Genomic DNA, 70,955 nt, shown 5'->3' on the forward strand with positions numbered 1-70,955 from the left:
ACCACATATGGATAGTAAAAGGACTGATTGCTTCATAAGGAATGTCCTCGGTAGTGTTTTTGAGGTTAAGTGTTAGCAGGAAGGGATGTGACACCATTTATATTAGAAGGATCTTATATTAGACTACCCAAATGCCAGTGGTTCTCAAATTTCAGAGGGTGTGCTTAAAATGCAGATTCATAGGCAGTACACTCAGAGATTCTGATTTAGTAGGTCTGGAAGTGACAGCTCAGAAACATGCATTTTTAGGCAATAGTAGGGCTTCTGATGCAGAAGTTCCAGCAACACCACTTTGAGAACCACTACTGTTCTGAAAGGAGGAGGGTTCTAAAGCCAGGGCTTGAGGAATATTTACAGTGATAGACTCAGTCAGTGCTGGAGCTCCTCCTCCAAGGTCTCTTACAATAGCTAACTTTTACTGGGTCTTTTACTATATGCCAAGTCCTGTCCAAAGCATACTGTATACATTATCATTTCTTTGTTACAAGCCATTTGTTCCTATTATCCTTACTTTACAGACAAAGAAACTGAGGCACAGAGAGATTAAATAACTTTCCCTAAGACCTACAGCTAGTAAGTAGCACATAGTTTGGCTTTTGAACTTATGCACATAACCACTGTGTTGCTGTAGCAGTTGTTCTTGTGTATTGTTCAGTACTCCCTGGGCTTGGCAAGTGGTTGGTTGGGGAAAAATGCTCCCAGGAGCAGAGCGTGTTAAAGCTATGAAGGACCTATTCCAGCTACTTCAGTTTACAGATGTGGAAACTGAGGCCCTACTTAGTGCCTAAGTATGTGACCTAAAGGGGCTTTGCCTCTTCATTTCTCATGCATTCTCTTTGACAGTGGAGTCTGTTTTTTTCCCTTTTACTCCTTGACTTGATCTCTAAAAGAAAATGATGACATAGTATAGCCAATATTGTTTCCTTCCCTTCTTGCAAATACCGTCCTCAACCATTCAACCTTGGAAGTATGCCAGGCAACTCTTTTCTCCATTTTGCCTGCCATCTTATCATTCACTCAACAGGATAATGAAGGCAAAAAACAAAAACCAATTACAATGTTTGTCAAAGCTGAAAACTATTCCCTGAACTCCATTTGAACAGAGACTTGGCTATGATTTGTCCTCAACTACTGTCTATTTGCTTTAGATTAAAATCTCTCTGATTGTGGTTTACTTTTATTAAATCCATTTTGTTAGACATGCAGTTAGAGGAGTAAAGCAGGTAGTGTGATGCCAAAGCCAGTATAAATAAGAAAGATTTTTCAGCCCTATGAACCTACGCACCAATTGCAATGGACTTTCACTCTTCATCAAGTAAAGATAATGGCATTGCTGTGGTGTGATGTGGGAATTTGTGGGAAGTTTTATCAAGTAAAGATAACGGCATTGCTGTGGTGTAATGGAAAATACATCAGTGTTGAAATCAGACCTCATTTCAACTTCTAGTTGTGTTTTATTGGCTATGTTACATGGGGCAAGTAACTTAACTTTTCTGAGGCTCAGATTCCTTGTCTGTCAAATGGGAATGATAATAGTACCCAACCTCACTTGGCAGATAATACACATAAGGAGCCTAGCATAGATTCTGGCAAATAGGGGGCGCTCATAGATGGGAAGCAGTTATGATTTCCTTTCCCGTTTCTCCATCTATGGTGTGTCGAGTCGGATTTACTTGGAAATGGAGAGGTTGTCTTAGGTGCCAGTGTACTTGCTTTGTCTGACATTTTTCTCCTTTCTCTTTTGAAAAAAGAGGTGTCATTTTTTTTGGACAGTCAGTGTTTGAGATAGGGGTTCCAGGTCTTCCCATAGGAAACATCATCCACCACCATCCTAATATCAAAACGTAGTTCCCTAGGAATCTTAAAGAAACCTATATAAGTCAGAAAGTTTAACAAAGAAAATTGGATTTCTCTTTGCCCCTCAACAGATTATAGAGCAGATTATAGATCAGGGCAGCCCACTCTCGGGCCAGGGGTGTGTACTGCTCGCCTTTTTTGTGTTCATGCCCACGGGTCTTACAGTGTCCAGTGCTTACCTACTGGGGACCCATGTGGACAGGCCTGGGCAGCTCCTTCCCTGGGCAGCTCAGCACCTCTTACCCCAAAAGTCAATTCAAAGGATGTGATATCACCCAAATATTGGTGTTACGGGGGTAATGAGGTACAGGAAGAAACCGCAAAAAAATAAAGAGTATAACACAGCACAGACCAATGCCATGCCAAACTGACATAGAGGCATTACAGAGTTGAGCCCCAACTACTTGAGTCCACCCAGCATCAATTTGCCAGTTGATTATCCTACAGACTGTGTAGATGCCACATCAATTCCTTGATCATCACCAAAATCCCATCCTTATCACTCCACATAGCAATTTTGAGGATTTCGGAACCGATCATGAGATATCAGTATTACACAACAAGCTGTCATTTGGGCAGTGCTGGGATAATTTGCTCAAGAGGGGAAGTCCTTTACAGTGGGAGAGCTCCAGAGACAGCGCCATGGGGCCACCACCCAGAAAGGGACGAGCGCAGTGGAACTCCAAGTGGAGAGGGGAATTGGAGAAGGGGTTACATGTCTTGTGACATTGCTCAGCAGCAAGATGGGGAGTCTCTGTGTCAGAGCTCTGAAGGGCAGCAGCAATTTGGAGGCTTTTATAGCCCCACGGTTTGTTTTACAAATGGCTGGCAGATGTTGGGTACAGTTTTGCAGGGTATGCAAAGAAGGCAGACTCTAAATGGCTAAAAATATTATTTGGGTTATATTTAAAGCAATTGGATTGAAAAAAATTGAATTTGGCACTGGCAGGCTTTAAGCAAATGGTCTCAGCCTCCTGTGAGGAAGTAAACACAGGGCCACCATACAGGAGTCACCTTTGGCTCATTTATGTAATAATCTTTAATTCTTATGAGCTAGAGATCATGTTTTCCAAATGGATATTCAGTTGCTCTAGCACCAAAAGACTATCCTTTCCCCATTTGAATTTCATTGTGGACCTTGTTGCAGTTCGACAGATAATCTATGGGTAGGTCTATTTCTAGATTGTTTATTCTGTTTCATCTATCCACTTGCCTATCCTTGTGCCAGTACTTCACTGTCTTATTTAGGTCTTTACATTCTTCCAATAATGTTTTGTAATTTTCTATACAAAAGTCTTGTACATATTTTGTTAAATTTTTTCCTAGTTGTTTTGCTTACATTTCTTGACACTATAGTAAATAGCATCATTTTAAAGTTTCATTTTCTAATTGTTTTCGATATGTAGAAATATAATTGTATATATACAATTGTATATATATATAGTTTTATATATTGACATTTTATCAGTAATCTTGCTAAAGTCACTTATAAATTCTAATAGATCTGAGGCCGGTCGCAGTGGCTCACGCCTATAATCCTAGCCCTCTGGGAGGCCGAGGCGGGTGGATTGCTCGAGGTCAGGAGTGCGAGACCCCGTCTCTACTAAAAAAAATAGAAATTATCTGGCCAACTAAAATATATATATATAAAATTAGCCGGGCATGGTGGCGCATGCCTGTAGTCCCAGCTACTGGGGAGGCTGAGGCAGTAGGATCGCTTAAGCCCAGGAGTTTGAGGTTGCTGTGAGCTAGGCTGACGCCACGGCACTCACTCTAGCCCGGGCAACACAGCAAGACTCTGTCTCAAGAAAAAAAAAAAAATTCTAATAGATCTGAACATACTTTTAGGTCTTTTTACATTCACAAAAATGTCATCTGCAAATTATGACAATTTTATTTTTTCTTTTCTATCCTTTACATTTTAAATTTCTTTTTCTTGATTGTTGCATTGGCTAGGACCTTTAATTCAATATTCAATAGAAATGGTGATAGTGATAGTAGATATTCTTTTCTTGCTTTTAATCTAAGGAGAAACTTTCACTCACTCACCTTTAGCTATGATGTTTGCTATAGGTTTTGTGTAGATGCTCTTTGTAAGATTAAGGGAGTTCTATTTCTTGTTTGTTAAGTTTTTAACATGAATGGAAATGCCTCTCCCATTCTCTTTATTCTGGTAAGTTTATAAATTTTAAAATATATTATTTTAGGGGCAGTGTGTTTGTCTCAGCAGAGAGAAGGATAAATGCTTGTGGCCAAATTACCTTTTAAACTAGAAACCTTAGATTCTTATTTATTTAAAATCTTTCCTGTATATGTAATAATGTGTCCTTTCTCATTTCTAATGTTGTCATTTCTTAATCAGATGTCTTTGATCTATATGCTTTTACAATCAATTCTAGTGATTTTGTTAATGAAACCTAATATTATGTTCTATTAATATTTATTAATATCTAATTTTATCCTTAACTCCTACTTTTTACATTATTTGAACTAATTTTGCTGTTGTTACATTAAATATTTGGTTCATTTATTTCTAGATTCCACTTATAATCTATTCAACATGTCCATTTTCCTTTCAATTCAGTTTTGGCCATATATATCAAAATGTACTTGTTCATTTCTAATATGTTCATAATTTTATTTTTTATTTTTAAAATACATGAATAATTTAGGAAGGTGGATTTTTTCCATTTCTAATTTTATTGCACTGTGCTTAGACAAAGTGTTCCACTGGATTTAAATATGTATATCCATATCCATGTATCATAGATCAAGCTTAATAATTGTGTTATTCAAGTGAGTCATTCATTTTTGTCTATTTGATCTAAGAGAGGTGTGTGAATTTCTGTCTCTAATTGAAGATTCATGACTTTATTCTTTTATTTTTAACAGCTTTATACATTTTAAGCCTATTTCTGTTAGGTGTATAAACCTGCATTACCATGTCTTTTGATGAATGCTACTATTTATTATTATAAACATATCCTTCTTTGTCCTGCTTAATGTTTTTGCCTTAAAATTTTATGTCCATTTTTTCATTATATTGTTAGCATTTGCCTAATTTTTTATTTTTAAAATTATTTTTGAAAATTCTGAAATATTCCAAATCAAAAGGTATAGAGAAAAATACTGCAAGTCTGTGTCCCCCTGCCCCAATTCATATGTTGAAATCTTTAACCCCCAGTGGGATGGTATTAGGAAGTAGGGTCTTTGGGAAGTACTTAGGATTAGATGAGGTGATGCAAGTGGAGCCCCCATGATGGGATTAGTGTCATAATGACACGTGACAAAGAGGCTAGAGCTTGTTCTCTTATCCATATGAGGACACAATGAGAAGATGCCACCTGCAAACCAAGAAATCAGCCCTCACCAGACATCAGATCAGCTGGTGCCTTGATCTTGGACTTCTAAGCCCCCTGTGAGCAATAAATGTTTATTGTTTAAGCCACTCAGTCTGTAGTATTATATTATAGCAGCCCAAGCTAAGACAGTTTCTCTCTGCCCAGTTTTAATAGATCTTTAAATATATTTTGCCATATTTGCTTCAGATATTTATATATTTTTATATATACATCTGATACACATACACACTATTACAGATAAATGTAGTTGAAGCTATTTACATCTCTCATCTCTTTCACCTTGTTCTCTCCATAGAGTTCATCATGACCGTCCTGAATTCAGAGGTTCACCTCCTCATGCCTGACAATTGGTACAGACCCACCTACTTTCTTGGGTTAGTGTTTGCATAATATATCTTTCTCCATCCTTGCCCTCTGATTTTTTGCATACTCATAATAAAGGCACCCTGCTGTCCTTGGATGCTGAAGACAGGCAGCACTACAGTTGGAACACTGACATCTGAGCCAATACATGGGCCCACACATGGAGCCCATGCCCAAGGGTTGGTGGCAGACCCTTATAATAAGCCCAGAGCCCTGAACACATTCTGTGTTCAATGTGAGCATCACCCCAAATTGGCAATAACAGCACTATTCTGGTGGCTTAATCTCATAAGATCCCATGAAATACGGGACATGCAGCAAGAGCAATCTTCTTGTAGTACCAGAACCAGGCCCAGTGACTTGTCTGGGTGGCAATGGCCCCCAGCTAGTCTCAGGCACTGGAGAGAGACACAGAAAACTTAGAGGCAGGGCCTTGCACAGGGCTTAGAGCGCCCACTTGTGGGCTACTAAAGGCAGCACTGAAGAAAGCCATGACTCTTAGGGTCATATGGCACATGCTATAGTCAGGCTTGGTCTTTATCTGCACTGACAATCTTGGTCTTTTAATTCTCTGGCATTTTGGCCTCTCAAATCTCAAGTACCTCAGCAGCTTTCTGATACCTCAAATTTTTATCCAGTTTTTTTCAATTGTTCTCAGTAGGAACACTGGTCTGCTAAAAGCCTCTTTGATATCACCAAAAGCAGAAGTTTCTCCAATAAGATTTTTGTTTCTCCTCCAACATGTAACAAAACCCAGGTTGAGTGCAGGCATCCTTTCTGTGAGCAAGAAAGAAGTTCCCATATATCTTTTCCTCATCACCCAGGGATGGCCACTTCAGATGGAGCCATCATGCGTTGTTGCAGGATTAGGAAGATGAAGAAGGAAGGTTGCAGCATTGGAAGATGAGGAAGGAAGGTAGCTTTCAAAACCTAGACATACTAATCATAAATATCAAATTACCGGGGCAAGCCTTCCTTCCCCGGAGACCAGCCGGCTGTAATTCTCCAGTATCATATATCTACACAGAATCTTCTAAGCAGGGTCCAGGTGCTGCCACTACTGCCAGATGAAGTCCTAAGTCTCATCCTCCAATGTCACTGATCCCTACAACAACACATGATGGCCCCATCTGCAGTGGTCATCCCTGGGTGATGAGGAAAATGTATGTAGAAACTTCTTACCTCTAAAGTGCTGAAAATGTTCAGGTGGGAAAGATTACTCATCTCTTTTGGACCCTGGAGGAGGCATTTGTTCTCTCACCTCCTAAGCAAAATAGCCAGACTTTGCCAAGATGTAAATGGGCAGCTTTGTTGTGCAGCCCCAGGAACTGTCTTTTTTCTTTTCAGTCTTCAGAGGCCCCCAAGCCCAAGTGGGTGGCTTTAAATTCTGAATCATGTCCTCTTACAGGGATCAAGTTACCAAACCAGAACTCATTTTCATGTTTGAGAAAGAAGAGCCTTAGAAGGCAGACAAAAAATAATCTAAAGTTGCATAGGTGAGGGAGCACTAGAAAGATTGTGTATAGTGGATGGAAGGAAGATTCCATCTGGTGAGTGGGAGGTTGACCCCTTTGATGTGCCATCGACATGTCACATCTTCCTTAAAGGAGGTAGGCCTCTGGTGGTTACAGGACATGGATGTGAGCTACTTAGATGAAAGGACATCTCCATGTCTCCCTCGATTCTTTGCTTAGCTTTGGGAAAGAACTGCCCCCCCGTCCTTGTCCTCAGGATCTGATCCCTGCTTCCTTCAGCTGGAATGAGCCTTTCTAGGTCAGTCTCCTCTTCCCAAGCCTTTTCACTTTCCTTCCCTCCATTGTCATCAACCCCTTTAGTTATGCACTCAGACATTTATAGATTTGTCCTTTTCCAAATGTGTGACTTGGGTTTCTCCTACATCCTTCTCTCATCTTTGTGAAAAGGCTAAATGTGTTTTCTCCTAATGTTTTGCAACCAGGTTGTACCCCATCCAAATTTAAACTCCTCCTGTTGAGGATCTCCATTACATGGCCCCATCACTTGTTTCTCCATGTTCTCCCAAACTGAAGTTATGATTTCTTTGTTTTCTAGTTGTTTGTTGGTGCAAATAAAAACAATTTCTGTAGTTTGAGCTTGTATTTGGCAACCTTGCTAAATTCACTTATTAATTCCAACACTTTGTAGATCATCTGCAGAATTGAAATTTTTTTTTTTTTGAAACAGGGTCTCACTTTGTTGCCCAGGCTAGAGTGCAGTGGCATCATCATAGCTCACTGCAACCTCCAATGCCTGGGCTCAAGCAATCCTCCTTCCTCTGCCTCCTGAGTAGCTGGGACTACAGGTGTGTGCCACCACACCCAGATATTTTTCTATTTTATGTAGAGATGGGGTCTCACTATGTTGCTCAGGCTGATCTTGAACTCCTGGGCTCAAGCAATCCTCCTGCCTCGGCCTCCCAAAGTGCTAGGATTACAGGCCTGAGCCACCACACCCAGAAAAAGTTTCATTTATTCACTTCCAGTCATTACTCTTTTTCTTATCACACTGCCTCAGACCTCTAGTACAATGCTGAGTAGAAGTCGGAATAGCAGGCATCCTGTCTCAGTCCCAATCTCAGGAGGAAAGCTTTTCCCATGTCACCATTAAGTTTTGTTATGGTTTTTATTTTAAAAAAAATCCTTGGCTGGGTGCGGTGGCTCACACCTGTAATTCTAGCACTCAGGGAGGCTGAGGCAGGAGGATCACTTGAGGTCAGGAGTTCAAGACCAGCCTTAGCAAGAGCAAGACCCCATCTCTACTAAAAAAAAAAAAAATAGAAAGAAATTAGCCAGGCAACTAAAATAGAAAAAATCAGCTGGGCATAGTGGCTTATGCCTATAGTTCCAGCTACTTGGGAGGCTGAGGCAGGAGGATCACTTGAGCCCAGGAGTTTGAGGTTGCTGTGAGCTAGACTGATGCCACAGCACTCTAGCCTGGGCAAGAGAGCGAGAATGAACAAATGATTGAATGAATGAATAAATACACATCTTTTATCAGACTAAGGAGGTTATCTTCTGTTTCTAGTTTGCTAAGAATTTATATTGTGAATGGGTGAATTTTACCAAATCCCCTTTTCTGTATCTATAGAGATTATATGATCTTTCACCTTTACTAATTACATTGACTAAACTATCAAATTTATTGGCATAAATCTTTTTTGTAATTCCCTTATTGTCCTTTTTATGTTTATAGAATCTGTAGTGATGTTCACTATATCATGGACATTTGGAAATTTGTGGGGTTTTTTCCCTTGTTCAGTCCAGTTTCTTGCATTTATTAATCTTTTCAAAGAACTAGCTTTGATTTTCTCTATTGTTTGTCCTCTAGAGGTCACAAAAACAAATGTGATCAAGGAAACTCGTAGGAAGTGACAAGCATAGATAGTAAGCTAGGTGCTTATAAGATATGAACAAAACTCACAGGATGTATGAAGTATAGATAACAAGTATAAACAAGTAGATCTTGAGACACAGGAAGAATTCATAAGATGCATCATAGTTAGCAAGTTAGTAACTTGTAAGATATGCTAAAGATAAATAGAATACATGGACTATACGATAGAACAAACAAGGGTATTACTTATAGATAAAAAGAGATGGGAACATGAAGCCATAAGGTATCCTACCACCTGGGCTACATTACACTTAAACTGGTCACCACTTGGTGATACTCAGTATTGTTCCACTGAACATAGATAAAACCCACCACTGTTCAGAAGACTAACTGGTGAGCTACAGCTGAGGTAGCAGTGTGTGCCATTGGCCCTGAGCAACTTCAGTGTGATTGGGCCCCTTTTTCAAACCTCAACTCTGGTCCTCATAACCAATGAGGCTGATGCAACAGAGACAGAACCAGGGTCTATGAACATTGCATAGCATAGGATTCAGGAATTGTGATCCTTTTACCCTGTTTGTACCCTATCCTAAGTGTGTTAACTTACCCTATCTCTTTCCTTTGCTTCTTGGTGGTTTTTTTTTTTAATATTTTGTGTTTTTCAAAAATTGATTTGATAAGTCATGTGACTCAAGCATTTTAATTTGGTCTGTGAGCCTTTCTATTCCAGGACCTCTGGGGTAGCTTGCCTGGTAGCACATCAGAAACTACCATTATATCAAGGGAATTTCTCACATTTACAAGCCCCCAAAGGATGAGGTGAGAAGGGATCATAATTAATAGTTTGGAGATTTTACCTAAAGAAATAAAGGCAATAATATGAAATAATTGGTTAAAATATTGGGAACCCCGTACTGATCTGCATGGTTGTAGGGCCAAAGGTCACAGGGCTGATCTTAGGGATCCCAGGTTAGTCTTAAGAGCCCTAGGGAACAAGTTGAGGAGGAATAATTTTATTCTAGAAGTTTTAGCTATATCAATAAGACAAATAACTGGCATAAACAATATGGGGATGGGACTTGGGCTGCCCTAAGGGCACAAAAGAGCTGATTTGAGGAAGGTGTCACCTCTTGTGGTGGGGCCTCTCCCCCTAAGTGTATATAAATAAGAACATGGAACACAGAGGTGACATTCATTGAGCACTGTGTCCATAGTGCATGCTATTCCCATCCATACACCTGTGGTCACTGTGGGGTCCCCAGGACAACTCCTCTTTGCACAGAAACTCTGGTGACCACCTCCTGCCTCCTCCACTCAACTCCCCATGGCCATCACCATGAGGCGGTGTACTGCTGAGACCCTATAATCCCTGATACCACAGGTCCCCATCACTCACCCCACAGAGTGCCCCCATTCTCCCATTCCAGTACAGTCGGCCACCTTGACTACCCAGCACTCTTCCTCTCTTCACTCACTAATGCCACACCATGCTTTGGCCACCCACTGCCCTGCAGTGGTCTTCACTCAGCCCCATTCACCACCATCATTCATACAGTGCTTCAAATTACACCCAATTTACTCCACTCTGCCCACTCACTCACGCCCGCTCTACTCATTCCTGCTTTCCCCAACATTATTCATGTTTACTTACACTTGACTGTTTCTTCTCCAGTAATACCAGTCAGCCCCACATTTCCTCTCCCTGAAAAGGCTCTGAATGTGACATGTCTGATTTACATAGCTCATTAAGAAAGTGAACCCCCGCTCATTTTCTTAGGATAATTCAGAGGGAAAACGGCGGCCTGGGAGGGCACAGTCTCAGGTCTAACTCACCCACTTGTTTTGATAAACCTGAACACTGCCCATCCTCAGGTCTTACATAACTTGGACTGCCCAGTTCCACTACAGAGATGGCCCCACTGAAAAACCACAGAAGTGCAGGGGCCGCGAATAGAGTAATTCACAAGTAAAATCTCTCATTCTGGGGCAAATGTCCTGTTATGCGGTCTTTGGCTATGCCAATTCAGACCATCACTCTCAATCTGTCCCTCACCTTGGAAAATCTGTGTCACCTCAGGAGCGAGTTACTCAACCTGTGTATTCATGTTTTATACCTCTTGTAAAAAGTGTGTGTCTATGTGTGTATTAATGAAGTAATTTACATCATTTTGTTAAGATATGGAAAAACATTGGTAGGCTTTAGTACAAGATCTTTTCATGTACGTCCTGTGCATACTAAATAAGAAGTGTTCCAGTCTCATTTATTTTAGGTTTACCCAATATGGTCCCAGCTGATCCAAGAATCACTTTATTTGCCACCCTCAGGAAAATATAATGCCTAAGTAACTTTATAATTAATGGAATATCTGTTGTCCTGTATGCTTGGTTATTCAATTTATTCATTCAAAAAATTAAACTCCACATTAAGCATATCCATATCTTCATAATGCTATGAAGTCCTAGATCTAGACTCTGACTTTATTCTTTAATATAACAGCAATAGGATAATATGTGCTTTTTAAAATGTTTTATTTTTTGAAAAGGCAGTACAATCACATAGTACAATTTGCAAAAGCTATGAAAGTATACACAGTTATCTCCCTCCTGATTCCATCTCCCCCGCCACAACTCCCCCTTCCCCGAGGTAATCAGGGATACCAGCTTCTTGTGTCTCTTTCCAGAGATAATTCATACATACACAATCAATTATGTACTTACCCTTTTTCTCCTTTTTATGTACAAATGGTAGCAGATCATACTCACTATCCTGTATCTTACATTTCCTACCTAAGTGCATAACTTGGAGATTATTCCACATCACTATATAAATGGTATTCAAGTTCTCTTTATTAATTCATTTTGTCTACCTATGAATATGCTGTGTGAATATACCACAATTTCAGGAAACAGAACCCTGGTGGTGTCATTTAGATAGCTTCCAATCTTTTGTTTTCGCCAATAATGCATCAATGAATACCTCTGTATGTTCATCATTTTGTACACATGTGAGTATATACATTCCTAGGAGTGGAACTGCTGGCTCAAAAACCATGTGCATTTGTGGTTTTGATTACTTCTGAATCATTCCTCTTTGAATGAGAAGAGTTTCTCCTGGACTTGCTATTTGCTGGAGGTTCATGTGGGGAAGAAACCAGGGCCACATTCTGGGCAGATCAGTTTTTCTAACAACTGGGATTTTTTTCCCACATGTGCTAGTTCTTTCAGACTTTACTTCTCCTGAGTCAGTAAACAGGGGCAGCTGTAGGGCTCTTCACAAGGAAAAGCCTGTTCTCTTCCCCTAGAATCCCCCACCCCAACTGTTGCTCCCATCAGTACAGACTATGCTCTACAAATATGGCTTGGCTCAGTGATTCATTGATGAGGCTACTGCATGTTTCTCCTCAGACCACAAATGGTCTAGGAAGCATCCTACCTCCTACCTGCCCATGAACTCTGTTTCTGTTGTTTTATTTATGGTTCTGCACCTGGGAGTATATCCCGAACCTCAGCTAAGAGTCCTTACCAGTGCTGTCTCACATCTGCAGCCTTGAACTCTCTCTTTCTCTCCCTCTCTCTCTCTCTCTCTCTCTCTCTCTCTCTCTCTCTCTCTCTTTGAAATCTCCTGCATTGGAGCTTGATTTCATCTGCCAGCCCTCTCGTCAGGGTTCAGTTGTCTCCTAATTTTGTCAGATACAGAGATTATACTTCTGCTTCTTTTTCTCCTGTAGCTTTTGGATCAAGACTGAGATGAAAAGAAGAAAGGCCAACTTTATTCCCCATATTTAAACCGGAAGTCAGAACATATTTTTAAAATGTTAATTAAACTGACACAACTTTCCTTCAGTGTACAAAACAGACACTGCTGATTTACTCTCTAATGTGTGACAATCTTTGACTTCCGGGCATGGCCTCTTCCATAGGCTTTCTTTCCTGTATGGGTTCTCTGGTGTACAATAAGGTTTGATTTTTGGGTAAAGGCTTTCCCACAGTCTGCACACTTATAGGGTTTCTCTCCAGTGTGAGTTCTTTGATGTACAGTGAATGTTGATTTTTCTCTGAAAGCTTTGCCACACTCAGTGCATGCATAGGGTTTCTCTCCTGTGTGCGTTCTCTGATGTATTATGAGCTGTGACTTCTGGCTAAAAGCTTTCCAACACACAGGACATTCATAAGGTTTCTCTCCTGTATGAATTCTCTGATGTATAATGAGCTTTGACTTTTCTCTGAAGGCTTTGCCACATTCATTACATTTATAAGGTTTTTCTTCCGTGTGAGTTCTTTGATGTATAATAAGATATGATTTCTGGGAAAATGCTTTTTCACATTCATTGCACTCATAGGGTTTCTCTCCTGTATGTCCTCTCTGATGCAGCATGAGATAGGATTTCTGAGAAAAGGCTTTCTCACATTCATTACATTCAAAGGGTTTCTCTCCTGAGTGAGTTCTCTGATGTACACCAAGGTTTGACTTTTGGGTGAAGGTTTTTCCACACACATCACATTCATATGGTTTCTCTCCTGTATGAGTTCTTTGATGCACAATGAGGGTTGACTTCTCATTGAAAGATTTCCCACATTCAGTACATTTATGTGGTTTCTCTCCCGTATGAGTTCTCTGATGTATAATGAGAGTTGACTTATCACTGAAAGTTTTCTTACACTCATTACATTCATGGGGTTTCTTTCCTGTATGGGTACTATGATGTATAATTAGATCAAGCTTCTGTATGAAAGATTCTCCACATTTAGTGCATTCATAGGTTTTCTCTCCTGTGTGGGTTTTCTGATGGACAATGAGGTTTGACTTCTGAGTGAAGGCTTTTCCACATTCATTACATTCATAAGGTTTCTCTCCTGTGTGTGTCCTGTAGTGTATAATGACAGTTGACTTTTCTCTGAAGGCTTTTCCACATTCAGGACACTCAAAGGGTCTCTCTCCTGTATGGGTTCTCAGGTGTATAATGAGCTGAGATTTTTGGCTAAAGGCTTTTCCACATTCAGTACATCCAAAGGGTTTCTCTCCTGTATGAGTTCTCCAATGCACAATGAGGTGTGACTTCTTGCTGAAGGTTTTCCTACATGCAGTACATTCAAAGGGTTTCTCTCCATTTTTAATTCTCTGGTGTAGACTAAGGCCTTTCTTTCGCCTGAGGGCTTTTCCACACTCTTTATATCCATAGGGTATCACTCCAGGATTTGTTTTCTCATACTCAGTATGGAAGAATAATTTTGCACATCCACTATCATATTTCTTTTCTGCAGAGCCTCTACAAAATAAGTCTAAATTATCTACGATATTATTTCCAAATGATTCATATTTATGGGGTCTTTGTATTGAAACAACAAGGTTTGTACTCAGATGAAGGGTGTTTCCAAATTCATTACAGTCACGACCACTCTTGGTTGTAACTGTTTTCTTGTCAGGAAATCCAACTTGCATCAACAGACATTTATGTTCATCATCCTGATGATGCCTCTCAATCTGTTCATCAACTTGGCAGACTTCTTCTAGAAAGAAGTACAATAAACCATCTTTATACTTTGACATCATGGAATGGACCTTCTTTAGAAATGCCCTGCCATATGAAAGCTGATAATCTCATGTCATTTTATCAGAGTTCCTGGAGAAAGAGTCTTTCACTGAACTGCCATCTTTTGATCTTTTTGTTACCAAGAACAACCTTACCTTGACACTTCAGTCTTCCTTACCTCTACTTTTACATCATTTCTGACTTCCATCAACTCTGAGGTCCTTATTGCCATTAATCTTCAGTTATCATATGAACTCTTAACTGTACCTGACTTATACTGTTAATATTTCCACCTAGGTAGAAATGCAGTAGTGTGATTCCTGGACTCAAGTCTTATAATAATGCTGAATCCACATTGTCAGTGAATGAGAGAAAAATCTAGAATAATTAGCCTGACAAAACAAAGAAAAAACTAAAAATCTTTGCCCAATATGGGTTCACTTGTGTATCCACCCAAGCTTGCATTCAAAGTTCTTCAAAACCACCTTCTCTGCTCCTGTCTATGCTATTTCCACTAAAAACTCTGCCTATTAACTCCAAACCCTTCTTCATGTTCTGTCACCCACATAACCTTGTCTTCCATACTTTGCTATATTCAGAATCTAGATAACTTTACAAGAGGCAGGTCAATCTTTTAAAAAAACTTACTCTAATCTTCCTATATAACTTAAGTTTTTACTAACTTCTAAAGCAGTCATCTGTACCACTCATTTAAACAAGTTAAAATTGCAAAGCCTTGCCTATAACTTCATATTTCATAAATTGCAAAATGCACATTATTTTACATTTTAACATCTCTAAGTCTGGATGTACCTTACAATTAATGACATGTCACAGATTAATTTCTGGCAATTTTTCTTAGTGGTATGTCTTTAAATCAATGGTATCCTGAAGTCAATAAAATATGGTAATTTTTTGCACATGTACTGAATGTTTAAACATTTTTTGTAGTTTACTTTTTTTCTCACTATTCTCCCCAATTTTTTTTTTTTTTTTTGAGACAGAGTCTCACTCTGTTGCCCTGGCTAGAGTGAGTGCCGTGGCATCAGCCTAGCTCACAGCAACCTCAAACTCCTGGGCTCAAGTGACCCTCCTGCCTCAGCTTCCCGGGTAGCTGGGACTACAGGCACGTGCCACCATGCCCGGCTAATTTTTTTCTATTTTTAGTTGTTTGGCTAATTTCTTTCTATTTTTGGTAGAGACAGGGTCTCGCTCTTGCTCAGGCTGGTCTGGAACTCCTGAGCTCAAACAATCCTCCTGCCTCGGCCTCCCAGAGTGCTAGGATTACAGGCGTGAGCCACCGCGCCTAGCCTATTCCCCAAAATTTAATATGAAAAAATTTCAAGCATAAAAAAAGTTTAAAGAAGAGTACAATAACTATTCATTACCACTTAGACCCAACATTTTGCCATGGGGATACTGAATTTTAAAATGCATTATGCAGCTGTGGTTTCACTTCCTGTGACTTCCTTTCATTGGATAGCTAAGCCCTACTTCTTAACTAAGGATGAACACAAAATCACAGGAAGAGATTTTACAATATACACTTCATGAAACCCAGGCTCCACCAAGGATCTGCTGAATATGAACCTCCTTAGGTGATAAGCAGCAATATGGCCCATGTGATTAGGGTCATGGCCTTTCTACCTCAGAAGCAAATCCTGGATCACCATTTCACTTGATCTATGACCTTAGGCAAGTGATCTAATCTATTTGTATCTTACTTTCCCACCTGTAAAGGAATTGTAACAGTGCCCACCCAAATGGATGTTGAAAGGATTAAATTACTTATAACAAGGCATGCATGCCACATAGGAAGTGCTTTCAAATGTTTACTACTACTACAATTACTACTATTAATGATTATTAAAAACCACTATATTACTGTAAAAAGAAATAAGGAGTATCTATATACTTAATATGTTCTTGAATATTAAGTGAGAAAGGCAGTGAATAAAACTGTGCATAGTAGGAAATGAATATATAAATATATATATATACATATATGTTCATGTTATAAAAATGATGGAATAATAAACGTGTAATTTTTAATAAAGGTTACCTATGGGGAAAGAAGGAAGGTAGCAGAATGGACAAGGAAAGAAGCTGGACTTCTCTGAATATACCTTGTTTTCTAGATTTGACTTTGGAACCAAGAAATATTTTATAAATATTTTATGTAATCATAAAGCAAAACTGAATATAAAAAGATTCCTTAATAACAGTAAACATCCCTTCATCTGGATTTCATAACAACCAAGTTGAAAGACGAGTACAATAACTACTCATATTACCACTTAGATTCAGCATTTTGCCATAGAAACACTGAATTGTAAAATGGATTGTGCAGCTGTGGTTTCATTCCTGTGACTTCCTTTCATTGGATAGCTAAGCCCCAGTTCTTAATCCTAGTTCTTAATGTTGAAAAGTCTTGATTTTCAATGACACCAACATGATTACCTCAATTTATTCAATCACTATATACACACAACAGTTTCAGAAGAATACTAAGAATACTACCATCAGATATTGGATTAATAATCTGAAAAACAAACTTTTAAGTCCAGAATTTGATTTGGAAATATCAATTTTAATGTATAAGTATTTTTTTCTGTAAAAAATGTATACATAGTCCCTAGTTCTGTCAATGAAAAGCCATAAAAATTATTCTCTAACATCTACATTGTGGGCTTAAAAGATTATTTTCCACTAAAACGAACCAGCGCTCCTTGGAGAAATGGCCAATTCCAAGTCAGAGACAGGAAATATACAAAATGAGCCTGGAACATGTTGTAACACTAGAAAGCAAGGAAGCTACCAAAGACTCAGGAGCCAACTTGAAGGAGTTTCCACTGGCCAAAGACAGTATGATTTATAGTAAGTATAATAAGGCAATGGATTAAAACAAAAAAATGTTTAAATCCATAAGTCCATAAATGACATGCACAAAAAAGATATAATTTATTGGTCACCTTTGTATGATGCTACAAACCAAATTATTATTTTGAAAACTGGTTAATAAATGGAAAAACAATCATTTAGCCTGTCTTTGCTATATAATATATAACTCATGGTAACCAAATAATAGCTGAGAAGCAATTTCTCTTTATATAATTATTCCAGCTAATCAACGAAGAAATGATAGCATATCACCATTTTGCAACCATTAATGAATTAATGGATCTAAGCAGTAATCATCAATGACTAGTAACAGAACAAAAAGTGACAACTATGCATTACATGCCTCCTGGTGGAAGTAGCTAGAAGTAATCTTGCTAAAAGAAAAAATAAAAACCTGAATCTGATCCAAGTTCTAGATCTAACTTATCAACTTACAAGAAATACAGAGGACAGAGGACTATCTTAAATACCACTATGAGGTGTTAAAATACAGAATGTGGAAAACTAGAGGCCAAATGACCCAGTTACTTAAAAAAGAAATATTAGGGGGAAAAACAGATATGGAGGGAAATGAATCATCTATAAATTATAAGACACAAGAATCTGAGGAGCTATGAGTATTCCCAGCACCCAGATCCTGATTTCTAAATATCATACGCACTAATAGGAATCAGAGATCTTTGGAGAAGTTGCTGATTCCAGGTCTGAAATGGGGAAAGCACAAGGTGAGCCTCGAACATATGATTGTGCTAGAAAGTGAGGAAATCCTCAAAGAATGATGGGGACATGTCAAAAGGACAAAGGAGCCACCTTGAACAGACTTGTACTAGCCAAACTGAGGACAATTTGAACATGAAAATGAATAATGACAGTAATGGATGATAACACACTGAAAAAATAAAAATCAACCATCTTATTAATAACTGATTCAGGCAAGAATCATCACTGAATGTTAAAACCACTAAGTAAAAGTTTTTGAGAAACAGGATATTCATGCAGTTTGACAGTTCCTCAAAATGGTAAACATACAGTTACCATATGGTACAGCAATTCTAACCCTATATATCTACCCAGAAGAAATGAAAACATACATTACTACAAAAACTTGTACATGAATGTTCATAGCAGCATTATGCATAACAGCCAAAAAGTGGAAACAACCAAAGTATCCATCAATGGATGAATGGATAAACAAAATATGGTCTATGTATACAATGTAATATTATTGCTCCACAAAAAGAATGAAGAACTGATATGTGCTACAATGTGGATGTTGAAAACATGCCAAGTCAAAGAAACCAAATATAAAAGGCCACATTTTATATGATTCCATTTATATGAAATGTCCAGAATAAACAAAATCATAGAGACAAAAAGTACATTAGTGGTTGCCAAGGAATGGGAGGAGGAGGGAATGGAGAGTGACTACTAAGGAACAGGGGCTTCTTTTGGGGATGATTAAAATGTTCTAGAATTAGATAGTGGTGATGGTTGCACAAATCTATGAATATACTAAAAACCACTAAGTTGTACACTTTTAAAGAGTGAATTTTGTGACGTGTGAATTATATCTCAATAAATCTACTTTTAAAAAATAGATAATGAAGATGTTTTAGGAAAATAAATCTGACAGGAATATCTAAGCTGAACAAGAACAAAGGAGCCAGGTTATCCAATTTGGAATTAGAGCATTAGAGTCCAGGCCTGTGACTGATGTGGGCCTGGCTTCAGATAAGTAAGTGATAGGTGAGAATTGTCAAAGTGGCAGGGCCTGGGGTGGTAGCATTTAATAGACATATGTGGAACAAAAAGAACTATTATGGGTGAGCACCAACTTAAGGAGAGTGAGTGGTCTGGTGTGTGGGGGACAGGGGAGGGAGTATCAGTCTTATGTTTGAGGTATTCACGTTCCTGTCCTCCAACAGTGCCAAAGGGCCACAATCTTTTCTTAAGGTATTCCTGAAAGTCCTTTCAGAGGGCCTCACCTCTGACTGATAGGCTGGAGCCTCATCCCCAAGGCCTGGGTCAATCCCACTTACCTGGAAAGCTCCAAATCGGGATTGTTCCTTCTGCCGGGCATTCATCTACCTCCAACTTGAGGATTAGGTCTGGTTTAGTAACCTGCTGCCCTATTAATGAGAAATGACAGAGATACCTCCTTGGTCTTCAGAGCCTCTGAGACAGAGGAAGTTGCAGTCTGGGAGCAGCACAAGGGACCTATCACTAACACAATTGTAAAGTCAAACCATTTAACCTGGGTTTTGAGTTCAAAAAAACCTAGCCACAAGAGGTAGAGGGGGAACTGAGAAAGAAAAGGTCCTCTATTTGATACGATAATCATAAATAGCAAAATTACCTGAGGAAGCCATCCTTACCCACAGAGACCAGGTTGCTGTAGGTCTCCAGCATCACGTCTCTGTACAGGTTCCTCTGTGGAAGGTTCAGGTACTGCCACTCCTCCTGGGAGAAATCCACAGCCACGTCCGCAAATGTCACTAGTTCCTGTAATGGTACATTCCTTCTATTTTAAAATGCTGGCGACTGGGTGATAAAGGTAGAATGTAGGGGAATTTCTGATTGGGTTTCCAGTTCATCATAATGATAATACTAGATGTGTATTTCACATCAAGTTAGTGACCTACTTTGTGGGAAAATAACAAATCATGGTGGAAAATATTCCATTAATAGAAGATTTAAAGACAGTGTGATATTATTAGCACAAGGATAGACAAATAGTCCAACAGAGCTAGAAAGAGAATCCAAATATGTATATATACCTGATTTATGACAAAGTTGGCACAGTAAAGCAGTTGGGAGATGATCTTTTCAATAAATGTAGATGGGTTATTGGATATCTAAATGGGGAAAAATGAAATTTAACCCCTGTCACCATACACAAAAATCATCTACAGGTAAACTATAAACCGAATGTGAGAGATAACCAATAAAGTGTCTATAAAATACTATAGGAAAATGTCTTCCTCAGCTTGGGATAGGGAAAGAATTCTAAAACAAGGCATGTAAAGCACCACTCATAAAGGAAAAGACTTGTAAGTGTTCCAAGAGTAAAAGTACTGCAGTGAAAAGGCAAGCCACAGATGGGGAGATTATTGGCAATATTAAAGAGTGATAAAGGGATCTTATCTGGAATATATAAAATAATCCCTACAAATCAATAAGAAACATATAAATAACACAGAAGAATAAATAAGAGCAGTAAATAGGTACTTCACTAAAAAGGAAAACCAAATGACCTATGAACATCAGAAAATGTACTCAACCCCATTAGTACACAGGTAAATGAAAATTAAAGCCACATAGAGACAACAATATGCACTCACCAGAAAAGTTATAATGAAGCATACGAAAATACCATAATATTGTGGTGAAATGGGAACTCTTACACAGTTAGTAGGAATGTAAGCTGGTATAATCACTTTGGGACCAGTTTGGCATTATTTACCAAGGTTAATGATTTGCATATACCATGACCCAGCAATTCTACTCTTAGGTATACACCTTGGAGAAAATTATGCACATGTGCTCTAGAAAACAAGTGTAGGGATGTTCAAAGCAGCACTATTTTTAATACTAAATCATGGAAGAAATCCAAATGTCCATCAACAGTAGAAAGGGTAAATTGTAGCACAGTGATTCAACGGAATACTGTGTAGTAATGAAAATGAATGAACTGCCACGGCATGTTGTGAAGCAAGTTCACTGTGCACTGGTTATCAACTTGTCTGAGTCCAGTGAGACAGAATACCCCTATACACAAATTACATGGAGTACATTTATTACTTACAGATAGGGAGCAAGGGACAACAGAAACCTAGGATTCATTGTGAGCTGGTCCCCCAAGGCTCAGGAAAGCTGCACAAGGTGAATGGAGTCTCATCTGTGTGTACCCCACTTGCACCACAGCTGAAGGACCCCAGAAAGCAGCCTTTCTTGGGTTTTATACCTGGGGGGGGGAGGACATGGCACACTAGGCTAAAGCACTGAGGAACATCCAGTTTCTAAGAGGTGACCAGAACAGAGCCCAGGCTATTCTGGCCAGCTCCTCCCTTATATCAGGATGTTACATTCCCAGCACATTATGCAGTTATTCTTAAGAACTGTAAGTAAAAAAGGAGGGAGAAGTAGGTCAGTCCAAGGCTACCCAGAGAACTATCCTGCACACGTCCAACATAGGTGAATGTCACAGATGGACTGATGAGCAAAAGAAACCAGAAACAAACGTGTATATACTGCATGATTCTATCTATATATAGTGAGGAACAGGAAAGGCTAATCCATGATGTTAGAAGTCAGCATAATGATGACTTTTGTGGGTGGCAATGACTTTGGGACAGAGTATAAGGGGAGATTCTGAGGTCCCAATTATGCTTGATATGTTGGCCTAGGTTGTGGGCTACACAATGTGTTCACTTTGTAATAATTCATCAAGATATACACTTTTAAACTGTATACTTATTAACTGTGTATATTATTCTTAAATGTGCTTTATATCTTTACACATAAAAAATATTTTTGACAAAAGCACAGAGGCAATTCAATGGAAAATAGGAGTTCCTGTTTCAACAAATGGTTCTGGAACAATTGGATATCCATATGCCAAATTAATGCCTCCAACATATATAAAAATGAACTCAAAATGGATCATAGACCTAAATCTATAATATTATATTTCTAGAAGAAAATATGGGAGAAAAATCTCTTTACCTTGGGTTAGATAAATATTTCTTAGATGTGATACCAAAATCCAAAAGATACTGTTAAGAGATTGAAAACACAAGCTAGAGAATGGAAGAAAATATTTGCAAATAAAATATCTGGCAAAGAATTTGTATTGAGAATACATAAGGAACCCTCAAAACTAAAAAAGAAACACCCAGGCATAAGAGAGATACTTCCCCAAAGAAGATATATAGATGGCAAATATTAGTCATGAGGGAACTGCAAATTAAAATCACGAGATACTACCACACACCTATTAGAATCAAGAAAAAAAACCTGACAATACTAAGTGTTGGTGAGGATGTGGAGCAACTGGACCTCTCCTATCACAGTAGGAATACAAAATAATATACAACCACTTTGGAAAATGGTTTTACAGTTGTTTGTGAAGCATATACCACCATGGAACCCTGCAATCCCAATCCCAGGTATATTTATCCCAGTGAAATGAAAACTTATGTAAACCCAAAAGTCAGTACATGAATATTTATATAGCAGCTATTAATGTGTTTTTAATCACCAAAACCTGGAAACATACCAAATGCTTTTCAACCACTGAATAAACAACCTGGAATCCATACAACATAATATCACTCAGCAATAAAAATGAAATAACTATGATACGTGCAACAACATGGATGAACCTCAAATATACTAAGTGAAAGGAGCTGGACTAAAAAAAAAAGGCTACATAATATAGGATTCCATTTATATAATATTATGCTAAAGGCAAAACTACAGAGACTGAAAATATATCAGTGACTGCCACAGGCCAGGGTTTGATTACAAAGAGGACACACTGGGAGATGACAGAACTCTTCTATAGCTTCATTGTGGTGGTGGTAACATAACTTTATGGGTTTGTCAAAACTTGAAGAACTGTATGCTAAAAAATGTCCATTTTACTGTACATAAATTATACCTCAATTTTTTAAAATAAAAAATAAGGTACTTCTAGTTAATCTAGACTAATTACATCTGTATAAATCTAAATCTTTCCATATATCCTCCAAAAAACTACAGATTAACATGAAGAACGTAGAAAACCACACATAATCTACACCTTCAATATAACTTATAATAGAAAATAGAGACTACTACAAATTTCTAATTACCTAGAGTGTGAGGAAGGTCTGACAAAACAGTAAATAGAACAGGAGGAGAGAGTGGAGAGCCTAAGGATAAGCTGAAATCAGGCTTAGAAAGAGAAAATCTACCATAAGTATGAAAACACAAACTAGCTAGATATAACAGAGCACCAGCTATAGGAAATGTGTGTGGGACCCAAGGTAGCAGTCACAAAAAAAGCATCATTTCTGAGGGAGAAGAGGATAAAAGGACAAGGAAGTATCATTTGGAGACTGGGTGGTAAAGGGAAAAAATAAAACTAGAGGGAGAAATTTAGGGTCATGTAAGACAAAGAACAATCAAAACCCAAACCAAAACAAATCAGAGCACACACAACCTCTCCCCATGGTGCTAAAAGAAAAAGTCATCCATTAAGGAAGGTACGCGCCACCTCACTATCAAAACATGGTGCTCTTGAACTAAGAATCATGTAAGCCACCGCAACACCTAACCCTGTCTTCACAATAAACAGATAAAAATAAAAGTAGTCCAGGCTGGGCGCGGTAGCTCACGCCTGTAATCCTAGCACTCTGGGAGGCCGAGGCAGGTGGATTGTTTGAGCTCAGGAGTTCGAGACCAGCCTGGGCAAGAGCAAGACCCCGTCTCTACTAAAATAGAAAGAAATTATATGGACAACTAAAAATGTATATAGAAAAAATTAGCCAGGCATGGTGGCGCCTGCCTGTAGTCCCAGCTACTTGGGAGGCTGAGGCAGGTGGATTGCTTGAGCCCAGGAGTTTGAGGTTGCTGTGAGCTAAGCTGACGCCACGGCACTCACTCCAGCCCGGGCAACAGAGTGAGACTCTGTCTCAAAAAAATAAAAAATAAAAAAAAATAAAAGTAGTCTGTATCCGTTCAAAGCTACTTTAAGAACTATGGAAAATGACAAAACATTTCTTTTTTTTTTTTTTTTTTGAGACAGAGTCTTACTCTGTTGCCCAGGCTAGAGTGCCGTGACGTCAGCCTACCTCACAGCAACCTCAAACTCCGGGGCTTTAGCAATCCTTCTGCCTCAGCCTCCTGAGTAGCTGGGACTAGAGGCATGCGCCACCATGCCCGGCTAATTTTTTCTATATATATTTCCCAGGTTGGTCTTGAACTCCTGACCTCAAGCGATCCTCCCGCCTCGGCCTCCCAGAGTGCCAGGATTACAGGCGTGAGCCACTGCACCTGGCCTGGAACTAGAATTTTAAAAAAATATGTGAGCACAGAGTCAAGCCTCCCACTGCTCACCAAATCTGACAGCTGCACCATATGGCAAGTACAGTTTGTCAAAGGCCCACAGTGTTGGTGGTAAGAAGCAGCTGAAGTGACAGACGGGCTTGGTGCAGTTCCATGTGGTTTGGTGTTAGATAGCTGGAGCACACAATGCAGTACAGTGCTGGGGCATCTGGTTCTGAGCAAGGTGGAGTAAGCACATTCTACCCTGTCTCTGCCACTGAATACAGGTATAAAACTTGGACGTGTTTAATGATTCTGAAAAGTAAAAAAGGAAGAAGGTAGATTAGGGGGAAACGCCAGAATCTGAAATATCACCAAACAGACTGTGAGTTTGCCACTTTTTCTCTGGTATCCCCTGGTCCAGGATCAAGGCAGCATCAATCCAAGAAGAGAGCACTGAGGCACAGATGTAGAGAGCTCAAGAAGCAGCCCTCTAGAACTGTATTGAGGAGTGGTAAACAGCATTCCTGGGCACAGTTGGAGGAAATGTGCAGCATAGCAGGCTAAGTAAAGTCTCAGTTTTCTGTCAGGAGAATGGAAAAGGAGGGCCACAGGGAACCAGAAAGTACACAGGAAATCATCAAGAGTAATTCAGGAAAGCGACTCCATAAAATCATTTATCCACTCTTCGGCTCACCCTTAAGAAGTGCATGTGTGGATCTAATCCTAAAAAGAAAAGCAAACACTTTGAGAACTGAACTAAGGAACAAACCACTACCTGAATCCCACAATGGCCACAGGGTGGCACACAGGCAGGATAGGTATGAATAGCACTGCAGAGGTTTGAAAACTGAACTGACACTGAAACCATAAACCACAGAAGGCTGACTAGAACTTGCAGCCTGAACGCAACTGGGTTGATTGCCTATCGCAAACAAAAACATCAACATTCTCCATAGGATTTAAACATAACCCAGAGCCTCATAACATCATATTTGAAATGTTCAGGACATAATCCAAAATTACATGGTACACAAAGAACAAGTAAAATCTCAACTCACATGAGAATCAACAGACATCAACACTGAGATGACACAGATCTTGGAAATGTTTAAAGAAGTCTTTAAAGCAGCTATTATAAAAATATCCCAAGAAGTAAGGGCAAACACTCTGGGAACCAACAGAAAAATAGAAAGTCTCACCAAAGAAACAAGATATAATATAAAGAAGAACCAAATGGAAATTTTAAAATTGAAAGAGATAATAACTGAAATAAACCCCCAATGGATGGACTGAATAACACAAGAAAGATAACAGAAAAGAGTAACTTTAAGGTAAATCAATAGGAATTATCCAATCTGAAAAAAACAATGAAAAACATGAACAGAGATTCTGGGACCTGTGGTACAATACCAAAAGGTCCAAAATTCATGTTATCAGAGTTCCAGAAGGAGAGAAGAAAGGGTACAGTACAGAAAAATATTTGAGGAAGTAACTCCTGAACACTTCCCAAACACAGCAAAAGACAAAAGCTGTAGGTTCAGGAGGTTCAGTAAGACCCAAACAAGATAAACCCAAAAAAATCCAGACTCAGACACATCATCATCAAACTGCTGAAAACTAAGGACAAGGGAAAAACAACAAATTACTTATAGGGGAACAACTATTCAAATGACTGCAGATTTCTCATCAGAAACCATGGAGTACAGAAGGAAGTAGAACAACATGGTTAAAGTTCCAAAAGAAAACAACAGTCCACTGAGAAATCTGTATGCAGTGAAAGAATGACGGTGAAATAAAAACATTCTCAATGAAGGAAAACTAAGAATGTGTTGCCAGCAGATTTGCTGTGAAACAACTGCTAATGGTAATTCTTCATGACAGGCAATTGATAACCAGAAGGAAACCTTGGATTGTCAACAATGAAGGAAAAACATCTGAAGTGGTAAAAATCTAGGTAAATATAATATAATATAATAGATTATCCTTCTTCTTTTGAGTTCTTTAAAATACGTTTGACAGCTGGAAGAAAAATTATAACATTGTCTAGTGGGATTTTCAATGTATGTAGAAGTAATACATAAGACAATAAAAACTTAAAGGGGAGAGAGGGTAAAGTGACTTTTAAGATGGTAAGGTTCATATACTCCACTTAAAGAGGTAAAATATTGATTCTAAGCATATTATGTAAAGTTAAATATATATGATAATCTGTAGGGAAACCACCAAAAATCTATGTAAATGCAGTCCAAATGCAACAGATAAATGAAAATGTAATACAAAAAAATGTACAAATAACCCAAAAGGTGGCAGAAAAAGAACAAAAAAAGGAAGAAAAACAGAAACCGAACAATAAAATGGTAGACCTAAATCCAAGACTATCAATAATTATATTAAATGTAAATGGACTGAACATACCAATTGAAAGAAAGAAATTTTCAAAATGGATTAAAATAATACTATCCAACTGTTATGGACTGAACTGTGTCCCTCCCCTACTCAAATTCATATGTTGAAGCCCCACCCCCAAATGTCACTGTATTTGGAGACAGGGCATTTATGGAGGTACTAAGGTTAAATTAGGTCATAATGGTAGGACCCTAACCCAATAGAACTGGTGTACATATAAGGACAGGAATAGATATCAGAGCTCTCTCTCTTTCTCCAGGCATGAGCAGAGGAAAGGCCATGTGAGGACACAGCAAGAAAATGGGCATCTGCCAGCCAGAAAGAGTACCCTTACCAGAAATCAAATCAGCTGGCACCTCGGTCTGGGACTTCCCAGCCTCTAGAACTAAAAGAAAATAAATTTTTGTTGTTCAAGCCACCCAATCGGTGGTACTTTCTTATGACAGACCAAGCAGACTAATATACTCAGCTATATGCTGTCTAAAAGAACATACATTAAATATAATAATATAGGTAGGATAAAAATTAAGAATGGAAAAAAGCATACCATTGAAATACTAATCAAAGGAAAACTGGAGTGACCATATTAATAACAACCAAAGTAGACCTCAGAACAAAAAAAAATCATCTGGGATAATGACTGACATGATATAAGGATAAAAGAATAAATTAACCAAAAGACAAATACTCCTAAAAGTATATATACCTAACAGAGTTTCAAAATATAATACATGAAGCAAAAATTGATACGTGACATGAGAAATATGCAACTTTGCAACAATAATTTTACACTTTAATACTCCTTTCTCAATAACTGATAGAACCAGTAGAAAGAAAATAAGCAAGAATATAGAACTAAACAATACCATCAACCAACTGTATGCAACTGACTCTTACAAAACACTTCACTAAAAAACAATGGAACAGGCTGGGCATGGTGGGTCATGCCTGTAATCCTAGCACTTTAGGAGGCCAACATGGGAGGATTGCTTGAGGCCAGGAGTCCGAGACCAGACTGAACAACAGAGCGAGACCCCATCTCTACAAAAAAATACAAAAAATAGCTGAGCATGGTAGCCCACACCTGTTGTCCCAGCTACTTGGGAGGCTGAGGTGGGAGGAACATTTGAGCCCAGGAATTTGAGCTTGCAGTGAGCTATGATGAAACACTGCACTCCAGCCCAGGCAACAGAGGTAGACCTTGTCTCAAAAAAAAAAAAAAAAAACCCATCTGCTTGTTGAATTCATAAAAATGTACATGTCATTTATACAGTACTACAAAAGGCAGCTGTCGGCAAGCCAGGAAGAGAGGCCTTACCAGAAAACAACCCTGATGGCACCTTGATCTTAGATGTCTAGCCTCCAGAACCGTGACAAAATAAATTTCTGTTGTTTAAGCCACTCAGTCTGTCATACTTTGTTATGGCATCCAGAGCAGACCAATACATATGTATAATATCTGTATGCTGAAAATGATAAAATGTTGATTAAATAAGTCAAAAAAGATCTAAATAAATGGAGAGACATATTGTGTTCATGGATTGGAAAATTCAACATATTAAAGTTGTCAATTTTCCCAAATTGATCTATACATTTAAATCAATTCCAATCAAAATCCTACCAAGACAATTTTTAGAGATACAAAAAGACTATTCTAAAATTTATATAGAAAGGCAAAGGCAAAGGACCAAGAACAGCCAAACAATTTTGAAAAAGTAGAATAAAGTAGGAGAAATAATACTATCTGATTTTAAAACTTACTTTAAACTTGCAGTAATGAAGACAGTGTAGTATTGGTGAAGGGATGGATACACAGATCAAAAGAACAGACTAGAGAAACTAAAACTACTTAAAAGAAAACATTGGAGAAAAACTATATAACACTGGTCTGGGCAATGCTTTTTTTTTAGATTTGACCCCAAAAGCTTGGGCAACAAAAACAAAAATAGACAAATGTGATTAAATCAAATTAAGAGCTTCTGCACATTGGCCATTGGTATATAATCTCTTGAAAAATGCCTATTCATGTCCTTTATCTACTTTTTAATGGGATTCTTTAGGATTTTCCTGTTGAGTTCCTTGTAAATTCTGTATATTACTCCCCTGTCAAATGAAATGCAAATTAGAACCACAATAACATATTATCTTACACTAGTCAGAAGAGATATGATTTTTTTTTTTTTTGAGACAGAGTCTCACTCTGTTGCCCGGGATAGAGTGCCATGGCGTCAGCCTAGCTCACAGCAACCTCAAACTCCTGGGCTCAAGTGATCCTACTGCCTCAGCCTCCCAAGTAGCTGGGACTACAGGCATGTGCCACCATGCCTGGCTAACTTTTCTATATATTTTTAGTTGTCCAGATAATTTCTTTCTATTTTTTTAGCAGAGATGGGGTCTCACTCTTGCTCAGGCTGGTCTCGAACTCCTGAGCTCAAATGATCCACCCGCCTCGGCCTCCCAAGTGCTAGGATTACAAGCATGAACCACCGCGCCCAGCCATGATTTTGTTTTTTAATTTCAGAATATTACAGGGGTACAAATGTTTACGTTACATATATTACCTTTGCTCCACCCAAGTCAGAGCTACAAGTATGTCCATCTCCCAGATGGTGCACACCACACCCATTAGGTATGAATATACCCATCCCCTCCTCTTCCCTCCCACCAGTCTGACACCCGATGAATGTTACTATTATATGTGTACATAAGTGTTGATCAATTAATACCAATGTGATGGTGAGTACATGTGGTGCTTGTTTTTCCATCCTTGGGATACTTCAGTTAGTAGAATGGGCTCTAGCTTTATCCAGGATAATACAAGAGGTGCAAGATAACCACTGTTTTTTATGGCTGAGTAGTATTCCATGGTATACATATACCACATTTTATTAATCCACTCATGTATTGATGGGCACTTGGGTTGTTTCTACATCTTTGCAATTGTGAATTGTGCTGCTATAAACATTCTAGTGCAGACATCTGTTTTACAGAATGTCTTTTTTTCCTTTGAGTAGATGCCCAATAATGGGATTGCTGGAATAATAGATATGATTAAAAAGACAAAAAGTAACCTGTTGGCGAGGACGCAGAGAAAAGGAAACACCTACATACTCTTGGTGGAAATGTAAATTAGTAAAATCCCTATGGAAAACATTATAGATATTTCTCAAAGAACTAAAAATAAAACTACCATTTGATTCAGCAATTCTACTATTAGGTAACTACACAAAGGAAAATAAATAATTATATCAAAAAGATACCTGCCCTCATATGTTTATCACAGCACTATTCACAACAGCAAAAATATGGAATCAACCTAAGTGTCTATCAACGGGTGACTGTATAAAGGAAATGTGTTAATATATACACAATGGAATACTATTCAGCCATAAAAAATAATATTATGTCTTTTGCAGCAACATGGTTGGAACTGGAGACCATTATCTTAAGTGAAACAACTCAGACACAGAAAGACAAATATTGCATGTTCTCACTTATAAGTGGGAACTGAATAATGTGTACACATGGACATAGAATGTGGAAAATGTGGAATGATAGACAGTGGAGACTTGGAAGGGTGGCGGGGTGAGAAGGGGGTGGATGATAAGAAATTACTTAATGGGTACAATTTATGTTATTCAAGTGATGGATAACCTAAAGGTTCTGACTTCACCACTACATAATATATCCATGTAACAAAATTATATTTGTACCTCATATACTTCCACAAATAATTTTTTTTCTAAAACTTCTACATAGCAAAGGAAACAATTAACAGAGTGAAGAGGCAATCTATCGAAAGGGCAAAAATATTTGCAAGCCATACATCTGATTTGGGGTTAATATCCAGAATATATAAGGAACTTAACTCAATAGCAAGAAAATAACCCAACTAAAAGGCCGGGCGTGGTGGCTCATGCCTGTAATCCTAGCACTCTGGGAGGCCAAGGGGCTTGAGCTCAGGAGTTCAAGACCAGCCTGAGCAAGAGTGAGACCCCAGCTCTACTATAAATAGAAATAAATTAGCTGAAACAACTAAAAATAGAAAAAATTAGCGGGGCACGGTGGCACGTGCCTGTAGTCCCAGCTACCCGGGAGGCTGAGGCAGGAGGATCGCTTGAGCCCAGGAGTTTGAGATTGCTGTGAGCTAGGCTGATGCCATGGCACTCTAGCCCAGGCAAGAGAGTGAGACTCTGTCTCAAAAAAATAAAATAAAATAAAATCTCAATTTAAAAATGGGCAAATAGACATTTCTCGAAAGAAGACATACAACTGGCCAACAGATATATGAAAAAATATTCAACATCACTAATCATTAGGGAAATACAAATTAAAACCATGGTGAGATATCACTGCACACCTGTAAGAATGGCTATTATTATAAAGATTTAAAAAACAAGTATTGGCAAGGATGTGGAAAAAAGTGAACTCTCGCAAACTGTTGAGGGAATGTAAATTAATATACAGCCATTATGGAAAACAGGAGATTCCTCAAAAAAAGTAAAAACAGAATTACCATGTGATCCAGCATTCCAACTTCTAGGTATATATCCAAAGGAGTTGAAATTAGTATGTTGAAGAGATAGCTGCACTCTCATGTTTATTGCAGCATTTTTCACAACAGCCAAGTTTTGGAATCAACCTAAGTTTCCATCAACATACGAATAGATAAAGAATATGTGGTACATATTCACAGAGGAATACTATTTAGCCTTTAAAAAGAGGGTAATTATGCCATTTGCAACAATGGATGAACCTGGAGGATATTATGCTAAGTGAAATAAGCTAGGCACAGAAAGATAGATACTGTATGTTCTCATTCATATGTGGAAGCTAAAAAAGTTGATCTCATAGAAGTAGAGGGTAGAATAGTGGTTACTAGAGGTGGGGAAGGGTAGGAAGTAAGGGAGGATAGCCAAAGGTTGGTAAACGGATGCATAAGTACACCTAGTTAGGACGAGTAAGTTCTAGTGTTCTATAGCGCTGTAGGGTGACCATAATTAGCAACAAATTATCATATATTTTCAAATAGCTAGAAGAGAGTTGCTCTACAAACACCTATTAAGGAAATGGAAGGACAAGCCACATACTCAGAGAAAATACTTACAAACCCTGTATCTGATGAAGGACTAGTATGAGAATGTACAAAGAACTCTCAAAACTCAATAGTGAGAAAACGCAATTTAAAAATGAGCAGAAACTTTTTAACACCCACTTCATCAAAGAAGATATACAAAAAGTAAATAAGCATATAAAAAGATGTTCAACATCTTTAGCCATTGAGAAATGCATATTAAAACCATAATGAGATATACCACTACATACCTATTAGAATGACTAATGTAAAAAGTACTGCTGACCATACTAAGTCCTAACAAAAATGTGGAGCAATTGGAACTCATAAATTGCTGGGTGAAATGAAAAATGGTTCAATGCTTTGGACAACAATTTGGCAGATTTTTAAAAAGTTAAACATACACTTACCATATGACCCAGCAATCCAATATTTACTCCAGAGAAATGAAAACATGTATTCACACAAAAACTACTCCTAACTGCCAAAAATTGGAAATAACACAAATGTCTTTCAACAGGTGAAATGGATAAATAAGCTGTGGTACATTTATATCACGGACTTAGCAATAAAAAAGAAAGAACTATTAACACATGAAAAATCTTGGATGAATCTCCAGGTAATTGTATTGAGTGAAAAAAAATCCAATCCCAAAAGGTCACATACTATATGATTCCATTTCTATCACATTCTTGATTGAAATGACAAAATTCCTGACATATAGAACAGATTAGTAGTTGCCAGGAGTTTAGGAATGGGTATGACGGAGGAAGGATGGTGGATGTCACTATATAAAAGGACAACTTGAGGATAACAACTTGGGATGGTGGAGCTATTCTGTACTTGATTTTGATACTGTACTACGGTTCTGCAGGACGTTATTGGGGGAAACAAGGGAAAGGGTACACAGGGTTTCTCTGTATTATTCTTCGAATTGTATGTAAATTAATCATCTCAAAAGGGAAAGGTTACCTAGCATATGACCTCACTTATATGACATTCTTGAAAAGACAAAACTGTAGTGATACAGAATAGACCTGTGGCTGCCTGAGATTACACGTGGGGAAGGATATGACTATAAAATGGGTAGCATGCAGGAGTTTGTTGGGGTGATGAAACTATTATCTATCCTATAGCTACACCAATCTATACATATGTTAACATTTATCAACCTGTACAATAGGAAAATCAATTTTACTCTATGTTAATTTGAAAGATAAAAATTCAAAAAGTGAAAGAAAAAAGATGGTGAGCTATAGGTAGCTGGAAAACTTTGTCTCTTGGCAGAAACAGAATTGAAAGTCCAACTGAAAAAATTACTTCAGGAAAATCATTTGAAAGACAGGCAGGTTCCCTAAGAGATTTCATTCCCAAATTACATTTTGACATGATATCTCCAGCTCACTGAAGAATGCTATAGGAAATATCTGCAGGAAACCAGGGACTGCATTTATTTCCAGTCTGGGGTTGAAGACAATTCCACTATCCACACGAAGATCCGGCAAAGAAATGCCTTGAAAAGCAACTCTGGGGCCGGGCACGGTGGCTCAGGCCTGTAATCCTAGCCCTCTGGGAGGCCGAGGCAGGTGGATCGCTCGAGGTCAGGAGTTCGAGACCAGCCTGAGCGAGACCCCGTCTCCACTAAAAATAGAAATAAAAATTATCTGGACAACTAAAAATATATATAGAAAAAAATAGGCCGGGCGTGGTGGCTCACACCTGTAATCCTAGCACTCTGGGAGGCCGAGGCGGGTGGATCGCTCGAGGTCAGGAGTTGGAGACCAGCCTCAGCAAGAGCGAGACCCCATCTCTACTAAAAAAATAGAAAGAAATTATCTGGTCAACTAAAATATATATATAGAAAAAATTAGGCAGACATGGTGGCGCATGCCTGTAGTCCCAGCTACTTGGGAGGCTGAGGCAGGAGGATCGCTTAAGCCCAGGAGTTTGAGGTTGCTGTGAGCTAGGCTGACGCCACGGCACTCACTCTAGCCAGGGCAACAAAGTGAGACTCTGTCTCAAAAAAAAAAAAAAAGAAAAGAAAAGCAACTCCGGGAAAGCCTGACTTCCCCTGAGGGCTGGGTGTGCTCTGTCCTGATAAGTGAGGTGAGCCAAGGTACTGGTTATGTTTCCCTTCGACTGTCAGAAGGCTCAAGGAGAAACTGATGGCTCAGTATTAATATATCTGTTATACCCTAAGTCCTCCATGTGTCCACATTCTAACTTGGCCTTGATCTGCTGTCTCTCATTTTCCCTGATCCTAATCCTTATTTACAAATAATTTCCTATTTTACGGCAAAGATTCCTACATATTACATCCACAGTAAAATAGATGAATGAACAGACAACACACATACCTGGAGTTTGGCCATTTCCTGCTCTTCTGGAGAAAAAGCAGAGATTTGTGAAGGCCGAGCTGGAACAAGTGGAGAAGAGTATATGAGAGCATATGAGGAGACTCCCTCGGGCTTTCAATGCCCCAAATTATCTACCGAAATCCCCTCACACCAGCTGGCCATGAGGCCACTCTGTAGAAGAGTTTTAGCAACCATGTGGTTTTAACAACAACCTGTGTATTCTTGACTCTCTTCTTCATGTGAACGCTGAACACAAAAGGTTTTATATATATTACATTGTGTACTGACCCAGAAATTATATTTCTAGATATTTTCTTTGATAAAATAATTATACTGTATCATAATTTCTCTGTAAGTACCTTCACTTCAGCATTGACTTTAATAATGCCAAATTTAAATGATCCTATATGACCCATAATAAGGGATGAATAATAAGGAAATATAAGGGATGAAATACTAAACAGCTGTTTAAAATGTTATATAGAACTGCACACTTACTATGTACTTTGTGGCATACATATCTCAATTTAAAGTTTAAAAACAGTATAGAAAAAATGTAAGCTGAATTACATTAAACTTCTAAATGAAAACAAAGTAGGTTATAAAACTGCAGGAACCCATTTTAAAACTATATGTTAAATGTTTAAAAGGCATACCCCTATACACACTAAAAATGTCTAAGAAGGGGCATTTAAATGGGGGGAGTAAAATTAGTTCCCTTTTCGTTTCCTCTATTTCCCAATTAATCTATAACTAAAATGTTATTTATTAAACGCTAAAAATTTTAATTCTAAAACTATTATCTCAATGACATTTTACCCCCAGCCCCCTTAGACACCCCCCCCACCCCGCAGTGCCAGGCCCCGCCCACCCTTCCCGGGCCCCAAACTCTGGGCGAGGCCCGTGGTCAGGTGAGTCCTCGCAGGTGCCTCTTCCTGCTCACCTCACTGGGGCCGTCTTGCCCAAGGGCCAGAAAGAGGCCTTCAGGTGCAGGTTCACTTCAGCTGGAGCATTCACAACAGGCCCCTATCTCGGGGCTTGGGCAAGAGAAGAGGGCAGAGGGAGGAGCGGGGCACTCTAAAGAAGGGCCTGAGAGGGATGCGCATGAACCATTAGCGCAGGTCACTGTGCTGGAAAATGTGTAAAAGTCAAAGTTTAATAAGCGCCATTCAATCCTGACTAGCCCCATAACTTTGGCCACCATTGAGCCCCCAGACCCTCATTCACTGACCTCTCGGTCCCCCATCACTCACCCCCTCAACCCCTCTTCACTCATCCCCTAGAACTCCCCATCACTCAGCCCGCGACCCCTGGCACTCGCCCCCTCAACCTCACTCTCTCGACATCAGATTTTCTGCTCGCTGATGAGAAGACCGTTACAAGAACTGGTCCCGACAAGACTTCCGCTTCAGGACCGACTCTCTGGCACCGCAGCCTAAAGACTGCAGCGGCCGGTTCTGCGCACGCTCAGTCTTGCCTTTGAGACCGCGTCCGCCAATAGTCATCATGGGGCTGCGAAGGTGACCGGGCCGCGACGCAGGCGCAGAGGGAAGGAGTTCCGCCGGTGACGTCACAGCCCTGAGGCGGGATGGCCGCGCCCACCGCGTATCTTTCCCTGGAGGGCGGCTGCGGAGGGCTTCTGTTTACTTTGTTATGCGGAGACCGGCTTTCCTAAGACTTCAGACACCAATTTTCTTATGGCAAGGCGGAGAGGGGAAGTGCCTAATTAAAGATTCTAGCAGGCGGCAATTTCGTGTCTTGAACTTGGAGGGCAGCAACGGGGTTGGTTGCAGGTGTAATTGACAGCTGCGTGGCAGTCTCTCTACAACACAAAGACTAGGAGGTGGGGAAAAGCCACTGGCTCCATCCAGTGGCTAAGGCTGGGAGTTCACATCGTAACGTTTGAAGGATGAGGATGGTAGGTCGGTATGCAGACAGGCAAGCTGAAGAATAAATAAACGCCGATATGGGACACACACGCACACAACCCAGGGGTGAAAGGGGTGTATTAAGTCGTGGCCAACAGATTGCTTTCTCTGGATGGGCAGAAACAGTGTCAGTGTGTTGGGAGTGTAGGAGGTGTGGGGGAGGGCAGGTGCTATAAGGCCTCCTCAGCCAGGGATGGAGCTCATATTTCATTATGGACATAATGGGAAGCCATAGGATGAATCAGATTTTTAAAAGATCAGTGTGAATAAATCGAGCATTATAAACGTTAAAAACGCACGTATGTTTGACTCATTTGTTTATTGCCTATCTTGCCTCACTAGAATATGACCTCCACGGCGATTTGCTTAAGCACCTCTTGTATGCCAAGTAGTGTTCTATATTGGGAATATAGCAGAGAAGAAAACAGACACAAACAAACAAACAAATATGATGGAGACCACCCGAGTTCAAACCCTCACCTACCAGCTGTGTGACCTAGGGTACAACTCTTAACTTCTCTGTGCTAAGTTTCCTCACTATAAAAGTGGGATGATGACAGGTGCCTACCTCATTAAGGTTGTGGTAACAAATAAGTTGATGATTGTAAAGGGTTTAGAACAATGCCTGGCACATAGACACTTGTTTATTATTATTTAAAGAAAACTTGATGTATGTATAAAACTTTCTTACATAAGAAGGAAAAAATAAAAAGATGACTCACAGGCTGCTTTGTGGAGAATAGACCACAGAGGGCAAGGGGGGGAATAGGAAGACCACTGAGGACACTCCTGCCAACAGGCACAGCAAGTGATATAAGTCAGTATCTCCTATGTGCCAGATACTGTGTGAAGCACATGACATGACCTGCCTCAGATAGTCACCACAGCAGTCTTATGACCCCCACCTGTCAAGATAAGGAAACTGAATTCCAGAGAGATTAAGTAACTTGCCCAAGGTCACACAGATTCCCAAGGTCAGATCCATAACTTCTACCCAATAGACTTTTGTTTATTCAACATCCTACAGAACTTCCAGAAGGCATCTAAGAAGCCCATTAAAACTAGCCAAGGAATAGAGCTTCCTGGCAGACGAGGCAAAGAGAGAAAGCTGCAACAACATGGATGGAACTGGAGAATATTATGTTAAGTGAAATAAGCCAAGCACAGAAAGACAAATCTCACATGTTCTTACTCATATGTGGGAGATAAATTCTAAAATAATTGATCTCAAGGAGACAGAGAGTAGAATGATGGGTACCAGAGGCTGGGAAGGTTAGTGGGGAGAGAGGGATAAAATGGGGATGGTTAATGGGTACAAAAATATAATTAAATAGTTAGATAGAATGAATAATATTTGATAGCACAACAAAGTGACTATAGTCAACAATAAGTTATACTATACTTTAAAATAACTAAAATAGTAGAATTGGAATGTTCCTAACAGAAATAATAAATGCTTGAGGTGATGGATACCCCAATTACCCTGATTTGATTATTACACATTGTATGCCTGTATCAAAACATCACATGTATCCTATAAATATATACAACTGTTATGTACCCATAATAATTAAAAATTAAAAAATTATTTTAAAAAGAGAGGAACTCAAGTCTTTTGCTCCTTAAAAGATCAATACCTCCCAGGTACAAAATTTGCCCACTCTCTCAATGCATTAGGAGGAGGGAAATAGAAAGAGCTGGACCTTTAGGGCCTGTCACAGTCTGGCCCTTCCAGCTCCTAAATGTCATCCCCACCACCTTGTCCACACACACCTATACAAAGGGGGGAATCCTTTAGGGTTGATGGGAATTGGAGTGCAGTAATTGTCAGCTCCAGAAATGTTTCTAAGTGATACAGCCCCTCAGAAACTGTCCCAGGGCCCACAGTGCACATGCACGAGCTATGTGAGGCCAGCTTTTTTGCTGCAGAGCCAAGACCCCCATTCTCTGTCCTGGGCAGCCCATCATAAGTCCCTACAGGTGCAACATCCTCATTCAGTAGCCTAAGCAGCAGGTGGCTAGGTGAAGGGGTGAGGTAAGCTGACAGGTGGCTAGTCCCACCACAGAGTCTGCACGATGTGACACTCCCACCCAAACACAATGAGAAAAGCCCCCCACCCCCACCTGGCTGGCAAGTCATCATGACAATTGCTCTTAAGATACATTTTATCAAAACTACAAAAGTATTGCCAATTGTGAGCAGTCCTTTTGGACCACAAGGCAGCAGGTGAGGTTGGCAGAGCAACAGCACAGGAGGAGCCAGGTCTCTGGTGACCTTGGAGCCACCACGCTAGCCCTGAATTGCCCACCTCTAAAAGAGGAATCCCCTTCCGTCCTTTTGAAGCCACTGGTATTTGTGGTGGTGTTGGTATGTGCAGCCAAACCGAATCCTGACTCTTCTGTCTTGGTCACTGTGAGTGTCAGTGAATAGGAGACACATGGGACTGGCAGACAGTGAATAATGGTGACTGAAGGACAAACTGGGAGTGAATGGGGGCAAGGAGAGGCAAAGGGCAACAGAATGGAAGTGAATGAGCAGCAGAATGGAGTGAATGTGGGGCAGAGTGAGGGAATGACTATACATTCGATTGTGAATTAATTTGAGATTACAATGAGACTGAGTGAATGGTGAGAAAACGAGGCACAATCTAAGTGATAAAAGGTGCGAGTGGGAGCAGACCGTGACTGAATGGGGCAATGAAAGTTGGCAAATGCGAATGGAGTTGATATGAGCACTAAGGATGAGAGTGTGAATAAACGTGGCTTATGAGGCACGATATGAGTACAGAGAGGGGACTTGGGGGAAGTAGGAGTGAATGGGAGTAACATGGGGCATGGAGGGAAGAATGGGGTGCAGGAGGGGCAGAAGAAGAGGGAATGGAGCTGAATACATGGTAGAGCGTGAAACAGGCTGCATTTGTTTGAGTTGGGGGTCCTCGGAGAGAGGAGAGTGACGGGAGGTGAGAGGGGCAGACTGGGACTAGATGGGGTAGTGCAGGGTAGTGGTCCAGGAACCCCAGTGGGGATCAGCAAGCGTGAGTGGGCTGAAGAGCATGCGTGAATGGAGGCACTGTCGGGGCAGAGTGAGAGGGAACAGAAGAGCAGGTGAGTAAAGGTGTGTATTGTGAGGCAGGGAGGGGACGACGGTCAGACGGCCAGGGGTGAGGACAGTGGGAAAACACAGAGCCCCATGTGAGTGAAAAGTGCGAATTCAAGGAAAAGTGTGACCAAATGAAGGTGCTGAGAGGCAGAGTGGGAGCAACTAGACATGACTCAGGAGCAGAATTTGAGTGAGAAAGGATAACAGGGATTACACTGGTAGTGGATTTCAATGAATGAGGTAATGAGAGGCAGAGTGAGAATACATGGGGACAATAAAGAGAAAATGGGGATGGAATGGAGGTGACCAAGCATACAGTGAGTATATATGGGTAACTTAAACTAGTGTTTCGGAGGAATATGGGGCGGAGTTCTAGGAAATGGGACTGATGTAGGCAGCATCTGAGAGAATGGAGGTGAAGAACGGGCAGAAAGGGAGTGAATGGGGGAGATAAGGAGGGCCCGAGTCTATGAACAAAGGGGCCACGTGAGAGTGAGCGGGATTCATCTGATGTGGCAGCAGGAAGTGGAGGTGAAAGTACAATATGAGTCTGAGTGAGAGTGAATGGACGTGAGTGAATTTGGGTAATGAGAAGTAGAAGGTTAGGGAATTAGGGTAGCATGAGGCCAGTTATAAGTGAATATAAGTGGATATAAGTGTAAGTGAAAAGGGGACTAAAAGGTAGAACAAGAATGAAGGTGACAAAGCAGTTGAGCATGAGGATATATATGTGATATGTCATTTGTAATATATAATGTGTTAAGTGGGGCAGATTCCAGTAAATTAGGATGGGACAGCACAGTAAGCAAAGTGAGGTAAACAAGTTGCCAAGGATGAGTGCTATGATTTGAATGTGTCCCTTCCAAAATTCAGGTGTTAGAAACTTAATCCCCAATACAACAGTATTGAGAGGGGGGGCCTTGTGGGAGGTGTTTAGATCACGAGGGCTCCACCCTCAGGAAGGGATGAATGCTGCTATAAAAAGGGCTCACAGGAGTGGGTTCGTTCTTTCTTGTCCTTCTGCCTTCAACCATGTGAGGACACAGCAAGAAAGTGCTCACCAGATTCCAGCACCTTGATCTTGGACTTCCTAGCCTCTAGAACTGTGAGGAAATAAATTTCTGTTATTTGTAAAATACCCAGGGCTGGGCGCAGTGGCTCACGCCTGTAATCCCAGCACTCTGGGAGGCCGAGGCGGGTGGATTGTTTGATCTCAGGAGTTCGAGACCAGCCTGAGCAAGAGCGAGACCCCCGTCTCTACTAAAAATAGAAAGAAATTATATGGACAACTAAAAATATATATAGAAAAAATTAGCTGGGCATGGTGGTACATGCCTGTAGTCCCAGCTACTTGAGAGGCTGAGGCAGAAGGATCCCTTGAGCCCAGGAGTTTGAGGTTGCTGTGAGCTAGGCTAATGCCACAGCACTCTAGCCCAGGCAACAGAGTGAGACTCTGTCTCAAAAAAAAAAATAAATAAAATAAAATACGCAATCTCAGGTACTCTGTCATAGTGGCACAAACAGACTAAGACAATGGGTAACTGGAAGTAATGAGGGGCAGAGATCAAGGGCATAGTGGGCATATTTTGCAGAGCATGAGGAATCAGAGGTGGTAGCAGGCACAGTGTGGTGAACAGCACTGAATACTCAGCAGGGAGGTTCATAGAGGTGATGAGGGGCAGAGTGAGTGGAAATGGAGGTAACCAGTGGTAGAACATGATTAACTAGAGTAGAGTGGGACAGTGTTAAGGAATGTAGGGGAACGTGGGCCCAGTGTGAGGCCTAGTACCAGAGTCCTGTCTGTCCTTATGTGTCCCTAACTCCTCTCTCCCTGCATCTCTTTCAGATAACTCTGGGGTTCCCCCCTCTTTGTCTCCTTCCATCTCTGTGTATATGTCAGTATCTTTCTTTTTCCTTGTTTACATCCCTTGGTCTCTAACAGAGCTGGCAATGGGGAAAGTGGTAAGGTGCCCAGATCTGTGTTCTAGAATCTCCCACTTAGACCTTTGCTTATAGAGTTCAGAGTTCCAGAATCTCCACAATTCTGAACACCACAGGGTGAGACTGGAGCAAGGTGTCAGCTAAGAGGGCTTGTGGGTATCATAATGCAGGCCTGGGGCACTGTGGTAGTGACCTTGGCCACGCTGATGGTTGCCACTGTGAATGCCAAGATCTATCAACGCTGCGAGCTGGCAACCAAGCTGGAGAAGGCAGGCCTTAATGGCTACAAGGGCTACAGCATTGGAGACTGTGAGACTCTGGTTGCCCCAAGTCCTACCCATACCCTGCACCACCCACCACATTCAGACCCAGGCCCCCCCTTGCCATTTTTCACCTCTCTGGACCAGAGAATGATCCTTTTGGTCACTCACTGACTAACAGTTATGAGTAGTTTAACTCTAATGTCATCACCATCATTGCCTTCACAACCATCACCTCTATCTCTACTATCAACACCATCACTACAATCAATAGCATCACCACTATTATCACCATTAATACCACTGCCACCACCATCACTGATATCTCACCATAATCACCAACATCACCACAACCAAGTCAAGATCATCATCCTCACAATTGAGATGACAACCATCCCTGTCTTCCCCCTCACCCTATCCTTCCCTATTCCCAGGCACTATGCCTATCTCCTATCTCCCTTCTCCCTGCTCCAGGGCTGTGCATGGCTCACTATGAAAGTGGCTTTGACACCTCCTTTGTAGACCACAATCCTGATGGCAGCAGTGAATATGGCATTTTCCAGCTGAACTCTGCTTGGTGGTGTGACAATGGTGTCACACCCACCCAGAACCTTTGTCACATGGATTGTCGTGGTAAGGTAACACTGAGGACACACTGAAGCCCTGCCTGGCCCCATTCCCCCCCACACAGAAGTCATGGTTATCTAAGCCATAATCTCCTGCAACAATCAGAAAAATGATGGGGAAAGGAGAAAAGTTGCCTTGGCTGTTAGATACACAATTCTGTATTATTACTTAGACTACAGAGAGATTGTCTAGGTCAGGAGAACTCGGAGCTCCCAACCCTCACCCAGAATGGACACTGCAGTTTTCTAAGACTCAGGAAACAGGAAATTTAGCTCCCTGTGGAATAGAGGGAGAGATTGTCCTGATTTGGCATTGAGGTTGTCCAGGCCCTGAGTAAAAAAGATGTTTGGCCGTAGGAATGGAAACAAACTACCTCCATGCATAAATGAGAGAACTTTCCAGATAAGAGTGTGGTGTTGTTGAGGACAAAATAGAATAGCAGTTGAAGTTGTTCAGTGTTGGCCAAAATGGTGGATAAGGTTGTGCCAAGACAGGCCAAAATGGAGACTGGGGTTATTTGGGGCCAGCCCAAGTGAAGGTTGAGGTTGTCCAAGCTCTGCCAACATGACAGAAGAGGTCACTCAGGATTGGCCAGCTTGAAGGTTGAGCTTATCCAGGACTGGCCACTGTAGAGGTTGAGGTTGTCTAAGATAGGGTAATAGGAATAATGAGATTTTTCTCAATACTAATTAAAATTAAGGTTAGGTTGTTCAGTTTGAGGCAACATTTGAGGTAGTCCAGGATTCGCTAAAATGGAGGTTGATGTCCTGGACCAGTCAACATGGAGTTTGAAGTTATGTATAACTGGTCAAAATGGCAGCTGAGGGTGTTGAGGACTGGTTAACACTGTGGTTGAGATCATTAGTAACTAGCCAAATGGCAGTTAAGGTCATCCTGGTCCAGCCAACATGGCAGTTGAGATCATATAGGACCAGGCATCATGGTAGCTGAGGTTAAACAGGACTAGCCAACATGGAGATTGAGGTCATTCATAACCAGTCAAAACGGGAGTTGAATTTATCTAGGACCTGACAACATAGTGTTTGAAGTCACCATAACTGACCAACATGGCAGTTGAGTAGCTTTCCAATTAGCCAACATGGTGGTTCAGATGATGTTGGAACAGGCAGCATTGCAGTTGAAATCATTCACAACCAGAAAAAATTACAGTGGAAGTCATTCAGAATTGGCCAACAGGGAGTCTGAGGTTGTCCAGGACCAGCCAATAGGGAGATTGGGGTTATTCATAAACAGCCAATGTCATGTCATCCATGTTAATCAAGGTCGTCCAGGATCAGTTAGCATGAGTTACGGTTGTACAGAACCAGACAACATGGTGATTGAGTTAATACACAACCAGCTGATGAGAGAGTCAAGGTCATCTAGAATCAGCCAATGAAGTGGTTGAGGTTATTCAGTCCCAAGGAATCCAGAATCCCTGGGCCCTCCATACACTGTCACCCTGTCCCCAGTGCACCAGATCACTGTGTCCCTCTCTTCCCCCCAGACCTGCTCAATCGCCGTATTCTGGATGATCTCTTGTGTGCCAAGCGAGTCATGTCTTCACATAACAGTATGACTGCCTGGTAAGTTCATGGGGATAGCCTGGACCATGGGCAGCCAGGGATAGTGGCACTGCCACCCCATCAACCTTTCGACTTCACCCTCTGTCCCTCTCTTCATTTCTCAGGGATTCTTGGAGCCGGCACTGTTCTGGCCATGATTTATCTCAATGGCTCAGAGGGTGTCATGTGTATCTGAAAACTGACCCGAAAATTAATTCATGACTCAGATTCCCAGAGACAGAGAGTCAATTTTCTTTTCTTTCTTTCATGGATTTAATAAAGGATAGTATCTGTAAACAATGCAAGAGATGCTCTGATGCCTGACTCTCTTCATTTTTCCAATGCCTGGAGTTACCCCCATTCAGTCACTTCCTCCATATATTCAATGCTCTAAATACCAGATTCTTTGGGGTGGGGCAGGAGGGAGGGATAGTGTAGTGATTAAGAGCATATGTTCTCCTGGATTCAAATACCATCTCTACCACTTACTAGCTGTGTAAGTGGAAGAGGCACTTAATTTCTCTGTGCCTCAGTTTCCTCATCTGTAAAATAGGGATAATAATGATAGTAACTACCTTAGGGGGTCATTGGGAGGATTAAATGAATTAATGTTTGTAAAGTACATAAAGTGTTTGGTACACAAGACAGTTACAGGTTTGAAGATAGAGGAATAGGGTGGGGGATATGAAAATTGGCTTCCCTTAAAAAGTATTTATTTAAGGCAGATAACAGTCTCTTCATGGGAGAACGAATCCAGTAGGATTTAGCTTACACAAGAAGCCTAGTGGGAATTAGCAATTTAAAGTATTTACATTCTTCCACATCCTCTCACATATCACCATTCTCCCAGTGCCCCCTGCCATCCCCTTTCCTGATCAAAGTCTTGAGTTTCAAATGACACGCCAGGAATTTAAACAAAGAATTCAATGGATACACAAGGTAATAATTTCTTTTTACAGAATGCCTGGGTTTCAGTTTGTGTCTTGAGTAGAGAATTGAAGAAGTTGAACTTGCCATTCTTTCTCTTTGCACTGGCCAGCCCCATTAGAAGCAGCCACTCCCATGAGGAAACATGGGTCCTCATGTCCTTTGTACTCTTTGGTTGCGGGTGGATACTGAACTACCCAATGCCTTGCTTTCAGTGATCATCATAAACACAGATGATGATGAAAACAGCTAGCTGCCACTGCATGCCAAGGAATGCCAACTGAATTTCCTCTGCCTTCAGCCCCAATCCATCTAGATAATCAATTCTCACATCTCCCTGAGGGTCTGTAAAGGGTCCCATCACTTTGGGTACTGATTTCTGAATGTGAAAATTATTCATCAAAAGCAGCAGAAATAAACTCCGGTGAATTTAAGTCAAAACCAGATCTTCTGGGCCGGGCGTGGTGGCTCACGCCTGTAATCCTAGCACTCTGGGAGGCCAAGGCGGGTGGATCACTCAAGGTCAGGAGTTCGAGACCAGCCTGAGCAAGAGCGAGACCCCGTCTCTACTAAAAATAGAAAGAAATTATCTGGCCAACTAAAATATATATAGAAAAAAATTAGCCGGGCATAGTGGCGCATGCCTGTAGTCCCAGCTACCCGGGAGGCTGAGGCAGTAGGATCGCTTAAGCCCAGGAGATTGAGGTTGCTGTGAGCTAGGCTGACGCCACCGCACTCTAGCCTGGGCAACAGAGCGAGACTCTATCTCAAATTAAAAAAAAAAAAAAACAGATCTTCTGAAAACCTATCAGATAGCTTATAGTATTTCTGAGAAGTCTACATGATCAAGCTCAGAAAAGGGGAAGGTCCACACATAGAAACACAGCCAAAATCTTGCCCACAGAACAGGCTGGGACAGAAATGCTGACATTATCAACTGTTGCTACTTCTGGAAACTGGATTTGATGCCCTAGTGCTATTTTCTTTACATCGTTCTGATTATGCATCCTTTCTAATAATTTGGAACATTTAAAGTATATTTCAATTGTTGTTCCTTTGGTGGTTATCTTTAAATCTATCTATCACTTTATATCATTTGGTAAACCCTTTTGTTTTGGTAGAGGGCTCTTATTCCCCATCATAAGAGGTGACAAAACAGCTATTCTCAATAATAGTAGATTTTATTAATTTCTTTCTGTGAGAGTTTGTTATTAAATCTGGGAACATATTTCCCTTGTATCATTTCCAAGGAAATATGCTTGTTGACATTAATTAAATTGGGTTTTCCTTAATATCTGTGACCATATTATGGTGAGGTTTGGTTTCTGACTGACAGCTCTCATATATTCAAGGCTTCAAAAGATTTTAGTCTTGAACAGCCTCTCTGGTGTAAAATAGTCCTTCAGTATATACCCATGATACAAGTACAAAGGCCAAGGGTTTTTTGCTTCAGGACCTTGGCTCTTGCTATTCCTTCTTCCTGGAATGCTCTTCCTCCACCTCCAGTATGGTTGGCACCTCGTTTTCAGGTCTAAGCTCAAAAGCCTCCCCTGATCACCCTAGCTAAAGCATGACCCCTCACCCTCCTTTTACATTTTCCTGTTCTTTGACTTTCTGTGAAGGATTTTTCATTTTCAGTTCTTTACTAAAGTTTGTCTTCTCTCTGAGTTCCTTAATCAGTGCTGAGCTTTGACTCCAGGAAAATTTTTCTCACATTCAGGACAGTCTAGGGTTTCTCTATGTGAGTTTGCTGACGTATAGTGAGTTTTGACTTATCTCTGAAGGCTCTACTACTCGTATCACATTTGTAGGGTTTCTCCCCTGTGTGAACTCTCTGATGAATAATGAGATATGATTTCTGGAAGAAAGTTTTGTCACATTCATTGTATTTGTAGGATTTCTAAAAATTTTCTCCTGTATGAGCTTCCTGATGTAACATGAGATGTGACTTCCGGGAGAAGTCTTTTCCACATACAGTACAGGCATCCATTTTTTTCTTGTGTATGAATTCTCTGATAAGCACTGAGGCTCAGCCTAAGGGTGAAATCTCTTCCACACTCTGAACACACATAAAGTTTCTCTCCTGTACGAATTATTCGATGTCTATGCAGTGTTGACTTCTCTCTAAAGGAAATGCCACATTCATTACATTCAAGAGGTTTCTCTCCTGTGTGTGTGTTCTCTGATGTACACTGAGGTGTGCCTTTTGGTTGAAGATTTTCCCACATTCTGAACATTCACAGGGATTTTCTTCAGTGTGCTTTCTCTAATGTATGATGAGCTTTGTGTTTTCTTGGAAGGTTTTGCCACACTCATTTCATACATATGGTTTTTCCCCATGTATGAGCTCTTTCATGTATATGCAGTGCTGATTTCTCTCTGAAGGACTCACTATATTCATTACATTCAAAGAGTTTGTCTCTTGTGTGCATTCTCTGATGGATACGGAGGTGTGCCTTCTTGTTGAGTGCTTTTCTGCATTCCATGCATTCATAAGATTTCTCTCCCGTATGAGCGATCTGATGAACAATAATGAATGAATTCTTGCTGAGGGGTTTTCTACACTCAGGACATTCATAGGTTTTCTCTCCAGCTTGAATCATATTATGCTGAACAAAAGATGAGTTATGATTACAACCTTTCCCATATGCATTATAGTCATGGGGTTTCATTTCATTATTTTTCTCATGCCTGCCATGAATTAATAATTTCCCACATATATTACATTCATAACATTTCTGAGCTGCAAAGCTTCTATTAAGACTGAATAAGTCTAAATCATCTTTAAAACTTTCCCCATATGAATCATTCATATAGGGTGTATGTACTGAAGACACTACCCATGTTCTCTGAGGAAGTGAGTTTACAAATCCATCACATTCATGATCTCTTTCTTTAATCACACTTTTCTTATTAATGGATATAGCTCACCTCAGATGTCTGTTTGGTTATTCTGGTGCCTCTCCAACTGGTCATCAGCTGGCCAGACATCTAGAAAACAAGAATGATAAACCATACTACATCCTATAAATATACTTTTGTCAGAAGCAGACCTCTGGTGGGGCTGACTTTTATTTTCTTTTAAGTCTAGGTACTAGTCACAAAGAAATCCCAAGTACATTTCTCTCCTACACTATGAGCTTGAAGGAAAAAAATACAAGTTGCTGTAATAGAAATTAGAACAAGAAAGTAACAATAAATATAAGTGACTTTGATTGTTTAAGAAAAATACCTTAAAATCAGGGAGATAAAGTAAAAATAGGTTTACAGTGCCATAAGTAGGAAAAAGGAGATTGGAAGGGTAGCAGATCCAGGATTTGGGGGGAGAGGGACTCAAATTGAATACATAGAGCTTTTTAGGAAGGCCAAAAACAATTGAGGTAACCAACAGAATAAGCAGAAGGACTAGGCCAGATTATGGTGGAAGCTAGTTCCTCATCATTCATTCCAACATCACCATGAGATAATAACTCACAAAACTAACAATTTGCAGTTAGCAACAAGAGTTCATATCCTTTAGGAAGGGATTTCTGAGCTTTCAAAAATGTCCAGCCCTTACTGACCCACAGGTGGTCTTCCTTCCATCATCTCCCATCTGCTCATTTCTTACTTATCTGTACAACTCAAACTTGGGACTTCTCTCTCTATGATCCAAAGTCCTCCCTTCTCCAAAGAAGCAATTGCATCTGGTTTGGTCATAGGATGCCCTATAGTGGGAAATGATACAAGACATGGGCTCCTCTGTGTGGGCTTCAGGACCTCAAAAAAATGGGAAGGTACATTTAATGAGGGTAAATTTCACATGGGAGATGAAAATGCAAACACCTTGTTGAGTATAAGAGGGATTAAGAATATTTAATCCCTAGAACCTGAAGTCAAAGTATTGGAGCACTTCAGAGATGGAAAATTATTTTGCTGGGTGTGCTGTGAATTACTCAGGGAAGCCATCCTCACCCACAGAGATGAGATAACTATAGTTCTCTAGCATCATGTCTCTGTCCAGGATCCTCTGAGTAGGGTCCAGTTGATTATGCTCCTCCTGGGTGAAATCCACAGCCACATCCTTCAATGACACTGATCCCTGTAATTGCATACTTCTGTCCAATTGGTTTTATAGAAATTAAAGTGATAATATTTTTTAAGATAAAGGGAATATTCTTCAGAAAGAAGCTACTATTTAATCATTTTAAAAAAGCCTTTTCCTGGCCAGGCATGATGCCTCATGCCTGTAATCCTAGCACTCTGAGAGGCAGAGGCGAGAGGATCACTTGAGCTCAGGAGTTTGAGACCAGCCTAAGCAAGAGCAAGACCTCATCTCTACTAAAAATAGAAAAAATTAGCCGGGCGTGGTGGTGTGCACCTGTAGTCCCAGCTACTTGGGAGGGTGAGGCAGGAAGATCACTTGAGCCCAGGAGTTTGAGGTTGCTGTGAGCTAGGCCACTGCACTCTAGCCTGGGTGACAGAATGAGACTCTGTCTCAAAAAAATAAAACCTTTTCTGAGATATTTGCAATACCTATGTACAGCAAAGGACTTTTATACTATAGAAACTATGAAAAACTCCTACAAATCAATAAGATAAATATAGAAAATCCAATAGAACAACTAGAGAAAAGATTTGAACAGATACTTTACAAAAGAGGATATCCAAATGGCCAATAAACATATGAAAAGGGGCTCAACATCATTAGTCATCAAAGAAATGCAAACTTAAACCACAATGAGATACCAATATATACCAATTGAAAGGCTAAAATTAAGACCAACAACCCAAATGTTGGCAAGGACATAGAACAACTGAATCTCTCACACATTGTTGGCGGGAATACAATGGTATAGCCACTTTGGAAAACAGCTTGGTAGAATCTACTAAAGCTGAACATACCCCTAACCTAGGACCCAGCAACTCCACTCTTAGGTATATATCCAGGGGAAATGCACACATATGTTCACCAAGACATGTACAAGAATATTCATAGAAGCATTATTTATAATAGCCAAAATGGAAATATTCATCAGCAGTGAAATGAATTAACAATTGTGATATATTTAGAAAATGGAATAGTGCATAGTCATGGAAAAAGAACAAATTATTGATATATAAAATAACAAGGATGGATCTCAAAAACATCATGATAAGTGAAAGAAGCCAGACCCAAAACAATAATAATGTATGAGTCTATTAATATGACATTCAAGAGTAGGCAAAAATAATCTATGGTGACAGAAATCAGAAAGTAGTTACTCATGAGTCAAGAGATAGTAATTGGAAGTGACATAAATGAGGCTTCTGGGTAGCTTGGCATTTCCTACTTCTTGATCCAGGTACTGGTTACACCGGTGTTTTCACTTTTCAGAAATTCCTGAAACTGCACACTTTATACACTTTTCTCTATATGTTATACTTCAATAAAAAGTCTACCCCAAAATATATTTATCTAAGTTATATTTCCATAAAAGGTTTAAAGAATAGTAAGATAAAGATTTTAAAACTCCACAGGAAAAAGAGCAGTCTATGTAAAAGAACAATTCACAAAAGAAATATAAAAAGGAAAAAATATAAAAAGATACTCAACCTCACTGATGATCAAATAAACACAAACAAAATAAATGAGATATTTTCAACTATCAAATGACAAGGATTAAAATCATGACAAGAGGATAGAAAGAGTATTTTCATTCATTATTAATGGGGGCTGTCCACTTGTACTAACTTTTCAAAAGATAATTGGGCAATGTCTATGAAAGTTCAAAACGTGCCCACCTTTTGAACCAGACATTCTAGAAATGCTCACCACTGTACACAAAGATAGATGACAAGAGAGATCACTGCCACACTGTAACAGAAATTACACAGAAGTCCTTCAATATGGGGCTGATTAATAAATCATGGTACATGCACACAAGAGAAAAATATGCAGCTGCTAAAAACATCTCTATGTTCTGATAGTGAAATATCGTCTATCAACAAGTGTGCATTGAGCAGGGACTATCCCCAATATGCCAGTGACCAGCTTTGCAACCCTATGCCACTTGCTTATCCACTCTAGGACTCAAGTTTCCTTATCTGTAAAATACATATAATAATAGTACCTACTTCATAGGGTTATTGTGAGAATTAAAGATAACCATACATAAAAATGTTTAGTGTAGTGCCAGGTGCAATGTAAGCTCACTACATGTTGGCTCCTGTTCTGTCACTTCTACTATCATTATCATTGCTACTGCTACCGCTCTCAATATTATTCTGTAAAGGGCAAACAGGGAATTGCAAAACGGTTTTACGTAATGAGCAAATTTTAGCAAAAGGAAGACTTAGGCTAACTCTATGTTTATATGTGTATGTAAATATAAAGAGAAAGAACAGGGGTTGGGGAGAGATGTATAGGTTGACAATAACCAAATTCACCAGAAATTGGTTATCTGGGATGAGTGGTGATGTGGGATCATGAGATAATTTTCCTTTTTAGATTGTACGTTCCTTGAGAGTTTGAATTTTTGGTGCCACTTCTATATCATTTCTGTAGGAAGCTAAAAAAAAAAATAACAAAATAATATAGACTTTTTAAAAAATGGCAGAAGGGAAAGAACTGAAAATGGTCAAGGACATCATGAATTCTGAGCCTAAAAAGGGAAAGGGCAGACCTATGGGTTGCTCAGGCTGTACTGAAACTCCAGATGAGGAAAAAATACATATATTAAAAAAGAATTTGAAGGGCATTCATTGGGTTTACTGATTTGTCCTGATCATCAAGGTTTTATCCCTGTATGGAGCCAGAACATAAGAGGGCTATTTATGCAGACATGACTTTGATTTCCTGAAGAGTCACGTGTCTTTAGTTCCACTCTGACAGGACACTTTTGGCTGACATGAAGACATATTTTAAGTCATAGCAGAGCAATTCTATACCTGTATTTATCCCCAGATTGCTGATAAGGACTTGGCTGGCCCATCACAGAACTGTATTGTCAGTATCAGGAAATCTTTGCTTCTGAGGCAGTGACTTACTTTCTCTGTATGGGTGAGATAAATAAAGCAAGTGAGTGTGTTTCTGTCTCTCTATGTCACGGCTTCTAGGAAGCTCAGAAAAATAACCATAGCTCAACATAATTGTGTACAATACTATAGTCTACACACATACATTTCAGCCTTGCCCTGGTCTTGCTTTACTTCCTTATTCCTAACTTTTTATGTATTTATACATATCTATTTTATGGTATAAACAATAACATGATAATAATATCAAACTCATATATAAGGCTTATTATGTATGTGCTAGGCATTGTTCTACACACTTATATTAACTCAACTGATCTTCACAACCAACCATACAAGGTAGATATTATCATTATCAACATCGTTATCACCATCATCCCCATTTTACAGTTAGGGAAACTAAGGCACAGAGAGGTTAGATGACTTGCCTAAGCTCACAAAGCTGTTAAGAACAGTTTGGCTCCACAGTCTGTGCTCTTAATCACTATACAATACTGCTCCCTTGCTTCTAGGTGTCCTAACATGGTAGGGAGGGAGGTGGGAGAAGAAATAAGAACTTACCTGGAACTTAGTCATGTCTAACTGTTGTGAGGAGAAGGCAAAGGCCTAAAAAGGCAGAGCTGTTGAGAGGGGGGAGAAGAAAAGAGAAGAGCTGTGGATGGCAAGGAATACCCAGATTAAAAGTTCACCAAATCACCAGACCAGAAATCCATAAATGCCAGCTGGTAAAACGGCCACACTATAGCCAAGAAAAATGGGAAAAGACATTTGTTTTCCCCATGGATCCCCATCACTCAACAACACAGCCCTATGATGGACCTCACAGGCCACCTGATACTCAGACCTCCCATGGCTGAATCCAGAGACTCCCCAGAACCCCCATCACTTCCACTACAGACCCCATCACTCACCCCATAGACCCCCCAACACATACCCCAAACAGCCCCATCACTCACCCCACAGAGCCCATCACTGACTCCAAAGACCTAATCACAGACCCCACATCACTTCCCCTACGGAGCCCTTCACACACCCCACAAACCCCTGTCACAGACTCTGCAGACTCTCATCACTCAGTTTACACCCCCCTTGAGGCTCTCAGTACTCATCTCAGAGCCCCCTCCCAAGTTCTTACCAAGTAAATTCGCATCTTTAGAGATCCCACACTGGCCCGTGTCACTCCACTGGCAGACCACCAACCCTTTCACTCCCGCTCTGTGTGAACCCTCTGCCCTCCTTCATCCGCAGCTCTGATGTTAAGATCTGAATTCTTATACTGGCAAGGTCCCCTTGGTGTTTCCAAAATCAGTCACAACTTCCTCGACAGCCACTTTCTCTGTCCTTTACCCTGCCTTAGGTACTGCCAGTCCCTATACTTGCCCATTAGCAGTAGCTCTTCCTGAAGCCATCGGCGCTAGTAGCCAAAATTGCTTTGTGTTTTTTAATTTCTTTAGTTGACACATAATTTTACATATTTATGGGTGGCAGAGTGAAATTTCGATACATATATACAGTGTGTAATGATCAAATCAGGATAACTAGCTTTCTATTACCTCAAATATTTACCATTTCTTTGTGTTTGGAACATTCAAAATCCTCCCTTCTAGCTATTTGAAAACACACAATAAACTATTGTTAACTATAATCATTCTACAGTGCTACAGAACTACTACAACTTTTTCTTCCATAACGGCAATGATCGTACATATTTGGCTGGCAAGAAAAATGGCCGCGCCAATAAACCAGATTGAGAAGGGCGCAGACATCTTTACAGCTGTTACCTTTCCGTACATCAGAGAAAAGTGTCTCTTAACGTTTAGAAGAGATAGCATTTCCAGCGGAATTTGAAAACTTGGCAATAAGAGTGGGGCCCTTTGTGCAAAGGCTAGTGATGGGTGAATTATGCGCATGTTTGGGGGGGTTGATGGGAACTGGTAAGTAAAAATTCAGAGCTCAGGACCACAGCCGCCTTCCGTAGGAAGATACCACTACAGAGATGGGGGGAAGCCAGAAATGGCACAGGAGACAATTACAGGGAGAAGGGAACCAAAGCCAGGAATGATACATTCCTCTACAGAGCAGTACCCCTGGGGAGACGGGGAGAAAGTGTGGAGGTGGTAGTCCTCTCGGGGAAGTAACAATATTGGGCTAGCTATGGTGAAGGCCCTGATCGGTACAGTCCGCTGTGGAACATACCACTGGTGCAAATGGGGGGAAGGCCGGTGGTAGTACAATTCTGTCCTCGGAAAAAGAGACGAGAAGAAAATGACACTAGTAAACATAGGTGCAGAGAGAGTCGCAGTCAGAAGCCCAGGGAGAAAGAAGCCAGGGCGAGGTGGGATCTTAGTTGGAGACTAGGTGATAATTCAGCCAAAATCAAGGTAACTCCACCAGACCACATTCCACCCTCCTCCTGGGAACCTGCTGTAGAGACTTGGGTAGAAACGAGATGCCAGGGTTCCAGTCATGGGTGCCCAGCTCAGGGCTTCCTTGAGGCCTGGGGGAACAAATAGGAGACAGATAGTGCTCAGGGTCTGGACCTCAAAGACTCTACCCGAGTCACACTCAACCACTTGATCACCTGAAAGACAAAATGCACAAAACTAAGAGGAGTCTTTTCAGGCTATTGCAATAGGGAAAACTTTCATTAAAGAACACCCCAAAGACAAAAAGGAGACCTGAGGTTTTATAGAGTCAAGTAAACAAAGTAGTCATCCTTGAATAGTGAGGGAGGATGGAGATAGTTCTTATCTCAGAATTTGCAAAGCGCTGGGAACTGCTATGGAATGAACTGTGCCCCACCCCCAGTGTTGAAGCCCTAACCCCCCCTGTGATGATATTTGAAGACAAGGCCTTTGGGAGGTAATTAGGGTTATATGAGGTCATGAGGGTGGAGCCATGGCCCAATAGGATTAGTGCCCTTATAAGAAAAGACAGTTTGCTCACTCTCCATTTGCACAAAAAAGAGGCCATGTGAGAACATGAAAAGGCAGCTGTCTGCAACTCATAAAGAGAGGCCTCACCAGCTACCAAATCAGCCAGCCCCTTCATCTGGGACTTTTCGGCCTCCAGAGCTGTGAGAAATAAATTTCCTGTTGTTTAAGCCACCCAGTCTGTGGTATTTTTTTATGGCTGCCCAAGAAGACTAATACAGGGACTTTTGGACTTACTCTTTGCTGGAATACAAAAGAGTTGGGGTGGGAGGGATCTCATAACCATCACTGCTTTACAGGAACACAAGACTCACTCAGATATAAAGTAACAGCGTCACCTCCATTCCAACTCACTCTGTCCCTCATGGCTCCTATTCCTTCCCACTCTACCAATCTTTCAAATCTGTTCTCTCCCACTGTGCCCCAAATTTCCCCCCATTCAATCACACTGTTATTTGCTTCCATTTGCTCTGCTCCGTGGCCACCATTCACAAATACTGTACCCCATATTAACACCTTTTTTTATTGTGGTAAAATACACATAACATGAAATTTACTATTTGAACCATTGTAAAATGCACAATTCAGTGCCATTTAGTACATTCACAATGTTGTGCAACCATTACTGCTATCTAATTCCAGACAATCTTCATCACCCCAAAAGGAAACCCTGTATTCATTAAGCAATTGTTCCCCATCGCCCTCTGCTCCCAGCTCCTGGCTACCACTTAATCTTCTTTCTGTCACCACAGATTTGCCTATTATGGATATTTCATATAAATACAATCATACATTATGTGGTCTTTTGTATCTGACTTCTTTCAGTTAGCATAATGTCTTCAAGATTCATCCATGTGATATTATGTAACAGCACTTCATTTCTTTTTGTGTCTGAATAATACTCCATTGTATGGATATACTGTACCACATTTGGTTTATCCATTCATCAGTTGATAGACATTTGGGTTGTTTCTACCTTTTGAATATTGTGAATAGTGCTGCTGTGAACATTCACGTACAAGTTGTTGTTTGAACACCTATTTTTAATTTTATTGGGTATACACGTAGGAGTAGAGTTGCTGGATCATATGATATTTCTGTGTTTAACTTTTTGAGGAACCACTAACCTGTTTTTTACAGTGGCTGCACCATTTTACTTTCCACCAGCAGTATATGAGAGTTCTAATTTCTCCACATCCATTCCAACACTTGTTATTTTCTGTTTGTTTTTATTGTAGCCATGCTAGTAGATGTGAAGTGGTATCTCATTGTGGTTTTGACTTGCATTTCCCTGATGATTAATGACAAATCTTTTCGTTTGCTTATTGGCCATGTGTATATCTTCTTTAGAGAAATATCTATTCAAGTCCTTTGCCCAGTGTTAAGTTGGGTTTTTTGTCTTTTAGTTGTTAAATTGTAAGAGTTCTTTATATATTTTGGATACTAAACCCTTATCAGATATATAATTAATAAACCCTTATCAGATTATAATTCTTCCCCTTCTCTGAGTTGGCCTTTCCTTCTCCTAATAATGTCCTTTGATGAGCAAAACTTTTCAATTTTGATGAAGTCCAATGTATCCAGTTTTTTCTTTCATTCCTTATGCTTTTGGTATCATATCTAAGAAATTATTACCAAATCCAAAGTCATGAAGATAACCTGTATGTTTTCTTCTAAGAATTTTATATTTTTAATTCATATATTTAGGTCTTTGATCCATTTTGAGTTAATTTTTGTATATGGTATGAGGTCAGGGTCCAACTTCATTCTTATATATGTGGATATCCTGTTTTCCCAGCACCCTTTGTTGAAGAGAAAGAGACAATTCTTTTTTTTTTTTTGAGACAGAGTCTCACTTTGTTGCCCGGGCTAGAGTGCCATGGTGTCAGGCTAGCTCACAGCAACCTCAAACTCCTGGGCTCAAGCAATCCTTCTGCCTCAGCCTCCCGAGTAGCTAGGACTACAGGCATGTGCCACCATGCCTGGCTAATTTTTTCTATATATTTTTAGTTGTCCAGATAATGTCTTTCTATTTTTTAGTAGAGACGGGGGTCTTGCTCTTGCTCAGGCTGGTCTCGAACTCCTGAGCTCAAACGATCCGCTGCCTCAGCCTTCCAGAGTGCTAGGATTACAGACGTGAGCCACCGTGTCCAGCCTGTTGAAGAGACAATTCTTTCCCCATTAAATGGTCTTGGCACCCTTGTCCAACATCATTTGAGCTGTATAGGTTTATTTCTAGACTTTCAATTCTATTCCATTGATCTATATGTTTATCCTTGTGCTAGTATCACACTGTTTTGATTATTGTACCTTTGCAGTAAGTTTTGAAATCAGGAAGTGTGAGTCCTCCAACTTTATTCTTCTTTCTCAAGATTGTTTTGGCTATTTGTGGCCCCTCGTAGTTTCATGTAAGTTTTAGGCAGACAACATTCCTAGTTTCCCATATTTTTCCACCATCAAAGTTAGTGGAGATTCTGATGGCATTTACTTATTCAATAGTAAAATCTTGAATTTGGCAAGGGAGGTTTATCCAGCTAATATTTCAAAAGAGCAAAGAGCTAAAAGGGAGATGTTTTATAATTCAGGGCTCTTATCTGACTGTTATGCGGCCACAAAACCTTTAGCTTATCCATTCAATTTATGAATTGCCAGACCCAGACTCATCCCATCCTCATTGCCAAATTTGTTGAGGAAGTATAATTAAAAATAAAATCTGCTAACCCAGAAATTCTTCTCCACAAAATATAGGGAAAAAATAGCTTTATTACTGAATAAGCATTAAGCTAGCCTGCAACGTGCATCACAGGCAATCTGTTTAAGAGGTTGCAAAAATTTTAAAAACTCACCCTTTTATAATATTATCTAGTCAGGCAGATACACTCCATTATGTTATTATCTTTTTGACAAACAGGAAATTTGTTCTTACCTGGGTTCACATATGCAGCTGCAGTCAGCTGAAAGGTCCAAGGTGGCCTCTCTCACATGTCTGGGTCCTCACCCAGATGGCAATAATGGCTAGTATGGCTGGGCTATGCTTCCTCACTTGGATTTCCATCCTGGGTTTCTTCACATGATGGAGGAAGAGTTCTACAAGGATGAAGGCAGAATCTGCAAAGCCTCTTGAGATTTAGGCCATAACTGGCATAACATCACTCTGCCACATTCTACTGTCAAAGTCAGTCACAAGGCCAGCCCAGAGTAAGAATGGGAGCAGCTGCAAACAACTGTGTTCATTTTTAACTTACCATATGTAACAAAGAAATGAGGTTCCTGCTAATTTTTCCAGCATCCATGCCCATGTCATCTAGACCTCAAATCAAATTTGCTATCAACTTTTCCACCATTAGGACTTCTATTTCTCAAATTCATGAATCTGTTAACTCTTCCACCATCAATATCCCTAAGGTCTAAACCATGTCTTGGGAATCATCAATATTTCCCCATAAGTGCTCCTCTAATGTATGCAAAGAATCCAGGCCCCTCTCAACACTTCTACCATACAGAAATATCTATTCAAATCCTTCGCCCAGTGCTAAGTGGGTTTTTTTTTTTGTCCTTTGGTTGTTAAATTCTAAGAGTTCTTTATATATTTTGGATACTAACCCTCATCAGATATATAACTACTAAGCCCTTATCCTCTGCTTCTCTTGCCTGAGCATCAGACCCAGGTCTCATATAACCATTTCACAATCAAATGACTCTCTGCTATGAATTGCAAACTTATGAATTTGTTAATTATTTTGTAATCAAAGTATGGGCCTCAAATTATGGGTCCACTTTTATATTATCAATACTGATCAAGTTTGATCTGTTCTGGCTTCTGTTAAGTCTGTGCGATACTACCAGAATACAGGGGCAGGAAGATTGTGACAGGCAAAGACTGGCCTTGGCAGAGCTCAGAGGAATCAATGGGAAGCTGGGAAGACAATAACACTGTTTTCTGTGAATGACAGGCTGGCTGAAATGTGTTGTACTTATTTGAGGGGCCAATGGGAGGCCTCGGAAGTGATGACACTATGCTGAAAGCAACAGGCAGGGGCAGACAGTGGGTGGATAATGGAAGACCTAGAAGACAATGATGCTGCAGCTGTAAGTAACAAGTGGAAGTTGATCCTGCCCCATTGAAAGGCCAATGGGAGGCCCAGAAGGCAGTAATGATGGTGACCCTAGAGCTGTGACAGGCTAGGGTGAGCCCTGTCACATTCAAAAGCCAATGAGAGATCTGGAGAGTGGTAATGCTGGTGCTGTGAGTGACAGGGGTAGGCCCTGCCCAGATGGAAGGATCCATGGGAGTCTTGGAGGGCAGTGACTCTGGGGCTGCCAGTGACAGGTGAGGGCAGGCCCTACCAGCACTGAAGAGCCAACGGTAGGTCTGGAGGGTGGCAGTGCTGGTGCTTGGAAGGTCAGGTGCAGTGGGCCCTGCCAGCACCGAAGAACTAATGGAAATTCTAGAGGATGTGGATATAAGGGCTGTGAGTAACAGGCAAAGACAGGCCCTGTCCCATTGAAGGTGCAATGGGAGGCTGGGTGTGGAGTGTGACACTAGGGCAAAGGGCCAATAAGAAGCATGGAAGTGAGTAATGCTGGGTCTGTGAGTGACAGGCTGGGGCAGGCCCTGACTCCAGTGAAGGACCAATGGGAAACCTAGAGGGCAGTGACTCTTGGGTTGTGAGTTATAGGCAGAGGCAGACCCTGCCAATATGAGGCTCTAAGAATGTGAGGCAATGACCCTGGGCTATGATTGACAGGCTGGAAAAGTGGAATCAGCATTGAGGGGGGGCCAGTAGGAGGGCTGCAGAGTGGTAACAATTGGACCATATGTGACAGGTGGGGGTAGTCCCTGTTACATTGAAGAGCCACTATCACTGTCCATTTGCCTTGACTATGAATCTAGATTTCTATAAGTTATTCCACCATCATCTGTTTTGTGCTCCTAACCTCAAACGTGAGACTCTCTTATCTTTTCACTACTAATGGATCTGACATCCTAAATGTTCTCAGTTAACACTTCCATCATCCTCACCCTTCTAGTCTAAACTTGAACCTAGTTCTCTGTTAGCTATTATGCCATCAATATCTCTTTGGTCTGATAGCAATTCCAGCCCTTTATGAACTATTCCATCATAAAAAGCCCTTTGGTGTAAATCTTGAATCCAGATCATTATTAACAATACCACTGCTATGGTTTGAGCGTGTCCCCTCCAAAATTCATGTTGAAATTGAATTGCCACTGTGACAGTATTAAGAGGTGGGACCTTTAGGAGGTGATTAGGTCATGAAGGCTTTTCTCTCATGAAATGATTAATGCAGTTATCACAAGAGTGGGTTAGTTTTCACAGGAGTTCAGCCCCCTTTTTCTCTCTCTGTCTCACACACATGCTTTCTCGCAATGTGATACCTTCCACCATGTTATGATGCAGCAAGAAGACTCTCACAAGATGGGGCCCCTCAATCTTGGACTTCCCAGCCTGCAGAACTGTGAGCCAAATAAATCTCTTTTCTTTATAAATTACCCAGTCTGTGGTAGTATTTTATAGCAGTAGAAAACAGATTAAGACAGGGCCTTTAAGAGGTGACTAAGCCATGAGGGCTCCTCCCTCATGGATGGGATTAAGGCCCTTATAAAAGAGGCTTCATGTGGCATTTGGGCCTTTTTCTCCTTCTGTCCCTTCTGCCATGTGAGGACATGGAGTTCCTCCCCTCTGGAGGATGCAGCAACAAGGTACCACCTTAGAAGGAGAGACTGGACTCTAACCAGATGCCAAACCTGCTGGCACCTTGATCTTGGGTTCCCAGCTTCCAGAACTGTAAGAAATAAATTTCTGTTCTTTACAAATTATCCAGTCTGTGGCATTCTATTATAGTAGCACAAATGGACTAAGACAACCACCATAAATGCACCTCTGCTCTGGCCCTGTGTTAACTAGCCCAACATCAGTTTTACTTTGCTCTGGATACCAAATCCTAAGCATCAAACAACTCTTCCATCATCAGTGTCCCCTACTCTGACCTCTGACCTAGGTCTCTATTAACTCATCTACCATCAATTTCCTTCTTTTTTAGATCGTGTCCTTGGTTCTGTTAACTCATCCCTCATCAATTCCCCTCTGTTCTGTAATGAGAACTAATGCCTCCATTAATTCTTCTAATATCTCTTACACTCCAGACTGATCTCAAAGTCAGCCTCTATAAACTACTCCACCTAGACTTCAAAACCACCCCCATTAACTCTTCAACAATTAATGCAATACAAAACAATTGATTCCTTTAGGTCTAGGCCTCAAATCCTAACCCTCTGTCAATTCTTCCCCCATCAATGCCTCTCTGCTCTGAGATTGAAAAAGGCCTCTATCAACTTCTCCACTGTAGATATCTATCTGCTGTGAACTTGAAGCCAGGCCACTTGAAGTTACCACCATTAATGCCCCTTGAGTTTGAGTTTGAAAGTGAACTATTCCTCCATCAGTGTCCCTCTGCTGTAACCACAAACCTAGAGTCTTTATTACCTCTTCCAACATGAATATCCCTCTGAACTGACTTCAAACTCAAGTACTTGTTAACTATTCCATTATTAATGTCTCTGTAGTCTTACCTCAATCCTAGGTCTCTGTTAATTCTTCCACCACAAATTACCTCCTAGTCTAGATCTCACATCCCAGGCCTCTGATTTATCTTCCTCTTTGAGTTTTTTCCTGGTCTGACTGTAAACCTAGGTCTGTGAATTCTTTCAATATCAGTGACCATTTGGTCCAGATCTAAAGTCATGTGCCTCTTACAAATTCTTCTATCCATGTCTTCTCAAACCAAGGTCTAAATTAGTACTTTTGTCTTCAAATTCTCTCTAGACTGACACTACACCTGGATATCTATTACCTCTTCCACTATTAATGCTCCTCTACTCTGATCTAGAACCCATGTGTCAGTTAACTATTCTTCCATTAATGCCCTTCTAGTGTGACCTTGAATGAATGTGGGCTATTGTCAAATATTCTAATATTCTAATATCCAGCCTTTTAGGAACTAGAACTCAAACCTCTGTGTAATGTTACACCACCAGTGCTGCTCTGGGCTAACCTTTAGCTTGGACCTCTTAAAATTATCCTACCATCAATGACCCACTCTTCTAGACCTTGAACCTATGCCTCCATTCACTGTTATACAATCTGTGTTGCTCAATATTCTGAACCTATGTCTTTTTTAACTATGCCAACATCAAAGCCTCTCTGGTCTATCCTTAAGCTTAGGCCCCTGTTCATTCTTCTTCCATCAGTACCCCTTTGTTCTGACTTGGAACCTGAGCCCCCTGTTAACTATTCATTCGTTAATAACTCTCTAGTTTGACCTAAAACCCAGGCCTCTCTTATGTATTTCATCATTACTGCCCTTCTGCTGTAACCTCAACTTGGACCTCTATTAACTCTCCCACCACAAATATCCCCTGGTCTGACCTCAATCCCAGGTTTCTTCCACTATTTCACCATCCTAGCTACTCGGATCTAGGCCTCTGTCATTCACCCCATCAACAATTTTCCTTTGTGAACTCAAACACTTGTCTCTGTTAACTCTTCCACCATCAATGACCCTCTGGTGTTAACTTGAACCTGGGCCTGTTTTTATCCCTCTGCTCTGATTTTCCTAGCCTGTTTTCTTTTAACTTTTTCATTTACTTTATTTTTTAATTCTTCCCCAAGCCTTACTGAGGTAAAGCTGACAAATAAAATTGTATAAATTTAAGGTGTACAACATGCTGATTTGATATGCATGTATATTTTGAAATAATGAACACAATCAAGTTAGTTAACACATCTATCACCTTGCCTAGTTGCCATTTTGTTGTTTTGCTTTGTGATGAGAACATTTAGGATCTTCTCTCTTAGCAAAATTTCAAGAATATAATATGGTATTGTTAAATCAGTCACCAGAACTTATTTATATTACAACTAAAAGTTTGTATATAACTTTGACTAACATCTCCCTGTCTCCCCTACTCACCAGCCCCTGACAACCACTATTCTACTCTCTGTTTCTGTGAGTTCAATTAATCTGGTCTTTATTAACTCTTTTACTATCAATGCCCATCTGGTCTACATTTCGAACCTTTCTGGTAACAGTTCCAACATCAACAATTCTCTAATCTAGATGTCAAATCCTAGGCCTCTGCTAATATTTTCCCCATTATACCCCTCTGCTTTCATTGAAAACTTAGGCAGCTCTCAACTCTTCCACTATCAGAAACTTTTTGGTCTAAATCTCAAAGCCTGGGCCTCTGAGATCTCTTCCACCATTAATTTCCTTTTGATTTCATTGTGAACTCAGGCACTTATTAATGGTTCCAACATTAATGCCCACCCCTCTGAAAGACTGAAAATTTTGATATCTCTTAACTTTTCCACCATTTATGCTGCTGTGATCCAATCTCAGTTCTGAGCCTCTGCTATTTAATGTACCATCAGGTCTGAACTAGAACCCAAGCCTTTGTTTACTATTGCATCAACGCAGCCCCTCTGGTCTGACCTTGAACTTGGACCTCTTAAAATTATTCTACTATCAGTGCCCCCCTAATATAGACCTCAATCCTAGGGCTATGTGTGGCATTTGGCTGCTATATCTCATGAGTATCTTAAATATCTGTAGCATTGCTTTAAGGATTCCCTAGCATTTCACACTTTGCAGGTATCATACTTTCTTTCCCTGATCCCCCATTGTTGGAATTTGGAATTTGGATTATTCACAATTTATTGGTATTAAAAACAAACCCGTGATGAAGGTTCATAAAGTTAAAGCTTTGTGAACCTTCATGATTATTGGTTTAGGTTGAAGTTCTAGAAATAGGTATAGGATTGGTAGGTCACAGGAGCTCAAAAATATGTTTATGTAAAGAGGCAACATTTTTACACCTTCCAAAATAAAGATGCTTATCAGCCTGGTCTCTCTGAAGACTCTTTTCTAAACAGGAGTAGAAAATGATACACACCCCCTAGTGAGATGTTTGTTTGTTCCTGTGCAGTAAAGAATTAACACAGTAAGCCTAGGCATCCCAAATCCTGCACATTCCAGAAGTGTTCAAGACTGGTCCTTGATCAGCTCCTGGGAGATAACCTTTGAACCCTTGGAATATCTTGTCTGATAAGAGTGTCTTTGTATACTCAAGACCTTGAAACACACCAGATAGTTTATGATAATGATCTGAGTTATGATAAATGCCTGTTGTTTTTAAGTCTGGAGCTTTGGACCAGACAGTATTGGCTTAACCTCTGGGGGACTAGAGACTAAGTAGCTAAGGTCAGTCACACAGACATTCCATGCCTACATGACTGACCCCCACAAAAACCCTCAATACCAATGCTCAGGTGAGCTTTCCTGGTTGGCAATACTTTATATATGTTGTCACACATCATTGCTGGGAAAATTAAGTGCTGTCTATGCAACTCCACTGGGAGAGGATAACTGGAAGCTTGCACTGGTTTCTCCTAAACTAAACTCTGCCCTATGCACCTTTTTCCTTTGTTGATTTTAATCTGGCTCCTTTTACTGTAATATACCATAACCATGAGTACAACCATTTTTCTGAGTTCTGTGAGTCCTTCTAGTGAATCATCAAGCCTGAGAGTAGTCTTGGAGACCCCATAGTTGTCATCAGAAGTGGTATTAACTATAATGACCTGGACTCGCTGAAATACGGCAAAGGTGTTGTTGAGAAAAGGAAGGATAAGGGGGCGGAAGTTGATAAACCTTTGATGCTTAAATAGCTACCAAGTCATCCATGGGATGAAACAGCAGCTGCCCTGCTCAAGCAGAGCAGAAATCTTTAAACATCTATTAAGAAATGGGATTAATGACCAGGCACAGTGGTTCACACCTATAATCCTAGCACTCTGGGAGGCCAAAGTGGGAAGATTGCTTGGGCTCAGGAGTTCAAGACCAGCCTAAGCAAGAGCGAGACCCCATCTCTACTAAAAAATAGGAAAATTAGCTGGGTGTCATGGCTTGTGCCTGTAGTCCCAGCTACTTGGGAGGCTGAGGCAGGAAGATCACCTGAGCCCAGGAGTTTGAGGTTGCAATGAGCTCTGATGATGCCACTGTACTCTAGCCAGGGTGACAGAGCAAGACTCTGTCTCAAAAAAAATGTGATTAATAAGGCAGACATTGATGGGACCAAAATCAAGGTGCTAATACAGCATTATTGGAGATTTGGTGGAACAGTGAGAGACCACCTGCTGGCTCCCCAACATTGAAGGGCCCTAAACAAATCTGCTTTATTCTCTATAGTTTGGGGAAATTTTAAAAGCTGGAAGGCAAAGATAACAATGGGAAAACTGACCTCAGATTGCTGGGGGTGATATTTTGGCAAATTAATCAAGAAGAGAATTGATGAAGGGGCCACAGTCTCTTGGCTTGACCCTTGTCATGTGCACATGTGTGGGTAAAATGACCAGAGTGGAGAAGAAGTTTCTGGGACTCCTTGACATGGAAGTCCAGTGCAGTTATTCCAAAATCTGTTGGTGAAGTCCTAATAGGGCTGCAGCTATACTGGGAGGATATGAGGACATAATGGTTGATGAGCCTAAGATGAAAGTGTGCATGAAAACGTGAATGAACTTTATGTGAAATGTTTGCCTCTCTCTTATCTGAATGTATTATTTGGAATGAATATTATTTCTGACTGGAAGAGAAAATATTGCAGCAATTTGGACCACTGAGTTACAGTTCTTCAGATCAAAGAACACATGTTATAACCTATAGTGTTCAGCAGTGGATAAAGAGATGTCACATCAAATGGATCTATCATGTTGCATATCACCTTCAGAGTACTGGTTTGATAGAGAATTGAAATGGGCAATTGTCTAAAATGGGGGAGACAAAAGAATGAAGAGTTGGCTTACACCCCTTCATAAATGTGTGCTCATGCTTAGCATAATGGGGGCAAAGGGAGAGTCCCTGCTAGATAGATTCCTCCATTTTTCTGAGGGGTCTTGGGAAGAGGGGGCCTAAGGAAGTTGCTGGTATAACTATACGATTCTTCCCCACATCACTACAACTTTCTGTTTTCCTACCTGTCGTATTCCATTTTGTGTTGCTATAACAGAGTACCTGAGACTGGGTAATTTATAAAGAACAGAGATTTATTTCTTACCATTCTGGAGGCTGGAAAGTCCAAGGTTAAGAGGCCTGCCTCTGGTGAGGACCTTTGTGTTGCATCATCCCATGGCAGAAGGTGGAGGGGTAATAGAGCGCATGCAAGAGAGAGCAAGAGATTGAACTCACAGCCTCAAGCCCTTTTAGATCAGCATTAATTCTTTTTTTTTTTTTTTTTTTTTTTTTTGAGACAGAGTCTCACTTTGTTACCCGGGCTAGAGTGAGTGCCGTGGCATCAGCCTAGCTCACAGCAACCTCAAACTCCTGGGCTTAAGCGATCCTACTGCCTCAGCCTCCCGAGTAGCTGGGACTACAGGCATGAGCCACCATGCCCGGCTAATTTTTTTGTATATATATTTTTAGTTGGCCAGATAATTTCTTTCTATTTTTAGTAGAGACGGGGGTCTCACTCTTGCTTAGGCTGGTCTCGAACTCCTGACCTCGAGCGATCCACCCGCCTCGGCCTCCCAGAGCTAGGATTACAGGCGTGAGCCACCGGCGCCCGGCCGATCAGCATTAATTCATTCATGAAGGTGGAGCCCTCATGACCTAAACACCTCCAAACAGGCCCCACCTCTCAACACTGTTGCATTGGGGATTAAGTTTCCAACACATGCATTTTGGGGGTACATTCAAACCACAGCACTACCTGATGCAATGAGCTACAACTGCAAATGCCAGAAGCAAAGATGACCCCTAAATGAGAAACTATAACTCTATACATTTAAACTTTTATGCCTGAATTCCTAAGGACCAGATAGGGTGGATTATACATTCACCTATTATAGAACCGAGCCAAAGATGGCTTCTGTGCATTGGCCCGCAAGCTCTTTACTTCTTCACTGCAAGCTGAGACCCCTTAGCTCAAAATCCTGCAGGCACCCAACAAATTGTTACACATCCAGTTATTTTTTTTTTTTAATTTCAGCTCTTCATGGGGGTACAAAAGCTCAGGTTATATACATTGTCTGTGTCCCGCCCATCCCCCTGAGTCAGAGCCTCAAGCGTGTCCATTCTCCAGACAGTGTGCCTGGCACTCACCATGTAGTCATACCTCCATCCCCTCCCCCACCCCCCACCTCCCCAAGTCAGCACCTTCAAGCATGACCATTCCCCAAGACGGTGCGTAACGCACTCATCATGTAGGCATACACCCATCCCCTCCCCCCACCCCCCGTCTCAGTCTGATATCCAATTGGTATCCTTCCCCGATGTGCATTTAGGTGATGATCGGGGAACCCAATTTTCTGGTGAGTACATGTGATGCTTGGTTTTCCATTCTTTGGATACTTCACTTAATATAACTCTCTCCAAGAGAACCAAAAAGATGTCGTATCACCGTTATTTCTTACAGCTGAGTAATACTCCATGGTATACATATACCACAGTTTACTAATCCATTCATGGATTGATGGGCACTTGGGTTGTTTCCACATTTTTGTGATTGTGAATTGTGCTGCTATAAACATTCGGGTACAGGTGTCTTTGTTATAGAATGACTTTTGTTCTTCTGGGTATATGCCCAATAATGGGATTGCTGGATCGAATGGTAGGTCTACTTGAATCTGACATCCAGTTATTTTTATAAATAGCCCAAACAAGCAGAGTTTTAGCCATTTAGAGCCTGCGTGTTTTTCATCCCCACAAAATCTGAGCCTCCATCTTTTGACAATAGATAAGGTAAGCCCCAGGCTATAAAATACCTCAAGCTGCTGCCACCCTTCAGAGCTCTCTGACACAGAGACTCCAACACTTACCGCTGCTGAGTGACAGCACCTAGACAAATAAGCCATACTCTCAATGCCCCAGCAGTTCCCTTTGCTCTTCTCACCTTCTGAATACCTGACCCCTGGTCATAACCTCTGCACGGATGCCTGCTCTGAGGTACTTTCCCCTGCATGCAAACCTGTGAAAGCATCATCCAATAAAACTTATTGTGCTACTGCCACCTTGTGGTCATTGCTTTTCCTTCATCGCCCCACCCTCTCATCCACCGCCCCTCTGCCTACCCGCTCCCCACCCACCTCCATCGCTCAAACCACCTACAAGCGGCAACTAGGAAAACGGAAGGATTTCTGGAGGTGGTCATGTCACAGATAGGGGGCCACGCAGTCACCAGGACAATCAATTGGCAAAACAATGCTGGATGGCCTCAATTGGCAAGACTCAAAATTTGGAATAAGCCACTGCTTCAGTTTCGCACACCACTGCTATTCCCTGTGTTACACTATTTTCTGTGGTCTTTCCGTGTGCCTCACTAGCCTGGCCAAGTACTAGCACTAATATTTGAGTAAATCCACCTCATTAGAACTGAATTGTGTAGTCAGAGGTGCTGAGCTGCCCAGGGAAGGAGGTCAGCCCGTCCACCTGGGGATCCCAGTAGGCAACTGCTGGACACCGTAAGACCCGTGGGCACGAACACAAAAAAGGCGAGCAGTACACACCCCTGGCCCGAGAGTGGGCTGCCCTGATCCCATGACCGGCTGTAGTTGAAGGAGCTCCGTGTGGCCAGGCCAGAGATTTGGGGTACCCTGAGACGAGAGGACATCCTTATCTCTGGGGATCACTATGGCAGGTAAACGAGCTAAGGCAGAGACGTCAGGCTGAGGCCGGTCCCTGTGCGCAGCTGGGGAAGATGCCTTTACCAGAAGTTAGCAGGCCACGGAGAGGAGGTGGGAGCCCACCATCCCCAGGAGACCAGATGGCCCAGACGACCCTGGAGAGGACTGGCGCCCTCTAGCGGAACAGGCGGTACAATACCACCAGGAGAGAGGTGAGGACAACTTAACCCTCTCCTTTGCTGGTAACCACCTGCGAAGTCAGAAAGACAGAAGAGACAAGAGGGAAGGGTGGAGAAGGAGAGGCCATTTCGCCTTTGGAGGAGGAGACGCAACCTCTCTCTCACCCTGAGTGCCTGTCTCCTTAAGGCCCTAGCCCAGGAACCAAATGAAAAGGGGCTGCCTGGCTATAGAGAACGTATCTGACAATGTACAGCCAGCTGCACCCAACGGGGGCTGGAGTGAAACACTTTGCTGCGCAGTAAAGGATGGAAAAGCGGCATCCCTGCTGAAAGCTTCCGCACAATTAGTGCTGAAGGCGGGAGTGACCCCACCCCCACCCCAGAGGCCTTGCACCACAGTCCACCTATAGCTTGTTGGTGTGGAAGTTTCTGGCTTGGAGAGCTGCCCAGCCTACATGAGGCCTCACAACCTCCTGGGAAGACTGTCAACACAAAACGCTAGCTGAGGCCAAAGATTTCCTCCATCAACTGGGGATGTTCAAGTGGTGACAGATGGCGCACAGCTTGATGACTTGGCAAATCTGAAGTGAGTCCTGAGTCCACACAGTTGTTTCTCAGGGGGCTCCTGACAAGGATAAGTCCTGTTTACTGTCAGCAATGGCTAACGCTAAAACAATCCGAGAGGCCATAGCTGCCCTGGATTTAATAGAAACTCATGAACGACAAACTCACAGCCAAGTGCTGCCTGTAATTCTATAAATACCCCACCTGGCCTCAATCACAATGATACCAACAGTGAGGCCACCCCCCCCAGTCCAAACAACCACCTACAGCCAGGCCTTTGCTTAAGCATGAACCTGAGATGAACCAAAGAGGTTCCTCTGGACCCTAAGGGACAAGAGGACCCCAAATGTGATGTTCCCTGATAAATGGGTGGAACAATCTGATGTGCATTAGGGTTGGTTACACCCGCAGTGGCCTCCTCTCCAGAGCAGCCTCACCTTTAGCACCTGCCCCATCCCTACTAGTGACAGGGACCAGCCCCCACACAGGGATCCAGTGGTCATGGATCTGCCAGTCGGTCTGGCAGACCCACGCCCTTTACCACATTCACTGGTTTAGGCTCCAAAAACAAACCACAGGGGCTGGCTCTATCAGACATGGGGACTCAAATCTCTCTCATCCCAGGAGACATTTGGGCATTAAAGGGACCTCCCAAGGAGTGTGGGAGGAGGATCAATTAAAGACATTAATTACCCACTTCACTATTAAATTGGCCCAGTTTTGCTAAAAGATGTTTCTGTCCTGGCTACCCCTTTTCCCAGCATTGGATTGGACCCTCTCGGTCCGCAGGCCACCTCAGGGAACAAGCCTAAGACCTCATGGTGGGTGCTGCCCAGTGGGAACCGCCTAACCTTCCCCTACCGGTGTGGGGGTCAGTGCGCCACAGAAGCAGCGAAGGCGAGGCCTTTCCTGGCTGCCTTAGTTACAGAGGGGTCCTAACGCCTCCCATCCCACCTTTCAGTTCCCCGGTGTGACCTGTGCTTAAAGCCACGACCGACAAATGAGGCTAAGTCCAGATTATGGAGAGTTGAACAGGGCCATTCCTGTATTAGAGCACCTCTACCAGATATCGCTGCCTTAACGAACAACATCCAAAATAACCTGGCTAAATGGTTTGGCGCATACACTCGGCTGGCATGTTCTCTTCAGGGAAAATTTCACAGGAGAGTCAACACAGTCGCCTTTCCCTTTGAGGACCAGCAGCACACCTTTTCCCAGTGGCCTCTGGGCACAGGCTTTGCCCACAGGCCTGGCTGCCTGCCCCCCACCCCCACCAGAGCTTGGCTGTGGCGTCTTACCAGTGACATCCTCCATCCTCCTCACTGGATTTGACCAAGACACTGTGTCACAGGCCATCGCACCCGTGAATGCACACCTCACTGCGAGGGGATGGGCAACTGCCTCCCGCCCCCATAAGGCACAAGGTCCCTCCTGGTCTGTTTGAATTTTGGAGGCTGCATTTGAAACTCAGAAGGGCAAACTATTCCCAATCCGGTAAAAGGCAAGCTTCTAGAGCGCCAACCTTCCACGTCTCTAAAGGAGACCCAATATCTGATAGGAATGTTTGGATTCTGGTACCAACACATTCTTCACTTCCGAGATTTGCTGGACTCTATCGAGTCACCGGTAAGTCTTCCACGTTTCAGTGGGGACCTAAGCAACAACCGGCACTAGATAAACTAAAGGAGGCTATTACTTCAGCTCTCCCATGTGCCCGGAGGCTAGGACTTACAATTAGAAGTTTCTACCACCTGCAGATTTGCTTCCTGGAGCCTCAGGAGCAAATGGACAGGTGAACACCTACCCATGGGCTTGTGCTGTAAGCCACTCGCAGACTCAGCCCAAAGGTACTCGCCACTGGAGCGGCACCTCCTGGCAGTGGACTGGGCACTTAGTGAAGCACTTACTGTGGCAGAGCCAATTAATTACCCTACACACCGAGATTCTTATTATGCCCTAGACAGTGGAAAAAGCTCTCTTTAAAATCATATCAGCAACAGAGAC

General features: G+C 41.1%; 2 protein-coding genes and 1 long non-coding RNA gene across 10 annotated transcripts; 1 reads left to right on the top strand and 2 right to left on the bottom strand.

Annotated features, from left to right (window-relative positions):
* Positions 1–11,990: 11,990 nt before the first annotated feature.
* ZNF182 (zinc finger protein 182) lies at positions 11,991–35,715 on the bottom strand. Of its 8 annotated transcripts, none has more exons than XM_045538130.1 (7): positions 35,570–35,667; positions 35,178–35,364; positions 34,235–34,293; positions 20,143–20,220; positions 19,741–19,867; positions 19,405–19,494; positions 11,991–14,438 (listed from the first exon to the last, which is right to left on the bottom strand). In XM_045538130.1, exons 3-7 carry the CDS (start codon positions 34,247–34,249, stop codon positions 12,808–12,810), a joined length of 1,941 nt encoding a protein of 646 aa, XP_045394086.1. In that variant the 5' UTR covers positions 34,250–34,293; positions 35,178–35,364; positions 35,570–35,667; the 3' UTR covers positions 11,991–12,807. The 8 variants fall into 8 exon arrangements, with proteins under 8 accessions (XP_045394086.1, XP_045394084.1, XP_045394085.1 ...); XM_045538128.1 differs by having other exon boundaries at positions 11,991–14,441; XM_045538129.1 differs by having other exon boundaries at positions 11,991–14,441; positions 35,565–35,667.
* A 5,652-nt stretch (positions 35,716–41,367) lies between these two features.
* Positions 41,368–43,877, top strand: LOC123628410 (sperm acrosome-associated protein 5-like). Its single transcript, XM_045538115.1, has 4 exons — positions 41,368–41,512; positions 41,938–42,096; positions 43,598–43,676; positions 43,781–43,877. Exons 1-4 carry the CDS (start codon positions 41,368–41,370, stop codon positions 43,875–43,877), a joined length of 480 nt encoding a protein of 159 aa, XP_045394071.1.
* Positions 43,878–45,845: 1,968 nt separating this feature from the next.
* LOC123628347 lies at positions 45,846–52,166 on the bottom strand. Its single transcript, XR_006731609.1, has 4 exons — positions 52,140–52,166; positions 51,492–51,595; positions 47,514–47,573; positions 45,846–47,191 (listed from the first exon to the last, which is right to left on the bottom strand). It is a non-coding gene; the product is annotated as an uncharacterized LOC123628347 (long non-coding RNA).
* Between the last annotated feature and the right edge of the window lie 18,789 nt (positions 52,167–70,955).

Source organism: Lemur catta, chromosome X (genome assembly GCF_020740605.2).
Source record: "Lemur catta isolate mLemCat1 chromosome X, mLemCat1.pri, whole genome shotgun sequence".
In the NCBI taxonomy this organism is placed as follows: Eukaryota; Metazoa; Chordata; class Mammalia; order Primates; family Lemuridae; genus Lemur; species Lemur catta.

What these genes read in the sequence shown, in the direction of transcription:
- ZNF182 (XM_045538128.1), bottom strand. An exon ending in CCAACTTTGTCATAAATCAG is followed by an intron (nt 19,868 to 20,142) that starts GTATATATACAT and finishes GTACCATTACAG; the next exon opens with GAACTAGTGACATTTGCGGA. An exon ending in CCCGATTTGGAGCTTTCCAG is followed by an intron (nt 14,442 to 19,404) that starts GTAAGTGGGATT and finishes ACTTCTTTCTAG; the next exon opens with AAGAAGTCTGCCAAGTTGAT.
- LOC123628410 (XM_045538115.1), top strand. Translation starts at nt 41,368, where the DNA reads ATGCAGGCCTGGGGCACTGTGGTAGTGACCTTGGCCACGCTGATGGTT. An exon ending in TTGTCACATGGATTGTCGTG is followed by an intron (nt 42,097 to 43,597) that starts GTAAGGTAACAC and finishes TCTTCCCCCCAG; the next exon opens with ACCTGCTCAATCGCCGTATT. An exon ending in CATAACAGTATGACTGCCTG is followed by an intron (nt 43,677 to 43,780) that starts GTAAGTTCATGG and finishes TTCATTTCTCAG; the next exon opens with GGATTCTTGGAGCCGGCACT.